Source organism: Trematomus bernacchii, unplaced genomic scaffold (assembly GCF_902827165.1).
Source record: "Trematomus bernacchii unplaced genomic scaffold, fTreBer1.1, whole genome shotgun sequence".
Lineage (NCBI taxonomy): Eukaryota > Metazoa > Chordata > Actinopteri > Perciformes > Nototheniidae > Trematomus > Trematomus bernacchii.
The window spans coordinates 20,863,506-20,935,594 of NW_022987739.1; the positions used below are offsets into that span (position 1 = coordinate 20,863,506).

General features: G+C 40.9%; 1 protein-coding gene across 1 annotated transcript; it reads left to right on the forward strand.

The window, feature by feature from the left end:
* The first annotated feature begins 665 nt into the window (after positions 1–665).
* Positions 666–28,754, forward strand: LOC117495668 (nardilysin-like). Its single transcript, XM_034147083.1, has 31 exons — positions 666–751; positions 2,130–2,342; positions 2,889–3,162; positions 3,817–3,898; positions 4,028–4,181; positions 4,517–4,590; positions 4,830–4,925; positions 5,065–5,187; positions 10,595–10,652; positions 12,258–12,331; positions 12,592–12,661; positions 13,329–13,406; positions 13,509–13,629; positions 13,758–13,816; positions 14,215–14,269; positions 14,757–14,861; positions 15,638–15,761; positions 16,091–16,177; positions 16,267–16,386; positions 16,979–17,030; positions 17,131–17,281; positions 19,464–19,591; positions 21,252–21,414; positions 21,885–21,916; positions 25,723–25,861; positions 26,098–26,145; positions 26,365–26,417; positions 26,499–26,582; positions 26,663–26,870; positions 27,493–27,582; positions 27,981–28,754. The coding sequence occupies exons 2-31, from the start codon at positions 2,158–2,160 to the stop codon at positions 28,200–28,202; spliced, it is 3,309 nt and encodes a 1,102-aa protein (XP_034002974.1). The 5' UTR covers positions 666–751; positions 2,130–2,157; the 3' UTR covers positions 28,203–28,754.
* Positions 28,755–72,089: the final 43,335 nt, after the last annotated feature.

The window sequence follows — 72,089 nt, forward strand, 5'->3', positions numbered from 1 at the left end:
CTCTCTTCTATCTCTACTTGCATACTGTAACCACCAGTACTTGGTGGTGAATGTAACAAATACATTCCTTGACATTACACAACATTAAAACCATATACAGACAGACAAAACTAAAAAAAAAATATGAAAAATATATATGAAAATAAACCAAAATAAATAAAACATATATAAAAGGTTTTACATTCTCTTTGAAAAGATGGAAGCATGACACTTTTATAAGAAAAAAGTAAATGAACTGTGAGTTTTTTAGAATGAAGAAAATAGAAGGAAATAAAATAGACAGAAATATATTATCAGACGTGAGGAGTAAAAATGTGCAATAAAAGATCAAATATCATGTTTGATTCAAACATGATATTTGATATCATGATATCATGATATTTGATCTTTTATTGCACATTTTTACTCAAACAGTTTGAACATATACAAAATAATAAAATATTATATAAACAATAGCAGTGAATCAATCATCAATGCTTGCTATCTGAACCTATTAAAATATATTAGGATATTTTCAGTTTATTAATGTTGTATTCATTATAAACTATATCCATGTCCATCACTACTCAGTGTTTTTCAGTCAAACTCAATCTCTCGTCATAGATTCCACCAATCAGACAGCCCGTTTGTTTGTGATTGATTTGCTTTCAGCGAATCACAGGCTTTGTTTTGACTAACCGCTATCTAACCAAAGCTAGGCGGCTGTACTGAAACTGTTACGTCCATAAACATTAAGCTGGCAGAAACAAAGGTGAGAGCCTCCTTATGTCAAAGTATATCAAACGAAACTGTTATGTCATTATTTAGAGTTTAGACTAAGCTAGCTGGCTTGTTAATGGCTACACAACACGACTCGTAATGTAGCCACTGTGGCTAAACTAGCTGTTTAACAATCTACGTTAAGATGGTCATTCTCAATAACAGGATTACCCAAAACCAGTATCAGCTAACGCTAACGAAGCCGGTAGCCATTGAGCCAAAGCCAATGTAGCCTACTATTCGACTTAGTGGTCTAAGCAAGTCACTGCCTTACTGAAGTAGCAGCGGTGATGGTATGAGGATGTTTTTAAGTTAGCTCAAACAGTTAGCTTGCTAGCTTCCCAGCAGTTCCTGTTGCGATATGTCATGTCCCTTATAATAGCAACACATATTAACGTGAGGCTCAGTCCACCACAGCTCCGTACCATCACTTCACATGTTTCTCACATTTTCTTTCTGACATTTTTTATCGACGAATCGTACATGTTAAATGTTTTGACTCCAATAGTTTTTATAACAGGAGAAGATACATCTGATCCTGTTACTACATTGTTAAAGGTTAATCTTTGAAAGTCAGTTCTTCTCGTAATATTATTCTCTACTTACAAATGGGCACGAATAGATATTCTTCATGTTAAAATAAATATGTGTACACCGGAGCATCACACCCATGTCATGTGTATGTTGAATATGTAGTTATTAACCTAATCGGATTTAGGAATCTGCCATAGGGACTTCTTTAGCGCCAAGCAAATTATTATTTAATAACTGATTTATTGAAAGGTTTGCAATCTATGTATCTATGTTACAAAGGTAATCCCATGATTGTATGCACATTAAAAGAGTTTCTATTCAATGTAATAATTGCTCCTCTCCGCCCTGGCTTTGAAAAGACTGTTTAAGTGAATCCTATTTTATTGATTTAGAACGTTATCCACATTCATTGTTGTACAAATATGTGTTCTTCTTAAGGCCTGCTGGTATAACGATTCAGCATTCTGACTTATACATTTACATTTGTTATGTCTCCCTCTTTATACTCAGAGTGGTCCTTTAATCAGTTGTTTTGTTTTAACATTGTTTAATGTTGTGTAATGTCAAGGAATGTATTTGTTACATTCACCACCAAGTACTGGTGATTACAGTATGCAAGTAGAGATAGAAGAGAGTGTTTAAACTATTTGAAAAAAACACAGACACTCAGGAAAAATAATTACATTAAAATGTTATTATTAATTATTGCTTAGGAAAATCCAGTTGGTGAATTTTTTTTGACGAGCAGTGTAGCTAAATGGTTATTGTTGGATAGATTTTTTTTAACATTTTGACAGAAACTAATTATTTACCTGTGTGCTTTCCTGCATCCGTAGCGCTGACATTCCAGAGGACTCTGTCAAAATGCCTCAGACCAACAAGTCAGTGAATGGTTGTGGTGCTCAACTAGAGGCTTCTGCCCCAGACCAGGGTGAGCCACCGCCACCACAGGAGCAGGCGGCTGCTTGGGATGGAGGTCAAAAAGTGCCTACAGAAGACCAGGGGGACTTGGATATCATCAAATCTCCCAGTGACCCTAAGAAATACAGGTGGGAGACGGAGACCGTGTCTTATACATTTTATTTGAGGATTTTTATATAGCAGTCAGTGCGATAGTATACTCTCTCTTGATATATTATAATAAGTACTGTTTTAAGTACTTTGTTGACCAGTTTGGAACATCAAGTCCAGATGCGGTGGTGGCAGTAACATGCAGAACAGAGAAGCAATGCTCCCACAACGGCAGTGAATAACAATACAGGATAAAAGATATTTAAAAAAGCTGCTTAACAAATGTTTTATGAGGAGTGAAATGCATTCATCAAGTTTGTTCAATTATACACACAATGAGCTTTGGTAAGAAACACCTAATGTAAAAATAGGTTTTTTTATTCAAAAGAAAACTCCTCTTGAACCAGTATTTATAAAAATCCCAGGGTGTAAATGATGTGCGTAAGCCAGTAAATGCTAAATTAATGTATTGTAATCTAATGTAACTAAACAAAACAACTTGTGTCTTTACAGTTACTACATTAAGTTTTTCTCCTAAAGACATTGTAAGCTTTGTGTTTAAAATATTCTCCCACTCTTTGCAGACACATTGAGCTGAGTAACGGCCTCCGAGTACTCCTTATCTCCGACTTCAGTGGGGAGAATGGGACAGAAGGAAGTGAAAATGGAGAGGTCAACGGGAAGATAGAAGATGGAGAGGATGAGGAGGAAGAAAGCAAAGGTGAGGAAGAAGAAGATTCTGGTGAGGGCTCAGAGGAGGATGAGGAGGAGGACCAAGAGGAGGAGCAGGACAGCGACTTTGATGAGCTGGACGAGGAGAATGCAGGGAAGAAGAAGAAAGGGATCTCTGAGAAGCAGGTGGGGGGGGTGAATGTTTCTATCCCTGAATGTACTTATTTAATATATATTTAGGATTCAGTTCACTATTGTATTAAAGCAAACAACAAAAGCCTGCAGATGTTATATATTTTTCTTGTTAAAAAATCTCGTGTGCATATCTGCTGCCCCGATTACTCATAAAAGCACCAAATGTGGATTAATCCGCCATTGGAAGTAGTCCCCAATGAATTAAACTACAAATGTGTGATGTATTTTTAAATGTATAGTTGAATAATGAAAGTTATGATGTCATTTGTATCGCCCGTCAGTGGATACTGTTAGTAAAAGGTTTTTAGTGAAGTTAGCTTAATCTATTTATTTTATTATTTGTTATTTATATACCCTTAATCGTCCCACAGAGGGGGACATTTACATTCTGCATTTGACCCATCCTAGTGTTAGGAGCAGTGGGCTGCCATTATGTACGGCGCTCGGGGAGCAGTGTAGGGAACGGTGCCTTGCTCAGGGACACCTCGGTAGCACTTGAACTGGTGACCTTCCAGTTCCCAAGCCAAGTCCCTGTGGACTTCGCCACCACCGCCCCAAAGATAAAATATCTTACAGTATTCCTAGGGGACAGGAAAAGTGTTAAATGCTTGGATACAAGTTGAAAATGTGTATATTTGTTTCCAGGCTGCAGCTGCTCTGTGCATCAGTGTTGGGAGCTTCAGTGACCCAGAAGATCTGCCTGGCCTCGCCCACTTCCTGGAGCACAGTGAGTCCATTTAATGCTGCATCTTGATAGTGTTTTAGATACACGAGAAAATAATTGTATTTATGTGGCTAAAATTCTCTTCTCCTGATTTCTTCTTAACCTTTTTATTCCCTACTCTCTAATGTTCAGTGGTGTTTATGGGCAGTGAGAAATACCCAGCCGAGAACGGCTTCGACGCCTTCCTAAAGAAGCATGGCGGAAGCGACAACGCCTCCACTGACTGCGAGAGAACCATCTTTCAGTTCGACGTGCAGAGGAAATATTTCAGAGAGGCACTTGACAGGTGAGGCTGGATCAGAGAACCACCTCGTCTGTGACCTAATTGTATGGGTTTGTCTAAAGAAAAAAAAAGCTGAATAATGAATTTTATCTATGTAGCACCTTTCAAACTGTTAGAACAAAAATGAAATTACATAAAGGCCGTTCTAAAAGTTTCTTTTTTTAAAAAGAGATTTAAATAAGCAGACGGAGTTTGCAACCCTGATCTCCTCAGGCAGGTTGCTCCAAAGTCCAGGAGCCCTGACAGCAAAGGCTCTGTCCCCTTGTTTGTTAATTTCAGCTCTATTTTCTATATAACATTATGACCTCTTAATAATAGTTTACATTTTTTTCTTCCAGATGGGCTCAGTTCTTTATCTGTCCTCTGATGATAGAAGATGCCATCGACAGAGAGGTGGAAGCTGTGGACAGTGGTGAGTCTACACTGATGCCATCTACACACTATCACATTCTTTGTGTACTCAGATACTCTCAACATCTTAACACTGAACTAGTGCCCCTTTAATTTGCCTTAGGTAAGTTTGAATCACTTTTATGCTCCAAATGTTCTGCTATACTAGCAGTACTACTACCCACCAGACTTTCGGCTCGAGTCACACTATTTTTCAGATTTCTTCTTTATTCATGTCACTTTTCTAATTTCCTGTCTCAGAGTACCAGTTAGCGAGGCCTTCTGACTCACATCGAAAGGAGATGCTGTTCGGGAGTCTTGCTAAACCGGGACACCCTATGAGAAAGTTTTGCTGGGGTAAGAATAACGTTCTTTTTTTGAAATGCTCAACATTTTTTCACTAAATCCTTTTCATGTCTTATTCTAAATGAAGGGTTTATAAAGTTCTGTTTCTGAGTTGATGGGGATGTGAAGAAGTGGTTTGATTTTCTCTCAGGTAATGCTCAGACTTTGAAGCACGAACCCAGAGAGAAGCAGATCAACACCTACCAGAGGCTCAGAGACTTCTGGAGGAGATATTACTCCGCTCATTACATGACGCTAACTGTGCAGTCCAAAGGTAATCACACACTCCTCCTCCTCCTACACTCTCCTATCCTGTCTCATTCCCTGTTTCATTATCCTCCCCTTGACTCTCCTCCTCCTCTCCTCCCTTGATTCCAATCTTCATTCCTCCTCCTCTCCTTTTTCATTGTCCTACACCTCCTCCTCCTCCATCTCTCTTGAGATGGCAATCCCTGATCATCAGGTTTTTCGGTGACAGGGGGAAAAATCCCTTTTTTTTAATCTGACGGACAAAATCTGAAGTCCACCAGAATCATTTGAAGGATTTGTCTGTGGCTGTGGGTCTGCCATAACTTTGAAGTCCTTCGGAGGAGGGGAGGGTACTTGACACGCAAGTCAACGCACGTCGGGGTGCTTCCAGGATCCCTGCATGCGCAGCACCGAATCGCCATTGTCACATACCAATCTGTATCATTAACCTGAGTTGTCCCGTGAATGTGTGCAAATAAGCTACTTCTTGCCACCGCTTCGTTTTGCGGCATTGTTGAACTGATTTCCTCACTACATTTCCCTACGTGGGAATCATATTTTTCCAACCACACACACACACACACACACACACACACACATACACATACACATACACATACACATACACATACACACACACTCACATGATTTAGGTCCAGTGTTGTTTCCCCTGGGTTTACTGCTTTGGGGGGGTGCTGCCTGAGTGGGGGGGGGGGGCATTGGGATATATATTTTTAAAATCCTCTGGAGCAGAGAGCTGTGGATTATTGTTATTGATTAATGCATCAGTGTTTCTTAGGGTCAAAAACACTAAACTCACAACTTAAAATGAAAGCGTTTAGTTTATTTAATAAAAGAGCACATGTTCAATGTGAAAAGTGACAGTAGATATAGATTAGTTGCAATTTGGTGCTATATATATATATATATATATTTTTTTTAAACACCTTGAATTTCGGGGGGCACGGGGCTCCGTTGGCGGGGCGCAGCGCCCCTCCAAGACAATGGTAGGGGAAACACTGGGTACCATGGGGCACTGCTGCAGAACACACACACATTTTTAAATGCACATAGTTAAGTTCACCTTGTCTTTCTAGGACTTTTTTGGTATCCTCCATGAACCAGGGTCTTGAAACCAAAACGAATTCCTGTACCCCATGGTACCTTTTAGTTTTCGCCAAACTATTCCTCTTTTTTAAATGCACATTATTAGTTAAGTTTAACTTGTCTTTTCTTGGATTTCTTTGGTGTCCTCTGCGAACCAGGGTCTTGAAACCAAAACGGCACACGTACTGTAGGGGACTTTAACCACCTACGAGGAAACTTTAACCCCAATAATGACTTTAACCCTAAAAATAATAAGCCTGAATATATCAATTAAAAGCAGCGGCAAAAAGAAAGGTCTTCAGCCTGGATTTAAAAGTAGTAAGAGTTGCAGCGGACCTGCAGGTTTCTGGTAGTTTGTTCCAGATATTTAGAGCATAATAACTGAACGCTGCTTCTCCATGTTTAGTTCTGACTCTGGGGACAGAAAGCAGACCAGTCCCTGAAGACCTGAGAGTTCTGGATGGTTCATAATTTAGCAGCAGGTCAGAAATGTATTTTGGGCCTAAACCATTCAAAGCTTTATAAACCAGCAACAGTATTTTGAAATCAATTATTTGACAAACAGGAAGCCAGTGTAAAGACTTCAGAACAGGAGTGATGTGATCCACTTTCTTAGTGTTAATGAGGACTCGAGCAGCAGCGTTCTGAATTAGTTGCAGCTTTCTAATATATTTTTTTGTGAGACCTGTAAAGACACCATTACAGTGGTCGAGTCTACTGAAGATAAAAGCATGGACAAGTTTTTCCAAATCCTGCTGTGACATTAGTCTTTTAATCCTCAATATATTCTTTAGGTGATAGTAGGCTGACTTAGTAATTGTTTTAATGTGACTGTTGAAACTCAGGTCAGAGTCCATGACTACACTTAGATTTCTGGCTTTATCTGTTGTTTTGAACATTGCAGACTGAAGCTCAGCGCTGACTTTTATTCATTCTTCCTTGGCTCCAAAAACCATTACCTCAGTTTTATCTTTATTTAATTGGAGAAAGTTCTGACACATCCAGTCATTGATTTGTTCAATGCACTTACTCAGAGTTTGAATTGGAGCATAGTCTCCTGGTGAAATGCTTATGTAAATGTGTGTGTCATCCGCATAGCTATGGTAACTTATTTGGTTGTTTTTCATTATCTGAGCCAGTGGTAGCATGTAGATCAGGGGTTTTCAAAGTGTGGGAAGGTGAGCCTCCCCTCAGAGAATATAAGAACAGCCGCGCCCCCCCTCCCAATTATTATTGCTATTATTATTATTATTATTGTTGTTGCTATAAAGCAGGGGTATTATTATCCAGTGGAATGCCCTTACCTACTGGCCTAGTTAAATCAAAGTGGTTACTTATTTTTGTCTGGGCAGTGTAGTTTTACACACCATCTTATTTGACTTTCTCAGGGCAGAGCCCCACAAAGAAAAAAATATATGTACACACGTAAGGTCATCATCTTAACAGTTTTTAATGCTCGAGTCATCCGTGAGCAGAGCATCAAGTTGGCATGCCTATTACAGCTGAATGCGGCGATTACCATCTTGTTCAGCAAAACGCCTCACAAACGTATTAACATCCAAAGCTTTAGTGCGTTTTGATTCAATGCTGAGCACAGCCAAACTTGACAGTGTCTTCTCTGTCATTGTAGACCGCAAATACCTTATTCCTTCCGTGTACTTGGGTCCGAATGCTTCTCGTTTTCTGCCGCCCGTTCAAATGAAATCGCCGCCAATCACATTTCCTCGCTCGCGCCAGGGTTACAAGGCTCGCGTCTTGTGCTGCATTCACTTGCACTCGGACATCAGGGATTTTCTCTGATAAATGTCCGATGAGCCACAACTTTTATTTCAAAACAAAGCTGCCAACTGGGGTGGCCAGACGCTGTCTCCTCTCTCACTTTAGGTAACTTCACTAAAAATCGATCCATGTTGCCGCTCGCATAAAGTTAGCTGAAGTTAACGAGCTAGATTTCATTGTTTCTCTTTATTTTTTTCTCACGCTGCGCCTCCCCTGAAGCTCTCTGGCGCCCCCCAGGGGAGGCGCGCCTCACACTTTGAAAACCGCTGATGTAGATGTTAAAGAGAAGAGGCCCCAAGATGGAGCCTTGAGGTACCCCACATGTCATATTTGTCTACTCAGATGTGTATTTACCTATAGCAACAACGTTTTTTCTGTCCTTTAAGTAGGATTCAACCCAGTTTAGAACTGTTGCCGAAAGTCCCACCCAGAGCTCGAGAGGAGCATTTCAGCTGAAGGGCCACATATTCAAAGGAAGCAAAGTTCCCATAAGATGTCTTCCTGCATTGAAGGGAATCATTGAACAAAATAGCAACTCCACCTCCTTTCTTATACGTTCATTCCTGACTCATAAAACTAAAGTTGGGAGGGGTTGATTCTTTTGCGCTGTTCTTTTGGTCTATCCATGTTTCAGTTAAAAACATAAAATTGAGATTGTGCTCAGTGATAAAATCATTGATTAAAAATGTTTTTCCTGCCAAAGATCTGACATTTAATAAAGCTAGTTTAAGTTTGTTAAATACACTATCAGTCAGATCTTTTGTGACAAGCTTTGGCTGACGTGGAATCACTGCTAAATTTGATAAATTCACACAAACATTTGAGCGCTTTCTGTTCCTAGGCAGATTCACCGTTCTTAATCTATTACCTATCAACACAGATATCGGCAAATCTACCAGCAGGCAGTGCCCCGGCTTGTCCTGGAAAGAGTTGAGAGTGCCATACGCCCTTGAGCCTGGACCCAGCACATATCAGTTAGAGCTTGCTGCCTTTTGTACACACACATCCTTATCAGGGTTCGGAGACTTCAGATGCTGTCTTGAAGGGGGAGGAGGTGGTGTAGGTTTTGGTTTGGATGATTGTGGTAGGCATGGTGATGAAGACGGGGGAGATGGTGCACGTGTCTGCTTCGTTGATGTAGGTTGGCGTCGTTGAGGGACAGGGGTGAGGCACTTGCTGCCACGCCTTTATATCTCCTTCATGCGGTCATTGAACTCCAGGAAGGGGGACGAGGGTGAAAGGGTGAGCGGAGAGAAGAGAACTGGGGGGCGAAGGAAGAGTATCCTCAAAGGCGTTGATAGGGGGGGTGAAGGGCGGTGGAGACTCCTCCATTTGTCTCATAGGTCTCCCATAATCAAGACATTCCTCAGGCGGGCAGAGTGATACTTCTTCAAGGTTTTCGGCACGTTGTGTTGTGTCTTTCTCCTGTTTTGATTCCTCTAGTCGCTTGTCCTTGGCAGAGGGAACAGATTGATGACACAGGCAGTTGAATATGTTAGAGCTAAACTATTTTAATTTGACTCCTGACTTGTTCAGGCAAAGTCCATCTGCTTTAAAAAGATGTGAGGTATTTTAGGGGGCGCTATAGAGCCACCTTGCCACAGCAAAACACAACAACCATATCAGTTAACTAAAAGCATCACTGTTAATGTGTTTGCCAAGTGTCGTGCTTGTACATGCATCGCTTAGCACAAAATAAGTACTTCCTGTTGATAGCGAACAATGCGTAGCCACTGCAACAGCGTTGTACGACACCGCACAAGCTTCAGGCAAGGTGAATGTCTCGATATTAAGCTGGCGAAATATGAAGGTGATTTGATTAATCTGCTGAGAACTATAAGCCGAAGTCTAGCAACAGTAACTTCCTGTGGTCACAAGGGGGCGCTATGACTGTGATTGAAAATTGGCCTATAGATGTCTTCAGGGCGGTGCCCTCATCACACATGCGAGTTACAGCATTTCTTTGCTCATGGCGAAGGATCGTAATTTGCCGCGCTGCCACAACCAAGCCGTTACACCCAGACACACAACTTTCACTTTGGAGCTTCCTCCACCTCGTAAAGCTTATCTAATCACATTTCAGAGGGATCTGAATAATCTGGGAGGAGGAGGACTTTTTAGTCCAAAAATGGTTACTTCCTGGTCCCAGCAGGGGGCGCTATGTAGATGAGTGACTATGCTAATGGTGCTTTCTTCAGGCCGGGACTCTGATCATCCATGAGAGATTTGGTCATTTTAGGAGTATATATTGTCGAGTTAAAGCAAGAATTACATTTCATTAGCATTACAATTTGTAAAAGTGCATCACATCTCCTTTCTAGTTTCCTCTCCTATCTCCTATCTCTTCCTCTCCCTTCTCTTCTCCACCTCTCCTCCTTTCCTTCTCAATAAGATGACAGGTAGCAACATAACATAACTTTTATATAGTAACCTAAATCAACATGTTGACATCCAGCTTAACAAGTTAAACCACCAGCAGAGGTGAACATAAGGTTTCAGCTGCAGCTTAGATGTTCTGCTTTCTGACTGTGTACTTTGTTGTTTAGAAACTCTAGACACTCTGGAGCAGTGGGTGAGAGAAATCTTCAGCAAAGTTCCCAACAAGTAAGTGTACTACAACTACTATCCCTGCATGAATAAAGCAATTCAGTACACAAGATATTTGTATTGTTCACCAGATTATTCGATGTACACAACATGCCTACAACTTTGGAAATGCCAAATGTTTTTTTTATTGTTAAACAAACAATAAATTATAATAAAATAAAATAGAAATTTGAGCGTGCATAAGTATTCACCCCCCCGGTATTTTTTGTTTATTATTAACAAGAAGCATCTGCTGATGTGAACCATGCCTCGAAAAAATAGATCTCAGAAGACCTACGATCAAGAATTGTTGATTTTCTTAAAAGCTGGAGAGAGTTACAAAGAAAGTCATCTTCACAAGTTAAGCTATTTATCAATCCATATTTAGACACATTGTCTATAAAAGGAGCCAATTTAAAAGTGTGTCAATGCTCCCTAGAAGTGGGCGCATAGCAAAGTCTCCAAAAGCCAATGTAGGATGATCAATGAGGTCAAAATGAACCCCAGAGTAACAGCTGAAGGCTTGTAGGTATCATTGGATCTGGAGCCATCACGAATTTGAGCTGCTTTGCTGACTCGGGGCCTGGACAGTTTGCAATCATCACTAGAAAAAATTATTCTCAAGATTATCATGATATCCTACAAGACACTGTCAGAGAATCTGAAACTCAGCCGAGGTTGGGTGGTGCAGCAGGACAATGACCCTAAATATTGAAGTAAATACAGATTGAAGTAAATACAGATTTACTTCAATATTTTTCTTTATTATCAATGGCTTTTTTCTTGCCACATGTCCATAAAGCCCAGCTGAATGGAGTGTCCTGTATGTCATAAAGTTGTCCTATGTACTCTGATCTACAAGCTCCTTCAGGGGGACATTTGTGTCCCTGTTGCCTCTCGGTTTAATGCCCTCCATGCACGGTGAGTTTGGGTGGGGTCCCTCTCTTGGCAGGTTTGTTGTGGTTCAATATTCTTTTCAATTTTGGAATAAAGGATTTAATGGTGCTCTGTGGGATGTTCAAAGTTTGTCCACCTGTCTGGAGAGCTTGTCAGTCTTCATGGTGCGATTTGCTTGCTTGGTGGCCGCCTATGCTTAGTTTTCTAGGGACTAGACCCCAGTACATGGGCCAGCACGACAATACTAACGACAATCAGGCAAAAACTAATCATGTAAAGCAGGGGTGTCAAACTAAATTTCATCGCTGGCCACATTCGCATAAAGGTTGCACTCAAAGGGCCGGTTGTAACTATATAAATATATAATATATATATAAAATAATGTATTATATTACATTATTGCCTCTGAATTGGATTATTATCGGATAGGATAATAACTTAGTAATTAACTACGTCTGAAAGCAGAAGTCCAGGGAAAATAATTGCAAGTCTCTTCAGTGCGCATGTCACAAAACGAGATGCATTGTGGGACATGTAGTTTATGGGCAACCTGCTTCTGTAAAGTGGCATGTAACCGTATAATAAACGTATTATATTCTTTGCAAGCTCTTGCAGGGCCACATCAAATGAAGTCGCGGGCTGGATTTGGCCCCTGGGCCTAGAGTTTGAGACCCCTGATGTAAATGAAAAAAAAAAGATTTATGTTTTGTGTTTTCTTGTGTTTAGTGGGGAACTCAAAGCGGACTTCTCTCACCTCCTGCAGCCGTTTGACACTCCAGCCTTCAACAAACTCTACCGAGGTCAGAAAGTAGTGGCATTATATTATATGCATGTTATCATATGAATAGATTAGAATCCCACGGCCCCTACATGTGTATATGTTATTATTAAATATCAATATGTTAATATGGCATAAGAAGAAACTGCCCTTTTGGGAGCATTCATGCTGGCTAACCTATAACAGCTTTTTCTTTTCATATCGGTCTAAGATGAAATCAGAAGAATCATCAATCTAATTTTTTATTAAAAACATACTGATACATACGCATGTGTTTTGCAGTGGTCCCTGTGAGGAAGGTTCATGCTCTGAACATCAGCTGGGCCGTACCACCGCAGGGGAAACATTACAGGTGCGTCATTGTTTAATACTAGCATTAGAACATCGACCAAAGAAAAATGTACAAACATGTGCAGAGGCAGGTTTTAAAAAATGTTGTTCAGAAAAAGCAGGATTAACACTGGACCCAATGTGCTGCGAAACAGGAGCTCTTACATCTCTTCTGTCAGTCTTTTTCTCCATCCTAATTTATCATTTGTCTACAGTTGGATTTATTTTTCATTTTCTCTGGAATAATAAGTAATTAGTGATGGTACTCACTCAGATCTTGTCCTTTAGTGTAGTAAGAAAAAGATTGTCAAGAGAATGATCTGTAGTAATTGTAGAAATAAAATAACATATAAATAAAAGTCCTGCATTTGAAGTAAGTATTTATTCTATACAAAAAGTACTTGGTATCAAAAAATATATACTTTTCAAACACGACTAATTAATATTACTTTAAATGTTGTTGCTGGCCCTGATGAACCTCATTCAACCTAACTTTACTACCATACTCCATATATAATTATATACTGCATTTTTTATATTTAATTGCTGAAGTCAAGCAAAGGTTAGTTAATCAAAATTGTACTTCAGTGCAGTAGTTAAATGAAACTCACCACTACTGTTAGTGATGGTGTAGAGCACATTATCTCTCCAATCAGATAACAATTCACAAATGTTTTGTATTTTGGCAGAGTGAAGCCACTTCACTACATCTCCTGGCTGATCGGACATGAAGGAACAGGCAGCATCCTGTCTCTGCTCAGGAAGAAGTGAGACATAAAGAAATGACTGATTAGAAACAGGCAATAACTGGTAAATGCTTGCACAGGACTCATTGTGTAAACTATGTTTGTCTTTGTGTGTGTATTCAGGTGCTGGGCTATGGCTCTGTTTGGAGGAAACAGCGAGACAGGTTTCGACCAGAACACCACCTACTCCATCTTCTCCATCTCCATCACCCTGACTAACCTGGGCTTCCAGAACTTCTACCAGGTCAACACCTCGTACAGCAACATGTACTGGTTAACCTTGACTGTTTAAAAAGTTACAAAAAAATATAATTAGATTAAACAGTTTCGGTTTTTTTACTTCTCAATGCTTCAATATTTGTCTCTGTGCAGGTTGTCCATTTGGTTTTCCAGTACCTAAAGATGCTCCAAACTCTTGGGCCCCAGCAGAGGTAAGGCTCCTCACACACACGCACGCACACACGCACACACACACACACACACACACGCACGCACACGCGCGCGGGGGGCTCCGTTTGGCGGGGCTCCGTTGGCGGGGCTCCGTTGGCGGGGCGCAGCGCCCCTCCAAGACAATGGTAGGGGAAACACTGGGTACCATGGGGCACTGCTGCAGAAACAGACCTTCATTTTTTGTTTTGTTTTATAAACTTACAGTTAATGTGTTGTTGAGAAAATAATTCTCGAAACAACCTTTACACAAATATAAGAATTTGATATGTAATAAGATACAAATAAATTGTCATATAACTATGCCCAGCCCCCTTTAAAGTAGTCAAGCAACTCTAGAAAGCCAACAATATCTTTTTATATATTATTTACTTTTTTCCAGGATCTATGAGGAAATTCAGAAGATAGAAGCCAACGAGTTCCACTATCAGGAGCAGGTACTGCTGCACAGACACACACTGTACACACGTCTCTGGATAAATGAATGTGCTTACAGCCAAATAACAGTTCAGTCAGCAGATTAGATGAATCAGCTCTTCTCTGCGTTAATGTGTTTTTTTTCTAGGAAATAATTAATCTTCATTAAAACTACTAGTAGTTATGATGATGACAAGGATAGCAATAATTCATTTCATTCCTGTATATCATCGCTAATATTAGAGTCTATGGAATGGACCTTTACTCCTTTACTGTATGTATATGTTTTTAATGATTTAACTTAACAGAACACGTATTTTACCAAGGGTAATAATGATATATAGATAAACTGATATTTATTAAACCAATAATTAAGGCAACAAAGACATGACAGCTCTGCTGTTTATTTTATATACATGAATATAAGTTAACGAGAACACTCATTTGTATTTTATCAAAATATGATTAGTAATTTGATGTTGTCTCTGGTTGTTTCTGGACTGACAGACAGATCCCATCGAGTTTGTGGAGAACATCTGTGAGAACATGCAGCTGTTTCCCAAAGAGGACTTCCTGACTGGAGACCAGCTCATGTTTGAGTTTGACCAGGAGGTAACCAGGACGTGGTCTGTTAGTAAGGGAAAAAGTCAAACAATCAACATTCAGATATAACCACATGCTTGCTGATTAACAAAAAAAGGTTATATCATATAAAGTAATAATAACTGTTTTTAAAGATTATCTTTGGGTCACCAGTGTCTTTACTGGTTAGAGAGAGTTGAAAGATGGAGACAGACGAGATGACATGCATAAATTGTCCCTGGGTAAGGTTGAACCCTTCGAAACCCGCTCCCACCTGGCTACAATGTTCTTTCTCTTTGTTGTTTATATGTAAAGGTGGTTCAGTGTAACGCCCTCTGATACATTTCGTCTTACATTGCCGATAAGCACTTAGGTTCCCATTCATTCATACTCATCTTTTAAATTGGGCCAGCCTGGACGTTGAAGTGTGCATCAATTCTGTCCTTCCCTCCACCTTAAGGGCCTTTCCACCTGGGAGACAATGTGACTTTTCCAAGAATTTGTCTTGTACATTTTCGCCAGCTTGGAAAATATTTACAGGCTCTGCTAAGTATTATGGAAGCCTATCAGACACACGCACGAAACCATCTCAATATTTCAGTTTTTGTCTTGGCATATTTAGTCATATACTCATCAGTCCATTGTAGTTTTGTGGGGCATCAAAGGCAGACCTGTTGTGATCATGGTCTTTGTAATTGTTCCTTTAATTATCCTTTAGTAGAGTTCTCTGTGTTAGAAGGGACACGCACATGCCAAGGAAACCCTTTCCTAACCATTTTGTGTTTTCACGTTTTTGTTGCTTTCAGGTCATTAGTGCCGCTCTTTCACTACTGACTCCTGACAAAGCAAACCTGTTGCTGCTGTCACCGGAGAACGAAGGTCACTGTCAACTCAGAGAGAAATGGTTCGGTACCTGCTACAGCAAGGAGGGTGCGAGACACGCACACACACTCAACACACAACACAGACAGACACACCATAGCGTCTCATTTACAGCTATTTATCTTTGATATCTTTATTTACTTTGTTGGGATTAATGTCAGAGCAGCCTTTATCTACTGTTTGTGAAGATTGTGAGAGTCAATTAATGCCCAGATTTAATTTCAGTTGACACAAATTAATTGTTTAACGAAACATTGTATTTATTTGTATGTAACGTGTGCAGGCAAGGAAAGCATTTGCTGCTTTAACCAAACAACTTTCTAAAGAGAAAAAAGTAATGATATTTAACCTGGGATCATTTTGTTTTGTCTCATCAGACATCCCAGAGGAGTGGGCTCAGCGCTGGGCGGGAGACTTGGAACTCAACCTTGAACTCCACCTCCCCGCTGAGAACAAATATATTGGTCAGTACAAAGAAAGCAACACATGATGCTACAAAAGAGCTACAATTAAAAACATAAATTCAAAAATGATCTTCTTCTTCATGGCACAGCGACCGATTTTTCTCTGAAAGCGACTGACTGTCCGGACACAGAGTTTCCTGTCCGGATCGTGAACAACGAGCGAGGCTGTCTGTGGTACAAAAAGGACAACAAGTTCAAGATCCCAAAAGGTGAGCCAGAGGCAGGATTTGGGGTAAGCGAGGTAACTTCGGGGTTAACGCTGAGTTTTCGGTACTACGACGCTGGATGACTTCTTACAGCGCCCGGGGAGTGAGGGGGGAAGGGGGGGTGTCCGGTGCCTTGCTCAAGGGCACCACGGCAGGGCAGGAGGTGAACTGGGACCTCTCCAAGAAGGAGTCCACACTCCATATTTAGGTCTGGTCGGGGACTTGAACCAGCGACCCTACAGCTCCCAGTCCAAGCCCCTACTGACTGAGCCACTGCCGGAATACTGTACACCCACATCTGTAGCCCTTTCACACATTTCTTTACATTTTATTTCATATTTGTAATATTTTATACATTTAGTTAAACTTCTGCACCATTTCATTTCTAAGATTCTTATATTGCCGTCCTATTTTTTATTATACATAATAGATTTGATTATTGTAGCAGGGAGCCTGAGATCTACAGCAAACGACTGGTTCTCTGTAACTGTTGTGCATATGTCCATAAATAATTGTACATTTCTAGCAAGGGTTTAAATTAACAACTTGTTCAGTAAAAAATAAGGTAAAATGATGTGGTTTTCTGTCTTTTTAGCTTATATTCGTTTCAACCTGATCTCCCCGATGATTCAGAAGAGTCCTGACAAGTAAGAGTTTAAGAAAGAAATTTGCTTGCATTCATCCTCGGCTTAAAACCACAACAGGATTAAATTGCTGTTCTGTTTAACATTGTTCTTCCTCTTTCAGTCTGGTTCTGTTTGACCTCTTTGTGAACATCCTGGCTCACAATTTGGCCGAGCCAGCCTATGAGGCTGATGTGGCTCAGCTGGATTACAAACTGGTGGCCGGAGAGCATGGATTCGTTATCGGATTTAAGGGTTTCAACCACAAACTGCCGGTGAGGAGACTGTACACTCTAACATAGTGTGACATAGTTAGAGACAGAGTGGAGCATCTAGCAGCCAAGCAGGCATATCAAGTCCTTCAGGGGTCAGAAGAGACCAAAAACAGAGCTAAAAGAGAAAGAAAGTTGGACTTGCAGTCATCAGGTGGACATAAAACCTCTATTATTAACCATCATGTTACCCTTTAACTATAAGTAAGCAACTATTAGATAAGATCAACATATCAAATGTCTTAATGTTTGTTCACATTGTTTCCAAAACATCAATGAGGCATTCCATTGCAGTGTCTGACATGTTTCTTTTATTTCCATGAACACATAATATTGTAGTTTATTCTGAATGAATCCCACATACAATGTCCTGCTGGCCCAGATACGACTAAAGGATCAGATGTGGATTAATCCACCACTGAAAATAGTCCCCCAAAAAATGCGCTGATTAAAAACTACAGTGACAAGCCGTTTTAAGGAATTACTTAGCCTTTTCTTTTATAAAATAATATATTTTTGAGGTCTTGGCAACAAAAAGTACATAAAGTATCAGCAGTTAAAGTACTTACTAGGCAGCAAAATAACCTCTGACTTTAAAATGCTATTCATATTATTCTATGCCTATTTTTATTATTATTATTTATACTTAAAGGTGGGCTAGGTAAGTTTGAGAAACCGGCTCGAGATACACTTTTTGTTATATTCCATGGAATGCTCTTAACATCCCGATAGCAATGAATATCTGAAGTGCTTTGACAATAAATCCATACAAAAATCTCATCTGTGGAAGCCGTAATACTGTAAAAAGTACGACCAATGATTTTAGCCGGCCCGGCTAAAATGATTGGATGGCCTACCTGCCTGTCAGCCTTCCATCTGTGCACAAACTTATCTCGTGCCCTCATTGGTCATGTGTGCGTTCGTGTGTGTTGGAGGAGGGGCTTTGTAAGGAAGTGGGAGATTTGTTCCGGCTGTGTATTTTCAAATTCTAGCGCACTCGAGCTGGTTTCTCCAAAATTACCTACCCTACCTTTAAACATAATTTTTGCAGCTGGTTGAGGTGCAATTTTATCCACCATACTTTATACATGTTGTATATATATTTGGTAGGTCCATTCTTAAAGCTCCCATGTCATGCTTTTCCGGTTATTACGCGTCCCCTTGTGTGTTATGAAGGTTTTTATGCATGTAAACGGTGTGCAGAGTCAAAACCCTCAAAGTACACCCTGTAGCGAGTAAAACTCTAACACAGAAAATACCTCCCCAAAACGCCTCGTTGGAGATACGTCACTGGCCATTTGAGTCTTCCATTTCGTTCCGGGTACGGCATGATGTCAAGCGGTACCCGGAACGAAATGGACCAATCCCGAAGAGCCGCTACGTTACGTCCGCGGAGCCGTTACGTTAAGCCCCCGCTGATTGGTCCAAATTGACCAATCCACGGACTTCCTCACACACACATCTGTGTGCAGGGAGCAGGCAGCTCTGCTGATTTCTCCTCCCTGGCTGCAGGCTGATAACAGACAGTTGGGATCGCGGCGAAATTCTCTCTGCAGACCCATTCTCACAGCGTTTATCAACCTTTTTCTTACTCAATATCAAGCCACACTTATTGTTTTTACTTCGGATGTGAGTTTGTGTGTGCTCAGGATGAGTTTGGCTGTGTTTCGCTATGTATCCTAAACAAGGAAGCAACACCTCCACGGAGCTCAGTGCGATTCACAACGTCCCGACCAATCAGAGCACACTGTGCTCACAGGGAGGGTGGGGGCTGGAGCTTTTGGAGCTACAACGAGCCGTTAAAGGCAGAGAGTGAAATTCAGTGAATACACGTAGTTTACAGAGATGCTGTATGAGAAACCAATGTGAGTTTGGAAAAATGCACCGTATAAATCTATTTTAGTAGACCTCAACAATGGAATTATGATCAGTGGAAATGGCCATGACACCTCTCCTTTAACTTAAATGTTTTTAGTGTAAAATGCATTTTTAATTAACATTTTCTTTTGTAAATAAGGCTTTCAGATTAATGTAGTGGAGTCAAAAGTAAAATATCTCCCATAGATTTAATGGAGTAAAAGTATAATACAAGTACATCAACAATTAGATTATAGTTATTATAGTTCATTGTATTATTTGTTTCATATGTACAACCACCCTGACTTCTCTCCCACTGCTCTTTTAGCTGCTGCTGAAGCTCGTCGTGGATCATCTGGCGGAGTTCAGCGCTGCACCGGGCGTCTTTAACATGTTCTCTGAGCAGCTGAAGAAAGCCTACTTCAACATCCTGATCAAACCTGAGAGACTGGGCAAGTATGTCCCACACACTGCAGAGACACACTCCGTAAACAGCCTTTCATTCCACCAACATCAAGTATAGGGATTCACAGTATTTGGCAAATATCCGGATAACATTGTTGAATTTGCCATAACAATTACTCTAAATAAGTTAACACAAGAATAATTTCTGCTGATTATAGTATAATGCAAAAATACAAAACATTACTGGGATAAAAAGAAAAAGTAATTATTTTCAACTATCTTATTTTGAACAAAATAAACATTGAACTGAACACAAAGGGCCTCAAAGAATGATGATAACATTTAAGAGTGCAGCTTTTTACTAATAGTTTCTTTATCACATTTAAATATATAGAATAATTATAATAATAATAATAATGCAAATAAATGACAATTATAGCGCTTTTCTAAAAACTCAAAGACCCTTATATGCATTAGAAAGATGCTTAACACTAGAACCGCCAGAGGTAGCTGTATACCTAAAACCGCCAACGGGTCAAATGTACCCGCAATTGATTTTCAAGGTACAATGTTCTTTTATTTATCATGTAGAACAGTGAGTTTTGATCGCACAGGGATGGAACTTATACCAATAGAATCTGTGGACTCTCAGCTTTTCATATGATATAGTTTGTGCAGATAGCATGAAGTATAACATATCGCTACCAGTGCTGATTAAAACGCTTGGTGTTAGACTCGTGTTTTGTTTAGGTACAAATCTGTCTATCTATCTGTCTATCTCTCTATAACTATCTATCCATCTATCTATAACTATCTATCTGTCGCTCTTTCTCTCTCTCTCTCTCTCTCTCTCTCTCTCTATCTTTCTCTCTCTCTCTCTCTCTCTCTCTCTCTCTCTCTCTCTCTCTCTCTCTCTCTCTCTCTCTCTCTCTCTCTCTCTCAATCTATCTCTCAATCTATCTCTCTATAAGGAACCGCAGTAGACAAAAGGCGTTGCTATAGCAACACGTCATGTTTACGCTGCATTTTCTATGAGGTAAATATTACCCGCTGGCGGATATAAGTATAAATGGAATTTTTTGGGCAATTTTTTCAATCTAACTTCATATTGACAATTTTTAACAACAGAGGGTGCTACATAACACACTTTCAGGAAAAGTCACAGACTGGGAGACTTGAATATTGTATTGAAAAAAAGTTACATACAATCAACAAATAGCTGCGGGTAAAATTGACCCGTTGGCGGTTCTAGTGTTAAAATGCATTAAATACTTAAATACATTTTAATTGCAGAGGGTACCAGGCTTTTATTTGAAGCAGGCTGGTATTTGAGACCAGCATTTATTCCTAATTCCCTCTGGTTGAGAGTACGTTGGTCACATTTAAGTATTAGTTTTGTTTTCTGCTCCTGTTCGCCGGTTTGTGAAAGCTCTTTAGTTTTTTCAGTGTACAGCATACCTTCATTTGCTACCAAAGCAGTGTTTTGGTAGCTTAATAATACAATCTTCTCACATGTTTATTCAACACGGAAACAGGTAAATATAGCAATGTAGTCAAATCTATGAATCTTCTTCAACAAAACAGTTTATCATTTACCAAACATTTGAGCAGGCAAACTGCAGGCAGATCCACTGAGGAGCAGCTGCATCCTTACAAATAGAGCAACAGTGATTTCAGTGTCGGCTTGCTTTCCTACTGTCTTTCCCTGCAGGGACGTCCGTTTGAGGATCCTGGAGCACTGTCGCTGGTCTGTCATTCAGAAGTATCAGGCAGTCACTAAGGGTCTGACAGTGGATGACCTCATGACCTTTGTCACTGGGCTAAAGTCGGAGCTGTACACCGAAGGGCTGGTGCAGGGGAATTTCACCAGCACGGTGAGAAAGAGAGATCTGTGATGTGAAAAGCAGTGCAAAACTAAACACTTCAGAATCCAAATTGTTAAAGAAGTTAGTTCAAGTTACAACAACTATTTCCCTTTTTAGTTTTGGCTTTATGTGTCCAGTATTTCTCACATCTGTCTCTGAAAGTACTATTAGATATCAACAATGAAGAGCTAAGAAAGATATATGGTAAGGATGATAAGTTGTTCATGTTTTAAAAGTTACTTTTTTGTGAGTTCTAATGTATAATCTGAATTACATGAAGATGTATGTTGTTAATTAAAAGTGTAGAAAGTAGAAACTGTTCCGGTAAAACTGGGACTTGTGTATCTTAAAATGCATTTAAACTTAATGTGATAACCCACTCCCCTCTCATACAGATGCTTGTTCCACTTGATTTATAAAATGTTCTCTTTGGGTAAGTTGTTGAGGTGTAATCTCACTCATGTTGTTTCCCCCAACAGGAGTCCAAAGAGTTTCTGCAGTACTTTATTGAGTGAGTATCCTGCTTATACATATACACACATATATTGAAGTCCACAAACACGATCCTGGCGTAGGTTCCTGCTGAGTGGAGGCCATGTTGACAGCGTCGCCTACAGACCTGTTGGCTCTGTAGGCGAACTGCAGGGGGTCCAGGGGGGGGGGGTCTGTGATGTTTTTGATGTGGGACAAGGCGCTCAAAGGACTTCCTAACCACAGAGGTCAGGGCGACGGGTCTGTAGTCATTGACTCCTGTGATCCTTGTTTTTTTCGGGACCGGGATGATGGTTTAGAATTATGCTGGTACGTGGGATGACTTATTAGCAAACTTACAGTTTCTCAGTTGTTTGCAATAAACAATTTACACCAGAGCTGTTTAAGTAGATCAATGAAACTAATATTACTAGGGTATTTATCCCAATTCAACACAAAAATGCTACTTTTAATGACTACTGCAGTCTCAAAATGATTCAACCCCCTGTCTCAAGCACGCCTGGTGCAACAATCAAGGGCTCGATTAGTTCACGTGTGCTTGAGATAGAACACAATACTTGGTGTCAGCAGGCACTGAGGTTTCAGTTTGCACAGTAAGGCGCATACTAAACACTGAAGGGCTCCATGCCCGGACTCCCAAGATGTACAACACTACTGACCCAAAAGCATATCATAACCATATGCCGCAGAAGTTTTGGAATAATGTTCTGCGGAGCGATGAAACAAAACTGGAACTTTTCAGCCTTTTGATCAGCGGTTATGTGTGGAGGAAGAAGAATGAAGCACATGCTGAAAAGAACACCCTGCCTACAGTGAAGCATGGCGGTGGCTCAGTGATGCTCTGGGACTGCTTTGCTGCCTCTGGCACTTGCGTCTGGAGGGCTCGTGGATTCAGTCAAGTATCAGGACATTTTTTGGAAATAACCTCATGCCGTCTGTGAGGAAGCTTGGGAGTAATTTGACCTTCCAATGATCCCAAACATACCTCAAAGTCCACGAAGGCTTGGTTTCAGAAGAAGAAATGGAAGATTCTAGAGTTGCCGACACAGTCGCCTGACTTGAACCCCATAGAACATCTCTGGTGGGATTTGAAGAAGGCAGCTTCAAAACGCACACCCAAGAATATAACTGAACTGGAGGCCATTTGAGGAATGTGCTAAGATTCCTCAGGAGCGCTGTCAGAAGCTGGGGGCTGGCATCACATTTGCAGCAGGTCAGAACAGCAAAAGGGTGCTCTACTAAGTACTGAAGATGCTTGTCATAATGGGGTTGAATCATTTTGAGACTGCAGTAATCATTAAACATTGCATTTTGTGTTTAATTTGGATAAAACACTTGTATTATTAGTTTCATTTAACTACTCAAACAGTTCTTGTGTAATTTGTTTATTGCAAACAGCTGAGAAATGGTATATTCCAGCAATAAACCTAATGTGCAATGGGGGTTGAATAATTTCGATTGCAACTGTACTTAAATGTTGACTATCAGAGTTAACAAGTGTAATTGTTCTTAATTAACAAAAAATGCCAACAAATATTATCTAAGTGAGGGGGTGAAGGATCGTAGGAGATTGTACAAAATAAAATAAATAAATAGGGCCTATATCTAAATCTATCCTTTGAAAGAAAACGCAAACAAAAAGCCCTCACTATCTAATCTACTACCAATGGGAACACAACCAATACAGGGGTGGCAACAATCAAATAACCTAGTGTGTCTAACAAAGATTTACCTACATGGTAAAATGTGGAGGGTACCCCAGACTTAGCTAAATACTCATCCTCCCAGCACATACACATTTAACAAGATTCACTAAGGAATCACCAAATCTACCCAGTTTCACAAGAATCAACTTCTTTAGAAAGTTCACAGAGGCTCTCGAGTCAGCATCAGGCACAGGTCTGAGAGAGAAGGCTTCCTGGATTGCCTCCTTTATGACAGGCTCTGGCTGCTGATAGGCCAGCTGAGGGTGAGTGGATCTAACCAGGCAGGCAGATACTGATCAGCTGTTGATTACCTTGAGTGAAGAAAGGGGGAAAAGAGCAGGAGAAAAAACAACCACAACAAGCACAGCCCGCATGGCACGGGACTCCTAAGGCCTGTACTACGAAGCTGGATTTTTGCTTAGCCGGCTAACTTCAGGGAAATCTCGGGCTTTCCGGTCCTACGACGCTGGTTCTCTTTTTAGCAGGCTAGATTTCCATGGTAACTTATGCTGAGCGGCAAACCTGCTCCGGAGCAGGGGGGTATACTACGAATCAAGATTTTCGTTTAGCAAGCTAACTTCAGGGGTTTCCGGTCCTACGAAGCTGGTTCACTTTTTAGCGGGCTAGATAACTTATTCTGAACGGCTATCCTCCGGAGCAGGATGGGTTCCAGGATAAAAGCACTGCCTGCTGACCAATCAGAGCTCAGTGTGCGGAGTTTAAAGCGATCAATTCATATGACAGGAGGAGAAAGGAAATACAGTTTAAACTGCCGTTGCAGGAAAGACGGCCGGCCAAAATCACCGACTGTGTGAGCGTGAAAATTAATAGAATATCCCCTCCCATCTTCAGAGCAATCTGACTATTATAATATTAGCGTTAAGAAAGCTTACTTAAATATCTGCCACAACATAAGTAACCGGATCAAAGTAACATTACGTACAGTCTGCGGCACTGTGAGTGCAGACGGCGATGTGTCCCATTATCATTCATATCATATCACATCATAATGTATCATATATTTCCTTATTTGAGTCAGCTTCTTGAGCCGTATCTGGCCGTGCAACACTCAGTGTCACATACTGTATGCAGAAGTATTATTTTCAGCAACACATTAAGTTGTCGAAACACTCGAGTCAAATGTAATTAAAGTCAGATCCACTCGTGTCTTGGACGGGGCAGTGATATCATAAAGCTGTTAATGTACGCATTCAAACACTTTTTCTTTTACCAGCTGTATTCACCTTGCAGGTGCAGCTATGTGGCTTTGATCCTGGATAAAGTGTTTAAGTCATGGATGTTTAAAGTTTAACTTCTTCATATTTGTCTAATATTAGTTGACTTTTCATTCAGGAAGTATGACGCTGCGCTGTCAGTACGCTTGTCCGTGTTTGAGATTGGTCGAATGCTCCAGATACCACCCCTTTCATGTGAACGCGCACCTAACTAGATAAGACACGCTGGCTTAAGCGATCCACTTGATAACCAGCGTCGTAGTACAGTTTAACCAGAGCGCGTATGTTTTGGATTGGGCCAACCGGCTAACTCAAACATATCCAGGTTAGGTTGAACCAGCTTCGTAGTACAGGCCTCTGGTGTATATATAAATCTAAATAAAACTGATCAATATAGTTTAATCAATGTTTTAAGTAGTAAAGAAGATTTTTTTTAAATGACTATTTGTATCTCATTTGTTTATTTCGTTATTCCTTAATAGTCATACTTATTGATTTAATATTGGTTTCAAAATACATTTGATATTTGGCACATTGACAAATTCTCTCTGAGCTGTGTACATTTTGCAAAGAGCCATATTTCTAAACTTTTTACACATAAATCAGTATTTTTTAAATGTGAATGGATTTAAAAAATATCCACACACACACACACACACACACACACACACACACACACACACAGCATGATATCTTTGCAGCATGATGACTGCAAACAATATCACTACCTCTTCCTTCTATATTTATTTGTTATTTAATATTTGTTTTAGATTCATTCAGCCATTTCCAGTTTAGACTGGAATGTAATTGTAATCTTGACAGTGTCTGTGCCAGTGTGATTTTTGAATGTACGTTTACGTGTGTGTGCGTGTGTGCATCTGCAGTAAGCTGCAGTTCCAGCCCCTGTCAGCAGAGGTCCCTGTGTTGTTCCGGGTGGTGGAGCTGCCTCAGAAACATCATTTCTGTAAAGTGAAGTCTCTGAACAAAGGAGACGCTAACTCTGAGGTCACTGTCTATTTTCAGGTAGGTGACCATCATGCTATTTCCCCACACAAGACAAATTACAGCTGCAGTGTGGTTAAAACAAAAGCGTTAAACATACATTTACTGTTCATTTTAACTGAGGAAATATGTCATGTTCTAAATGCTGAGTTCATCCACGACAGCAAAGTAACTGAAGTTAAGGATCTAACTACTTGTGTTAAGATGTTTACATTTCTTTTTATTCTCTTGTTGTATAAATCTTGATTCTCTTGCAGTCGGGGCTGAAGAATCTCAGAGAGCATGCTCTGATGGAGCTGCTGGTGGTGAGTGTTGACAATTTTACTACGGCTCCACAGACACTAGTGACATATTGCAAAGAATATAACATGATTCTGAGTGTTAACTAACCTCTTCGTTACCGAAACCACATTCATTCCTATGATCTAATGGGAAGGATTCCTGGCCCTCCATTAAAAGAATGTCATCTGAACCCTTCTTTATATACTAAATGCAAGTACTTTGACTTGGTTGTGCCTCCCCAGATGCACATGGAGGAGCCCTGCTTTGACTTCCTCAGGACAAAGGAGACACTAGGGTTAGTTTGAGTCATATTAACTGAGCATAAAGATCACTAATGTGCACTTTAAAAACCCTTTCTTATCTCATTCCCCTCCAGGTACCAGGTGTACCCGACCTGCAGGAACACCTCTGGGATGCTTGGGTTCTCCGTCACCGTGGAAACACAGGCCTCAAAGTTCAGGTTAGTTGACCAATCTGTGTGTTTGACTCCTGAGTTGATTTTCTTTTTCTCTTTAAAACCCTCCTTTTTCTCCCCCGCAGCACAGAGCTGGTGGAGGCCAAGATTGAGGAGTTCCTGGTCAGCTTCGGGGCGCGTCTGTCGGCGCTGAGCGAGGACGCCTTCAGGACGCAGGTGACAGCTCTTATCAAGCTGAAGGAATGCGAGGACGCTCACCTGGGAGAGGAGGTGGACCGCAACTGGTTTGAGGTTGTCACACAGCAATACGTCTTCAAAAGGCTCGACAAGGAGGTGAGACGCATTTGCTCTCTTCCATGTTCTGTCACAATACACACTGCCTTAATATCTTAAATGGTAAGCAAACGTCTCCAAAGCATAGAAATCAACAATAATGTATTCAATATAATAGAGTTAAGAGTAGGAATAGGATAGGACTTTGATACAAATAAAAAAACAATAAAGTGAAATGATTGTTAGTCAAAGCTCTAATCTGGTTGAGTTTCATTTCTATTTGTTCAAACAGTTACCATATCATTTTATTTTATTATTTTGTTTGCCTTGTATGAATCTGTACCGTCCTGTTTTTCATTCTCAATCTGTTGCTGCTTTAATTCCTGAATTTCCCCACTAGAGATAAATAAAGGTCCATCTTATCTTATTGATAGTTTCTGATTAACATTTTTATTTTTTCGTCCACACTAACTGTAAATTACAAATCTGCATTAGTTTGATCTAATCTAGTGTACCTAATAATAAACTTGACACTGAGTGAATATAAAGGGTCAAATATTCACTAAACTTTTCTCTGAATACAAAGATACAGTAAAAATAAGGATGTATTTGTGTATTTATTGCTAATGAAAGTGAGCAGGTCCTGATCTGTGGTTCTGACATGCTGTGCTCGCTCCTGCAGATCGAGACGCTGAAGCAGTTCTCTCGGTTGGAGCTGGTCTCCTGGTTCCTGGAACACAGAAACAGCAGCAGCAGGAAGCTCAGTGTCCATGTAAGTGCATCGTAAACTTAGTTACAACTTTTGTTTAGAAGTCGGAAGTTCCTTTGTAAGACTTTCTTTGTTGAATCATTACAGAAAAAAGCTCTGACAGAAATGATAGAAAGCTATATTTTGGGTCAACACCAAACATTAACAGCTAACAGAGATATTTCTTGAGAATGGAAGAAATGGAAGAAATTCCCTCAATGCAGGATAAAGAATGATATAACATGGATAATGCTCAGAAGAAATTGGTTGTACACACAGTTTTTTGTAAGTAACGCAAAACTAACCGGTACGATTCTTGTTTAGACATATCATAAATATTTAGACAGCAACTGTTTCAAATCTGAAAAGGAGCAAATATGAACTAACAAAAGCTACTTGTTTGTTTTCTCCATCTCCATCAGGTGGTTGGTTTTGGGGTGGAGGAGAATGACCCCCCAGAACCGAGTGCCACCTGCAGCCCAGAAAGCATTGTCAACCCCCCCTCCTCGGCCTACGGTGAAGTGAGCGAGCTCACCTTCCTGATGGCCTCCTCGCCTTTGCTCCAGGACGCCACGCTCATCTCCGACATCCGAGCGTTCACCTCCTCCATCCCGCTCCACCCTTACCACAAAATCCTCAGCTAAACCACTCACTGCAGACTGACATGAGAGAGCTAAAGACCTCTTCGCTGTCATATTAATAATAAAGTTACCATGGAAACAGCTAGCATTCTTATTTGATAAAAGAGGATACTGTTAGAATGCACATAATTTACATTTACACGTGCTTAGATCTTGAGTTTAATGTACTCGCATAGAGCTAAAGAAATAAAACATTGTAAAATGCTGCTTTCATATACTGTGGGGAGAAAAGCTGAACTCTAGGCCCATATTGATATAGCATCTCATGCTTATAAAGCATCTAGTGGTTTATGATATCTGGAAAATAATAATGGAAAAATGTAAATGCAGAAAATAATCACTTTTTAAAATGTAGCATAAAGGCTTGACTGGCAAAAAATAACTAGTCATCATAGATCGTCATCTACGGTACTTTAGGCTACAGAATGTTTATAATTGAAAACATACGATGCCTAAGTATTTAACCTAGCTCAAACATAAGGATTGTTACCAATAAACCATTTGCATCAGCTGTAAGTAAACACCTATTAAAAGTACAAACTGTTTAAACTTCAAGGCTAAATAGTTGTATTCAGCCCTGCCCAATCACATGTTTTACACTGCCCAGATTACCGATGCTCTCACTGCAACGACACTCCCTTTAACCCTCCTGTTATCCTCAGATGTACTATACACCCTTTATCCTCTAGTAGTTTAAAACTCAAGACAATGATCATATTCCAAATGTTAACCAACATGTATGTCTCTGGTGCTTTAGGTATCTTAGTTGACTACCTAAATAACCATTTAAATAAAACATTACCCCAACCTTCCCCCCTACAGACCCCTTTATACATCCAGAATTCCTATTATGTAACGATTGAAACATATATAAATCACCATAAAATCTCTCTGATTGAAATAAAATGTTAAAGTAAGATCTTTTTTATGTTGTTAAAGGACCAACAACTAAAGCAGAGGGTAGTTTTGTTTTACAATGATACATTTGCATGTAATAGTCACCTCAATATCATCCTACACAATCAACACAAATATGTGTAAAATGTTGACATTTTTATATGTTTTATACTACTAAAACAGCCTGGGGTCAAATTGACCCCAAGGAACACCGATGCGTACAAAGTGTGTACAGGACATTTAAAAAAGATCTTCATGTTCATTGTATGTTTACCCATTAGTCCTCACTAAATTAGGAAAAGTCATGAAATACTAAGCAAAACAAATAATGTGAACCATTTTTTTAGATACGTTAAACATTGAATGGGGTCAAATTGACCCCAAGGATAACAGGAGGGTTAACTGTTGCACCCTTACAGGAGGGGTGTGTTGGGAAGTATAACAATATGCACCTATAGCTATTTTACCAGTAATTAAAAAAAAAAAAATTAATTAGGCTTCTTACATTAAAGCAAGTTTTTACTTTATGTGAATCTGTGTTTTATTTGAGAAGCTGCAACGCATTCTGCAAACTAAAATGTTTATTGCAAAACGTATTGAAATGAAACCTGGAACTAACGAAGCTTAAATGATTGCCTATAAAAACAACATTAAACATTAAATAAATGAAAAATCAGTTGCATTGATTTCTTATGGCTCTATCTGCAGCTTTTCCGGAGTCATTTCTTATGATAACATTTTTCCACAGGCCAACAACAGCTTCAGAAAAATGTCCCTCAACGAAAAAACCAAACATGCCCTGTTGTCGCAAGAAACTAAGTGCAAAAAGGAAACATACATTTAAACTAAATGTGCTGCTCTGTGATGCACACTACTTTAAGCCAGATACCTGGCATCTCATCTTGGATGCAAGTTCATCAATGTTTGGGGTCAGGCTCTGAGCTGAGGAAATCCTCAGGATTGAGTGAAGGTGTTCATCAAAGAGAACAGTTGCTCACACAGGTATGTGCTGCCAAACATAGAGAGCATTTGCACAGCTTGGGTACGCAGGTGGGGCATTGTGTCGGGGATGAAACTACTGCACCGGTCCATCTCACATTAGACCATAACATTACGGTTATCTAGCTCTTAGACTCTTTATCTGAAACCGCTTACAATAATGTTGGTAAAACTACCAACATGATTTTGAATCAAAAGTAAAAAAGCATGTCGAAAATAAAGAATAACTTTTCAACTTTGCTTTTTGTGTTGCTTTGTAAGTAAGCTCAACCTATTTACAATTTGTAAATTATTATTGTACTAAATGAAACAGAAAAAACCCAGCAAATAGTTTAGCATAAACGTGTATCTCACACTCTTTGTCATAGTTGCCCAAATCAAGTAAAACAGACCAAGAACAAAGCCATGCCTGTCCACACACATTGAGCCTTTCTCTGTTATATTGAATTACTTTGAGGAACACTTAGGTCGGTTTTCAGAGTTTTCTTTAATGAGTGAATGATGAACAACTGGCCAAAGATGTCTGGATGTTGTCCATGGGGAGACCACTGGAGGTCACTATGTCTCTTTTTTGAGAAAAAACGGACTATCTCTCCTTGCATAAAAGCTGATTCCCACTGATATGTGAGCACTGGGAATCACTTTATGGAAGGTATTTCCTCCATGACACACAGCTCAGATCGACTAACAAATAGATGAGCAAATAAGTAAACAATCTGCTCCAACTCTCCAGAGTCACTTACTGATGAGCTCACCTGTGTGTGTGTGTGTGTGTGTGTGTGTGTGTGTGTGTGTGTGTGTGTGTGTGTGTGTGTGTGTGTGTGTGTGTGTGTGTGTGTGTGTGTGTGTGTGTGTGTGTGTGTGTGTGTGTGTGTGTGTGTGTTGTGTGTGTGTGTGTGTGTGTGTGTGTGTGTGTGTGTGTGTGTGTGTGTGTGTATACCAGGAACCAGGAAGACACTTTAAATGAGACACAAAATCAAAACCAATATAAATAGGGAAACTAAATACTACGATAAGGAGCTAAACTAACACTGACAAAAATATCTACAATTGTCAAAAACAACCTACAGTATGTACAAAGACACAAAATGACTAGAGCTGCAACAATTAGTCTCCTAATCGATTAGTTCATGGACAGATACAAATCACTTACTATTTTCATAATTAATTAATCCTTTATTTTTCGTGCAAGCATTTGAGATATTGAGATTTCACACTTTTAGCTTTATGTCATATTAAGTAAACTTTGTCTGTAGTATCTTTCTATATATATTCTGCAGCCTAGTGAGACTGTATATTGTAGAGTATACTAAATGTATTCAATATATTGTGTATTATTTAGATACTCTAGGGATATATGTCTTTCTATTGTTATTTGTATTTACTTGCTGCCATTTTTTCATTTTATTTGTATTCTTACTATATATTAATGTTAATTTGTATTCTTATTATATTTGTATCTTATTGTATATTTTAAAAATGTTTAACTTTTGTAATGCGTGACACTGCTACCGGAATAAAATAAACTCCCAATTGTGGGTTGAATAAAGTATCTATCTAAACACTTTTTGGATTTGGACTGACAAAACAATACATTTGAAGACAGCACATTGGACTTTGGAATCTAAACTGGGATGAACTTTTTTTTCTTTCTGACTGTTTAAACACCCAAACAATTAATTGATATCAAGAAAAATAATCAGCAGGTTCATCAAAATTAAGACCGTAAGCTTCAGCCCTACAAAAGAGACAAGAAACCGTAGAGGGGTTCATTTACGACACAAAAAGACACATAACAGCACAAAAGGGGCTAAACACACAATAACATCTGTCTCCCCCCAATGTAGGAGCGGTGCATGTCATAAGTCTTGATCAGTGTGTGTGTGTGTGTGTGTGTGTGTGTGTGTGCGTATGCGTGTGCGTGTGCTTGCTAACAGACACCATACTGTAAATGTAATGGCGTGTGTTTCCCTGATGACCCTCTGAGTGCTTCTGTGTTTACTTTCCACAGCCAATCATTTTTCATTACTGATCAATAAGCGACGAGATGTTCGCTGTGCAGCGGTGTGCCGGCAGATCATTCTGTTCATGTGTGCACGCATGTCAGCCTCTCTACACCACATCATGGATTATTCTCACAATACATGTTAGTATAATTAACTTCTCATACTGGATAATGACTGAACATCTCAGGATCACTTTCATGTTGGTAATACAGGTCTGGTCTACATATATTTACCAGGATTTACCCACAAATCAGATGAGCCTGGTATGAGAAAAATGTCTTTATTTAAGTTGTCAGATGCGGAGGACTTCAACTTTTTATTTTAAAACTGCATTAAAAAAAAGGAGAATCCACACATGTATATCAATAAATAATAGTTGCAATACAATAATGTCCTTATTTTGTGTCATTTGTTCTACAGACTGTCCTGTGCTGTGACTGTAAACACACTCCTGACCGACTTATTTCTTCTTCTCTCTGTTTCTGTTCTTTCTTCCTCTCCTCTCACTGACCTGCTGCCCTCCTCCTCTTCCTCCTCCTCCTCCTCCTCTCTGTATTCTCTCGCTCTCTTTGTTATGGGGGTCCTGCATGGAGGATGTATATTTTATGCGCGGCTCTGGAGGCTTTTACCATTAATTATAGAGAAACACTAAGCTCTCCATTTGCCGGACAGATGTTATTTTTTACTTAAGGAGAGAAAGGGGACTGTTCCATAATTCAGAGGTAATCCCGCTCACCAGAGAACAAATAAATAAATGAATAAATAAATAAAGCAAAAGCAAAAACCACAAACATTTGGTACACTGCTCTGCGTGCTCAGACATGTAACGCAGCGGCCGACACACACGCACAGATTTCAGCCTTTAAGTGCCTTCTATGTAATAAATATGGAACAGCTGCTTTATCATTTCATTTCTTATTTAATCGGCTTCTCCCAAAGTATTTCACAGATTTACAGACACACACACACACAGGGTGATCTCTGCACCTTGAGAACAATAGGAGTTGTTCAAAGCTGACATATTGGGTACAAATCTGGACAATAATAAAACAGATACAAAGCAGAGATTAACATTTTCAACCTTTTCTTTTTATTCTGGTACGTTACGGCAGATTCCTGTGCTGCCAGGTGTAGCTGAAATAGGAGTTCAATGATGAAAAACAATATTAGCAACATTTGTAATGAGTGATTTACACTCCATTGTACATGGGAAAAACACTGAAATGATCTCATCCTGTCTCTCAAATGCTTTGGACAAGGTTCAACACTGGCTGAACAACATTTGCTTACAGTTAAATGCAAAAAAAACAGTATGCATGATGTTCAGTAAACGACAAGTCAAAATCGAAGGATCTAATGTGTTTTTAAACGGATCAGAAATAGAACTAGTCTCCCAGTTCAAGTATCTTGGAGTCATACTGGACTCGAACTTGACTTTTAAGAAACATATTAAGAAAGTATCCAATACTATTAAATTCAACTTGCAACATTTTAAACAAATTAGACCTTTCTTAACTGTCAATGCTGCAAAGTCATACCTCCACTGTATGATTCTATCCCACATTGAATACTGTTTTACAAACTGGTCGTTTGCTTGTGCCACAAACCTGAAACCCATAGAACAGCTGTACAAGAGGGCTATCAAGGTGTTTGACAGAAAGCCTTATTCATACCACCACTGTCCCATCCTTGATAAACAACATTTATGTGGGAGAGTGGGACGGGATTGTCCCACTCTCAATAGCTTCAAAGGTCAACTCAAAGAATGGTTGAGAAACAAACAAACAAATGTGCAATCACCGCTAAATGCACTTCAATACAGGGGTCTCCTCTCGCACTTTATGTATCCCTTTTATCTTCTCCTGCACTTTATATGTCGTAGCTGCTACATTGTACTGCCATGTGGTAAATGCTTGTATGCTGCTCTTGCTCTTTCTGCATATCATGTATTTATTTTTGCTATGTATATAAATGTCATGTTCTTAAATGTTGTATGTGAGGGACTCCGGCATATTTACGTTTTAAAGCATTATTTGTTTTAAATGTTCATCAATATGCATTGTCCCTCTTCAAATAAACGATTAAATAAATAAATAAAATAAATGTAAAGTTGTTATGATCAGGTCCAGCTTCTCAAATGTGCGAACGTGCTGCATTTCTCCATTTTATTTCTCTGCAAAATGAATATTTTAAACGTTATTGGGCTCTGGGAACCTGTGATGTGTATTTTCCAAGGTCCCAGACAATATTAGAGGATTTGGGGGAATTCAATGACAAGAAGAGGACATTGAGTGATTTCAGAGAGGATGCTGATATTTTGAGATCAAATATCCAATGTTTTTCTTTTATGAAAACTGAATTAATTCAAATTAAATGTAGTATCAGGCTTAATCACTGGTAGTGGCAAGAATACTTGAAAACAATCACAGTTCAATTAATAAGTTAAATCTGTAATTATTATGTTTCTTTTAATAACCCTATAACAGTTTGGTCAGGTGGTGACTGTGTATAATGTTGGAGTAAGTTTGACTCATCACCTCAGTATTTCTCAAATCCTGTCTACAGCCCTGTCATTGTCATTAGTGTTTACATTATATAAAAATAGAGAGATTATTTGAGGAACACAAAATGTAATAATATTTTATTTGGGTGAAAGTTGGGGTAATTATTTAATGTATGTGGAAATAAGAAGATTCCTTTTTGCATTTAAAGAAACCTAAAGTAAAATTAATGGTAATGATTTGACAGAATAACTATGATTAAGACCTGTAATCTGCAGCCCAGGAATAATATATTGATATGTGGATATATTTTTGTTATATTTTGGATATAAACCTCCAAATATTGCAATATGCACCTTGATCTCTGTCAACATTCTGTGAACCCTACAGTAGATGTGTTGTGCAATTTTTTATTTTGTCTCTCTGGAAGTACAACATAGTGCATTCTATATTCTGTACCCTACACATCACACCAAAATGACAGTGTTATGATAAGTGCTGCTAAAATTGTCCTAAAATCGTTTTCTTACATAGGATTTTTCTATGGATGCATTCATCAAAATGGAAATATTCTTGATGGCTTTTGTGTATCACTTTACGCAAATTTCCTAACATTTCAGACTGATATATTTAATATTTTTGGACAATGCAGTTTGAGCTGCAGCATGCTTTGGTAAAACCTAAAAGCTCATAAAACACGGCAGCCTAATCAAGGGTTGGAACGAGAAGACACAGAGTACACTGAATATGTGGTGTTGTTGTACAGTGACAAAAAAACGAACAAATGTCCCTTAATTTAAGGAACAATGAGGTAGAATTTGAGGGGAAAACAAGAGGCTGAATAAATGTGACACCATTCAAAATGCATGCTTTTTCTTCCATATATTAAAAAAGTATTCTGTTTCAAGAAAAGGATCTCAGTGATATCTCTGTCGGCCGTGTTGGCGTTGGTCAGTGTGGAACTTGTGTGATGAGGTTTCATATCAGGCCTTGGGGTTTTTCAGGGTCTTGGGACCACTCACTTACTCTCCCTCCGGCAAGCTGAAATCGCACCCCAGGGCCGGTGGATGACCCTTATCCCCACCTCCTGCACACACACACACACACACACACACACACACACACACACATACACACACACACACACACACACACACACACACACACACACACACACACACACACACACACACACACACACACACACACACACACACACACACACACACACACACACACACACACACACACACACACACCCTGCCATACACACACTGCTTAGCACTCACTCACATACACACTCAGTGAAAGAGGGTCGAGCTTGGCAGAGGAATCCCATGGTTTTAGAGAGGGATCCCATTAAAAGTGCATGAGTGTGTCTGTCTGGGAATCAAGACACCAGCACTGCTGCTCAGCCGATCTCTCTGTATGTGTTTGTGTGTACATGTGTGTGTGTGTTATTTATTCATGCACATGAGTTTTTAAGGCATCCTGTGGCCAGCATCACTCACTTTCTACTGGACACAATGAGAGTTGTAGAATGCTGAGTGAAATCTGAATGTTTTGCAGCTTTATCCTTAGGTTTCAGGTCCCCGTCATGTTGATTGACTTGACCTCTGACCCGGGATTAGTCTTGCAAATACACAATATTTCCATCTTTAAATCATATTTAAAATTCTCAAAGAAAATGATGAACACAGGATATATGATGTCTTGGATGTGAGACGGTGCACTTGATTTCTATTGGCACGGATCATTTTCCTCTGTCTGCTCCTTCTGGATCAGAGATATTCAATGGTGCATTGAAATTAAAAGCAGCACAAAGAGAACCAAAACAATGTGTGAAGATAATGGAGGAAGCAAATTAAAAATGATACAAAAAATGTGTTGTCTGTACATTGAATACCACAAGACTCGATTTCATTTTTTCGATAAGACATTTATTGTCTGACACCTATGTGCTGGATGTGACACTATCCACCTACTTTGCTTTCAACGGGAGAATAAACTTCACGCTTACATTTAGCAATTCTAAAATATATAAATGATGCTGTTGTAAATTAAGTTCAGGTTTTGTTTGATATCATTTTAAAGTTTGAAGATTAAATTGGATAATCACAAGCCAGTAACTCTTTTTTAAACTAACCTAAAAACAAAAACAAAAATAAAATACTGATGGACCATAATTCAACTTTGAATGAAATCAGCATTACAAATGATATATGGAGTAAATAATTAGTTATTATTAAACGTTTTAAACAATAATAATAACTTAACAACATGTTCATGATTGACTGATTTTGTGTAGCCTACACACGTTGATTAGGCTACTAAGTTAGGCTAGGGCCTACTATAAATTAGGTCAGGATGAGACAGAAAAACACTATTTTACAAGGAAATACAGTATTTCGTGCATGAAATCTCTTTACCACAAATTCATAAATAGCACGTATCGTAGCCTATTCGCTAAACAACCAAACAAGTTTAAATTATGTTTGGGTCATTTTTCAAACTCTCGTCATATTTGTTTTAACTCGCAAAGATAGAAAAAACCCGTCTAAAGATTTTGAAATCACACTAACAGTAAAGAAAACCGTTGTTTGTCTCACCTAAACATTTGTTTTCCTCCGCGTGTTCCTCCGCGCTGTGTGGAAAGCAGCGGTGTGATGTTCAGATGAGCCCCGAGCAGAGAGCCAGCACTGCGGCAGAGTGATGCCGCTGCTCCCGCCGGGCTGCGGCTCGTCCTCCGGCCAGCAGGCGGCGCTGCTCGCACACAAACCCAGCGGGGCTCCCAGGCCACAGCTGGTCCAAAGCACAACTGTCCTGGAAAACAAAACAAACACACATTTTTGGTTATTAACAAAGTATTAGCTACGTCCAATTCACCGACTTTTTATAAACATAAATTATATAGCCTAGGCTCACTGTTACTTTATCACTTTTTATTTCCTTTTTGTGCCAGCACTTAGTCTAATTTTCTTTCTATTTGCCACTGCCTTTTCTTGTTTCCTGTAAGCTACTCCCTAACCTCTTTTTCATGCTCTTTTCTTTTTCCCTCTTCTTTCATCTTAGTATCCTTTTTTCCTCCACTCTTAAGTATTTTCCTTTACTCCCTCCTCTTGTCTTGCATCTTACCTCCTCTCCTCACCCTTTTCTTCTCCCTCTTTAATCTTTTTGTATTCTTTTTTCTGATCTCCCTGTTTATCTCCTCTCCTTACTTTCTTCCTCTCCCTTCTTCTTGTCTCTCCTCTCCTTTAACTACATCATTGTTTTCTCCTTGTCTTTTCCTTTTTAAGTTGTTCTTCCTTTCCTGCATGCTTCTTGCTGTCCTCCCCCTGTCCCCTCTCTCTTTTCCTTTTCTCACCATTTATTTATGTCTTATTTATTTATTTATCTAACTTTCTTTCCCTTTTTCTTTGTCTTTTCTCTGCCATTGCCTTTTTCCTCACATATTATTTAATTTCCTCCCTTCTTCATTCTCTTTGTTTTTATACGTATTCCTCTTCTTCATTTATCTCTGCTCTACTGTTATTATATTCATCTCCTCTCCTCTCCTCTCCTCTCCTCTCCTCTCCTCTCCTCTCCTCTCCTCTCCTCTCCTCTCCTCTCCTCTCCTCTCCTCTCCTCTCTCCACGCTCCAAGGACGGATGGAGGGGGAGCATCTGGAGCACGCTCAGTGGCGCTGACAGCTGTCACTTTGGCTGGTGCTAATGCAGACGGGCTAACCTGAAATGAGCAGGGACAGGCCTGAAGCTCAGCGCGTCACTGACCGCCGCCTCCTCCTCCTCCTCCTCCTCCTCCTCCTCCTCCTCCTCCTCCTCCTCCTCCTCCTCCTCCTCCTCCTCGGGGAGCGGTAGCAGCAGAGTATGTGGTGAGGGCTGAGGTGCAGGGGGCTGTGGTGGGTTGGAGGAGATAAGGCAGCGGATATAAGAGGGGTCAGCGAGGTCACAGTGTGGTTAGCACTGACAGCGGGGCTCTGAAAGCGATCCAGCAGCAGTGCTAACAGAGAGGCACAAAACAAGACGGGGGAGGTAGGAGGAAGACGAGGGAGGAAGCAGAGAAGATGAGGAGCAGGGTTGGAAGAGGAGAGTTTATATGGAGGATGGGAAACATTAGAGCATGGGCTCATAACTTGTATGGCTTATGATCACGTATTTTAACTGTTTTTAGATCATGAAGGCGAGAAAATTGTCCAATATTTCACAGAAAAAGGCAAAATAGCACCTTTATTAAGGTATACGTGAACGCAAACCTCACCACCACAATGTCCATGGTCAAGAGTACATTTTCTATCTCAATCTTAAAACCAACATTGACGAGAAGTTTATAAAATACGTAATAAAAAAAAGAATTTGCAATTCACTAGAGGGTATTCAAATTAAATCTGTAGTCGTAAATATTTGTAAAAAGTGCTTAATAAGTCGATTTTCTCCAGATACTCTGCAGAGGCGAGAGAGGGTTATAAAAACAACTTTGGTCGCAGGAGAAAATAAACACACAAAAAAGGATTTCAAATAAAACAACAACAAAAATGCAACACAACTATTGGTTATTTTTTGTAAAAGATCTTGAGAAAAAAAGTGTATTCTAGGCTTCAAGGACACAGACTGTCTTTGATGAGAAACTTTGAATGTGAACATACCTTCGTTTGGTTTTAACAGAGAATATGTGTCCATTTCGTAACCACTCAGATGAATCCTGTGACCTCATCTGGGGTCCCCATTACCATGATGGGAACCACTTCTGAGGAAGAGGATGAAAGAGAGACAAAGAGGGAGAGTTAAGTGTAGGAAAACAAAACAATGAAGTGACGGTTGCTTCTCTAAAAAGGACTCTGCTCATTATAACGCCTGGTGTAAGTCTTTGTCTTTCTTTCTGTATCTTTAGGAATGTCAGATTCATGCTAACTTTAACTGTGTGTGTGTGTGAGTGTGTGTGTGTGTGTGTGTGTGTGTGTGTGTGTGTGTGTGTGTGTGTGTGTGTGTGTGTGTGTGTGTGTGTGTGTGTGTGTGTGTGCATATCCACAGTGCGTGCTGATTCAGCTCATTATCTGATGGAGCCACAGACAGAATGAGTTTAAATCTCAGCATCGCCGCAAGCTCTCACACTGCTTCATCTACTGTTTGCACTCTCTCTCTCTCACACACACACACACACTCTTACTGTACACCGCACATATTGGGATTCAGAGCTACACACACACTTGTGAGAAGTACAATAGGCAACACAAAAGTATGAAAGATGGTATTTTTACAGAAGTTTGCATGGCTGTGAAGTGAATTCCTTCATCAGAAGGGAAGAATATGGACACTAATTGCACCTTTATGTTATACCTGAAAATCTAAATTCTCCACTCTTCTAGTTTCAGACTCTACACCTGACTTTACCGCCTGGTTGCAGGGATTTGCTCCCATTCAGACGCTCTAGAGCGTTTGGGTGGCGCTGCGTTCACAAAAGAAGGAAAACACTTTTATTTTAGGAAAAAACGTTGTGCACAGGAACATTGTCATGCTAAAACTGGAAAAGGAACAAACACAAAATGTGACAGAAGTTGGAAGGACATTGTTATCAAAAACATCATTGTGGGCTATTTAACATCCCCCTTCATTGGAACTTAAAGGCGTTAACCAAAAGAAGTATGTTGACAGAGATGTATACCTACATTGGGCCGCAGAGTGTATAAAACGGTAGCAAAATGTACAGCAACAGCAGCGTATCCTGTGAAAAAGGAGAAAAAAGCATACGAGTCCATATGGGACCAGCTTTGCAAGTCTGCGTGGGATGGCCGGGGATAATAATGGTAATACTCTAGCATGGTGGTAATTGATATTATTAAAGCATTATATTAGCCCATAAGCATTAGTGTAAGTAACCAATCTTTTTGAATTTTGACTGCTTTAATTTGCAGAATAATACAACAAATAATGATAAATGTATCATGATTATTTTTCCTTAATAGTAGCCAAGTACAGACAGCATACCCAACCATATGGGTTTAACAGCAAAAACACACTGAAAAAGTGGCATTGGGTATTAATGGCCATGGATATAAAGAAACAATAAGAAAGGATGACATAAACAAAGTTCCTGGCAGTAAGTGTCTCCAAGCTTGGTATTTAAGACAGAGGAGAGCTTCAGAAAATGCACTGAGAACTTCAGTTGTGAACATCCCAGGCTAATGTGACATCTTGGAATTGTTCAATTAGTCCAACCAACAGTCCGAAACATGTTCAAAGGATAATGATATGAAAAAGAGAAAAGCAGCAACTCCAAATCTGTCCTCAAAGTTGCTAGCTGACATTTTCCAACCTCTCATCTCTAGACTACATTTCAAAATGGTGGCACCTTAGACAGTTACCACATCCAGTTCAGGCTTTACAGGATAATGACTCCCATTTAGGGATTATTCCAAAGTAAAAACTGACACATTGTAAACCAACTCCTCTGGGTAATTTGGGCTCAGGGCCTAGTGAGCCTGTACTAATGTAATAACGAGGATAATCTGCCTGTAATAGCTGGATTACATCAGGTTAGAGAGACTGAACTCTTCAGCAGAGACCGCCTCTGGATCTAAAGTCTAATTCATTAATCAAATAATGCCCATTCAAGGCCTGCTAAGAGACCAGAGGGAGCAGAGCTCTCAGAGGGAGCTTCAACTCACTGTGTCTGTCTTAACGCAGACAGGCATTGCTCGAACACAAGGAACTGTATTTTAGGGTAAAGCTGAATTGTTCTTATGGTCAACAAATCCTATGAAAACACTCAAATGTGCAATTTGTTTCCGTCTCTCAGTACTTTTTGATATTCCTGTCCAAGCCTTCTGAAAACTTGAATCATACGGCTCACACATTTTTTAAACTCTTGGTGTTTTTAAAGAATATAACTCGGAACAGGAAATATTGCATTTTAGGGGACTATTTTCACCGGCGGATTGTTCCACATTTGATACTTTAGGGAGTATTTGCCTTTTTTAAAGAACCAAAACCACTATGATTTGTTTATTGATATGATTTGATCTTTTCATGGAATTTATTCATGTTCATATGAGAATTAAGAACAAGTTCAATTTCAAAGCGTCATGTTCAACGCAATTTGCACCGTTGACCAATAGCAAACCTTTAGCTCTGCATGTTGTCCCTGCTACAGTATGTATTTTTGCCACATGTAAAGAATACTGTTATTTCACTTACAAGGCAGTGGCTTACAAACTCAGCTGCCTTCTTATGGAAATATATCTAAAGAATACAACGTTAACGTGCCATCTTTCTAAGGAGTTAAAATATGCTGAAAGTAGACATACAAAACAATTTGATAATTCATTTGATACCACACAAGGAAAAGAAGGAAGGGACAATCATGATTTAGGTTCAAGCAACCACATGATATGTATTTGTATATGTCTCAGGATGAGTGCTGGTGTTCATGTACAATAAATCTCTGTCTCAAGCATCAATACCAAACATACTGAATCTGTGACCCCCCCCCCCATGTAACCACCAGCCCCTCTGCGGGGCCACAGGTCCGGTGTGAAAGGCACGCAAACATTTAAATATTTCAGACAGCACTCTTGCTCACCAACCAGCCACCACACACTTACACACCCACACCCACACACACACACACAACCCACCCACCCACACACACACCCACACATACAACCCACGCACGCGCACGCACACACACACACACCACCCATACACACACCCACACACACAACCCACCCACCCACGCACGCACGCACGCACACACACACACACACACACACACACACACACACACACACACACACACACACACACACACACACACACACACACACACACCATCCATACACACACCCACCCACACACACAACCCACCCACCCACACACACACGCACGCACACACACACACAAAGAGAGAGACGGCGGCGACAGCTTCATAAATAGTCCATGAGGAACGAACGGCCCCTCCTCACCACAACCTGTCAAAGGCCCGCAATGATTTATTGATTTCTTTATTTGTCACATAAAAAGGGAAACTCTCTCCTCGTGTATCTCCATTTTCTCTCTCTTTCTCGCACGTGTTTTCTTTCCCCTGTCATCTCTGAAAAACAAACAGAACAAGGGAGGACAAATCGCCACTTGACAGGTTGAACAAAAGGGAATTATGTGTGTGTGTGTGTGTGTGTTTGTGTGCGTGTGTGTGTTTGTGAGGTGTGTGTGTGTGTGTGTGCGTGTGTGTGTTTGTGTGGGAATGACCTGTGACCTGCATGCAGACGACTATCTTGTGATTTCAATTCTTTTTTAAATGAATATTGCAAGCTATTTAGTTATTAGAGCAAAGAAGTGATTTTACGGTGTAATATAAAACACAGGTTGTAATCCCTTCTTCACTTTCTTATTTCCATTTAGTTCTTGGTTGTCATTTCTAACTCTTTTGACTCCTGGTCCTCGTTGCTTTCCTCCCTTCCACCTTTCCTTTTCTGACATTTAGACCATTCCCTAAATCCTGTCCTTTCCTCTCCTCACTCCTTCTTTCTTTCCTTCCTTCATTCCACTCCTTTCCTGTTTACCTCACTCGTCTTCCTTCCCATTTGCTTGACTTTTTTTCCCTTTATTCAATTTTTCTTTCATTTCTTCTAATTCCTCCCTTGCTGTTTCATCCTTCTTTCTTCCTTCTATTTTAGCCTTTATTTTTTCACTTCCTTGTTGCCCTTCCTGCATGTCCAGCATTATTTTGCTTCCTTCCCTCATTTCCTCTCCTTCCTTGTTTAGTCCCCTTACTTGTTTCTCCCCCCCCCCTCACGATACTCTGTCCTTTCATTTCTTTCTTCCTTGATTCCTTCCTTTCCATTGCCTTTCTTAATTGTTCCTCTTTTGTGCTAAATCGTATAAAACACTAATCCCTTCCTGGCCGTTACAAACTCTACTGTCACATTTTTGGACTCCACCATCCAGCATCTGAAAAAAACAAAAAACACAAACATTTAGATGTTACATGAGTCTCTTCACTGCATCATTCAGTAGCAAAGCAGAGGTTGACAGGGACAGTCGGTGCTGCTGAGGACACGAGGTTGACAGAACAATGTCTTCAGGTTTTTTTGTATTCCCTCAGACTCTCTCTTCTCTTTGAGTCACCCTTCAGTCTGTCCACTCCCCCTTAAGGTAAACCTCACTCTCAGTTAAACATATGAACCACCTTGTTTTACTCACCCCTGACTCTCTAGCTGTCTGTTCCCTTCTCTCTGTCCCAGTCCATCCCTCCCTCCCTGTCCCCCCTCTGTCTATCTGTCCCCTGCTTTCAGAGCCCCTCTGAGCGCTGGCAGTCTGTCGATGAGAAGCATTGGTTGGCGGCCGGCGCAGTCGATGACCCTGACAGTGTGCAGTTATCGTTCTAATTAAGATGCCACACTTGAGTTAAACCGCAGCATTAGGATTTGATGGGGAATTGATCAGGGTGTCAGAGGCGGAGTGAGACAGAGAGAGAGAGATGGGGAGGGGGAGATATGGTGGGGGAGGATGAGGGGGTGGGAAGGGTTGACATGATGTAGGGGTATTTGGAGCGAGAGTGGAGTAATAAACAGGGCCGTATAGAGACACAAAGAAGGAATAGAGTGGACCAACTCATGCAGGGTTTTTTTACATATTCTTTCTGTATACAGTATCAATGACATGTAAGATGGCGGCCCTGAGTTTCCAAACAAATCATTTCAACAGAACAAAATGACTTTGATACTTTTTGTTGTGGTCTTCAGTGACAGAATGTCTTTGCATAGTATTTGGCTTTTACATTCTAACATTTAACCCAATCTAATATCAAAACATTAATTACTTACATTTAAAAAGAGGCATGATTTTATTATTAATGCAATTTTTCTTTCTTAGTTTCTTACAAATACATTTTTTTAACAAACTTGCAAACAAACAATGATAATCCTGTACTGCACAGAGAACCTGGGAAGTTATAAAACAAGCAGACTTCGATAATGTAGATCCTTTTTCTGTCATCTCAACAGTTATTTTCCCATGGTTATATATATAGGTTTGTTCATATATCAGCCTTCATGGAAACAGTAATACTTATTTTGGTGATTATAAAGAACAGGATCAATGTGCAACTTATTTATAACTTGTCTGTACATTTATATATTAATGACAGTGTCATTAAAGGTGGGGTAGGTAATTTTGGAGAAACCAGCTCGAGTGCGCTAGAATTTGAAAATACACAGCCGGAAAAAATCTGCCACTTCCTTACAGAGCCCCTCCTCCAACACACACGAACGTGCACATGACCAATGAGGGCACGAGATAAGTTTGTGCCCCGATGGAAGGCTGACAGGCAGGTAGGCCATCCAGTTATTTTAGCCGGGCCGGCTAAAATGATTGGTCGTACTTTTTACAGTACTACGGCTTCCACAGATTAACATTTTGTATGGATTTTTTGTCAAAGCACTTAAGATATTCATTGCTATCGGGATGTTAAGAGCATTCCATGGAATATAACAAAAAGTGTATCTCGAGCCGGTTTCTCAAACTTACCTACCCCACCTTTAATATCTACATTTATGACACAATATATGTTAGTACTGTATTTATGTTTAATCATTTTCATAGTCTCTATTAAGGCAGATTTGATCCTCCGTAGTTCTCACTGTAATGGAGCTTCCTGTATGTTTGTGGAGTCTGAGGAGCAGCAGGGCGAAGGTTAAGATGATCCTTGATACCACTTGATCACCACGTCAATATCCTCAATGACAGGACCTGAGTGTGTGTGTGTGTGTGTGTGTGTGTGTGTGTGTGTGTGTGTGTGTGTGTGTGTGTGTGTGTGTGTGTGTGTGTGTGTGTGTGTGTGTGTGTGTGTGTGTGTGTGTGCATCCTCTGCACATTAGCTTGACACTGAAAGCTTTGACGGTTTCTTATTGCTTCTGTCTCTTGTGGTTTCACTTGAACCGCACACATTTAAATGACGGAGCTGCTGCTCCATACAGAACATCGACAATAAGTACATTCACTCAAACTGTTTGCAAACACAAAAACAACAGAACACACTTGAAAAACTGTAAGTGTGATTACACGCACTATAACAGCTGTTTGTCCGGATGCATGTATGTGCTGCAGATAAATATAAATGAGCAGCAGCTTCATGCATTAAAGTGGGTGCGGCGATGCATATTCACTCAGCTCACTGCACACATTCACATGCATTTTAGACACATTCTCACATAGGACTTTACTAACAACTCTGCACGCACAACACAGTGGGCACTCTGGCCTTTAGAGAAGGGACTGGTCGAGGGTCGAATTAGATCCTGGCTGAGAAATGTTGTCTATGTGTGTGAGCAGCGGGTCTGTGTGGTATTAGCATTAGCTGTGGAAGAATAATTCAGTTCCTTTATTTCATTTAACAAACTTTTCTCAGTGCTAACAATAGGCCTTATTAACTTCATAGTAAAGATTAATAAGTATTTTCAGTTAAAAAAACGTAAAGCTAGCCTGCTTTCAGACCTTTGATTCACCTCCAGTATAATCTCTAAACAGATACATGCATATGAATGCAGAGTATTCAGGCACTGACCAATTATTGTGACCAATCACAATTAAGATAGCTTTGATTAATACAGGTAAGCAGCCTGTATAAAGATCAACATTTGGGGAACAAATGGGCTGAGATGCAATCTAATGTCTTGGCTAGACAATTTACCTTTACAAGCTTTTCAATATATTTATCTGCATTCAATTACAGATATGTGTTTATAGAACAATGCCTCTGTGAAAGGTGATGGTGGTGCTGTAGGCCTGACAGAGAACCCTGCAGCTCTGCGACGCTGGATGGTGTCTGGCCCCGAGATGGCACGTGTGGTTGGGGAGTTTGAGGCCTCCACTGAGAAGAGAAAGAAGACTGACACCCTGCACCATGAGCAGACCAAACATGCACAAATGGCATTTGCACGAGATGTTAAAGCACTAATTGGTGCTATATAAGACATGGGCAATCCATTCTGTGAAAAGAGCAGTGAATATCTTCTTGTTCTGGATACTAGAGACCTTGCAGATGCAGCAGTCATTGACACTCTGAACCAGATTGAGAAACTCGGACAGCACGGGTATGACACCTACAGTGGAGGAAATAAGTATTTGATCCCTTGCCGATTTTGTAAATTCACCCACTTACAAAGAAATGAACAGTCTATCATTTTAATGGTAGATTTATTTTAACAGTGAGAGTAAGAATATCAAAAAGAAAATCCAGAAAATTACATTATATAAAAGATAAACAATTATTTGCATTTAACTGTGGGAAATAAGTATTTGATCCCCTTGCAAAAAACAAGGATTCTGGCTCCCAGACCGGTTACATAAGTCCATTTCCAATTCCATTCCATTGAAAGGCCCATCTGAAATTTGACATTGAACATCTGAATGATTCAGGGAAGGCTTGGTAGAAGGTGATGTGGTCAGATGAGACCAAAATGGAGGTGGAAACATTATGCTTTGGGGTGTTTCTCTGCTAAGGGGACAGGACGACTTCCCTGCATCGAGGAGAGGATGGACGGGGCCATGTACTGTAACATCTTGGCCAATAGCATCCTTCAATCAGCCAGGACACTGAAAAAGGGTCATGGATGGGTCTTCCAGCAGGACAATAAACCTGAACATACGGCCAAGGCAACACAGGAGCTGCTAAAGAAGAAGCACATGTAGGTGATGGATGGGCCTAGCCAGTCTCCAGACCTTAATCCCATAGAAAATCTGTGGAGGGAGCTGAAGCTTCGAGATGCAAAGCATCAGCCTCAACACCTTAAGGATTTGGAGAGGAACTTCAGAGAGGAGTGGACCAAAATCCTTCCTGAGATGTGCACAAACCTGGAGACCAACTACAAGAAGTGTCTGACCTCTGTGCTGTCCAACAAGGGTTTCTCCACCAAGTACTAACACATGTTTTGCAAGGGGATCAAATACTTATTTCCCACAGTTTAATGCATATCAAATTGTATCTTTTATATAATGTCAATTTCTGGATTTTCTTTTTGATATTCTTACTCTCACTGATAAATTAAACCTACCATTACAATTATAGACTGTTAATGTATTTGTAAGTGGGCAAACTTACAACATCTGCAAGGGATTAAATACTTATTTCCTCCACTGTACAGATGGAGCATCTTATTTCAGACTCCAGCTTACTGCTTCCTGCCTACTACCTGCCAGTTACCTGCCTAAGACCTGCCAAAGACCAGTATCTGGGAATGTTAAGCCCTCCCACTATTTTCCAAGAGGGCGTTGCCAGATTTTCAATTTCAGGATTTAACCAGGAGATAGCGCTTCCTTCACAAAAACAGGAAGACAACTTTTCATGGACTTTCAGTTTTGTTTAGAAGAGCATTTGAACACATCAATATTTTAGATCAAATGAAGTATATCTAATCTTGTAATTCAATAATATATAGTCTTTATATATTAAATAACTATGACCAAACTAAGACTTAGTTTTTCACAAGAGAAAATGCAGATATTATATAAAAAACTAAAGTTAAAATCTTGTTTTTAATGCCCCAAGAGCAATAAAAACACTTGGTAAAAAAATCCTGAGTGAGGCTTTCATAAATTGCATTTAGCTGACGCTTTTATCCAAAGCGACTTACTATTTAATAAATGATAAATGATTATTCATAACAAATATGAGTGATGTGTGATTATTATTCATGCTATATACTGATATAGGGCTAAGTAAGCAATCAATCCTGCAAATTAACCCTTAGTTGTACAATATATTTATTCAGACAATGTGAGTAGAAATACAGAAATTCTGCTCCCACCTAAGGCCAACGTTGCAATATTACAACATTTCCCTAAAAACTTACCAAAACGTAATCATTTCTGCTCCAGAGGCCAGGGGTTAAATTGGGATTTGATATGTGGGGGGGCTCTGTTAGAAGGTGCGACGGGGGGGGGGGGGGGGGGGGGGGAAGAGTTAGACGCTCGTGAATTGTCAACGGGGGGGGGGGGGGGTGGGGTGTTGTCGGCCGTAAGCGAACCGGGCCGTTGGCGTCCGGCCGTTCTGTGATTCTCCAGAACTCACAGCTGGCCTATGAATAAGTCCTGACTCTCCCGACGGCCAGACACACACCGCTGCAAACTCTCTGCACGGAGGAGCCGCGGAGGAAGAGACACACGTTCACTAAGCCGAAAAAACTATATCCGGTCACAGTGATCTGCTATTTTAAAGTAAATTCAACACATATCGACCCTAAATATAACATATATTAAGAACGAGAAAGTGTTAACATCGTTTTTTGTAAACATATGACAAATGTGCGAGGGTGATGACATCAGAGCATCGTCCTATGGGCTTAGCCCCGGACAGGTACAACAGGTAATCACTCAGAGGGGGGTAGGTACTAAATGCCACCATTTACATGTAGGCAAACAAAGTCAAAAATCAACATACAGTAGGGGGGTGGGGGATGGTGAACGGTATGTGGGTATGTGGGACACTGAAAAGTCTATGTTAAAAAGCCTCAGTCACCTTAATTCATGTAATAAAAACATCTCAGGTCAGTAACACTGAAAGCTAAATGTGCAATACCATGTTCAGCTATGTTACTATTTATAATGTTATTGTTGTTACAACAGAAGATGTTTTTCTTTATATTGAATCTGGTGCACTTTGAGGTCAAAATTAAGAGATTTATGGATACCGCTGGAAAAAGCTGCAGTACATATGCCGAGCCTGTACGTAGCACTGTAACTTCCTCCACAAAAGCAGCCTTCTGTTTATTCAATGTGGTGGGGGCCGTGGGAACCGGGCAGAGTTTTTCGCCGGTCAACGTGTGTGAAAGTTTAAATCTTCCTTATTGAGCTTTAAAACAAATGAATAACAACTATATATAATAATAAAATAAACACCGGCTGTTGTTATGCCTGCTGTAACGTTAAATTACTCCGTTCTCCGCTTAAGTAATTATGCCGTTACAAGCTTCATAGTTGTATTTATCATCTAAATTTGCCGAAACAAGTTTAATATTCTGAAAGCCAAGACTTTGTTTATTTGAAATCAGATGAAAACAAACTGTAACAGACCCTGACGTGTTATCTATGATTACTATGCCTTACTGTACATTCATAATTTCAGCCGGAGGGAGGTGGGCGGCACTGCGGAGGAGCAGATTGCGAGTGAGAGGTGCCTGTCATCTTCCCTTTACAAGCTTCACAAATGTATTTATCGTGTGATTTTGGAAATAAAAGTTTCATATTCTGAAAGCCAAGACTTTGTTTATATATTATACGTGGGTAGCTATGACGTCAGAAGGAGTTACCGTAAATGAGAGCTGCCGTAAAAGTGTTTCTAGGATTTCTAAACGAACTATTACAGCTGTTATAAAGCATTAAATAAAAAGTCATGAAAGAGATAAGGAGGAGAAAAGGTTTAAGGAAGTAAGCAAGGAATACATAATGTCGAAATCCTCTGTTTCACGCGATGTCGAACATTGAAGACAGAGGACGGCGGTCCCCTAATCTACACAGCGGGAGAACGAAGATCATAAAGCAGATCGGAGGAGACATCACGATCTTTCCCACATTAGTGCAATTCACCTATACTTAACCCCAAATAAAAGAACCCAATAAAAACAGTTGTTAAATAATAGTGAAGTCACGTTGTAATAATAACTCATTTCTCGGTTTGAGTGTTCTTTTTCTGATTTTCTGACTATTTCTCATTGTGGGGAAAGATAACACCCAGGGTCCTGATCGTTTTAATGAAGTTGAATACAGAATATTCATATTTGTCAGTGATTTCATGTCAATTCGGCGAACATAAACATAAATGATCGTGGTGAAGATGATGATTAAATTAGGATTAAAAATCGGGAGAGCCGGCTGCATTTCCTCTCGTTCGTTTTTTTCGACTAAACAACATTATTTTGTTAAATAACAACATGGTGATGTTTTGTAAATGATTACATGTCTTATTTAGCACAGACTATGATCCTATCCGTGACATATGGATCTTAACCTCTTAAGCCCTGAGCCTGTTTTTCAGGTCTCAGGCTCGAAAATGACATTCCCAGAACAAATGACCATATCTTCCCTTCTAAAAGGGTTAAATTAATAATCTTTATTCTCAAAGTAATGATAAACCTGTGAGTTGGATGTAGAAAAGTCAGAATCAATATAGATGTTTTTTATTTTAAAGAAAATTCCGATTTTACATAGTAAAGAACTGTAAATTATAGTGTCTGTCCAAAAACTATTTTTTACTTATAGTGAAAACTACCCTTGGATGATGGGTTAGTAGACTAAAAGCTTTAGGAATCCAAAGTACAACATATAATAAGTACCCTGTATCAAGATTGATGCAAAACAAGTGAAATTTGACCTTTTTAGAGAGATTTAGCCAAAAACCCCCACTTCTGGGGTCATTTGGGTGGATTTGACCTATCTCTGGCCCCCCTTGCTCGATTTTGATGAATGAAATCTCTTTATAACCGCTAGAGCCAATGGAATCGAGGGAAAGTTATATACACAACAAAACGTTAACAAATAAGGAGTGAGAGTGACGCGTTACCAAAACCGGAAGCTGCATACACTCTGGTGGCTACCATTAGCAGCTAACTTTTCCGCTCCGATTTTTACATAAAAAATGGAATTATGGATTATAAATAATTTTTTAAAAGGCACAGGTACATTATCAACCTATGGAGCAACAGTTGTAGACATTTCTTTTTTCGTTTTAATGCCATTGAACACGTCTTTTGACCTAATTGACAGCTACGGTGAGACGATCTGCCGTAAAAGCTCCGTAAAGGTACGTGTTGTGATGTCTGTGTTTGCTTCCCCTGTCGCAAGTTCGGATCGCTCAGTGATGATACTATACCTAAATAATCAGTGGAGTCTCAGCTTTAATAGGCTATATTGTATGTGCAGCTACGATAAGTAATAAGGGTATCTTTATCTTGAATTGTGTGCCGCAGTGCGTTAGATTTTTTTCGCTCAGGGGTCATTTAGACCCTTCTTATGAGACTTGTGTTTTGTTTTGGTAAAAATGGTTCATATCTTCAGTTAGCTGAGATTCTTCCCGTTAATCTGGTGCTACACATTAATAGTTTCATAAATGTTAAGAAGCCCTGAGACATTATCTCGAAAACAAAAAGGTGGGAGGGGTCCAATGGGGGGACCGCCGTGCTTAAGAGGTTAACAAAGATCCGCTATACATTAGTACCAGACATACTGTACATCCAGTTTACTGTATCGAAGTTGATTTCACATGAGCTCCAGTGTGGAACCCCACTGCACCCCCTGGTGGATCAATGATCCATTGCAGCTGGCTTCACAATAATTAAATGTATTTATCACGGGGGCGGTATCAAGTCAGACTGGGGGCCGGCTCTTCATCACGAACCGATCACGAGCCAATCACGACCCTCGCGTTTCAAACTGTCTGAAATAAGATGCTCCATCTGTATGTCAGTGAGCGCCTGGTCAAAAAGACAAAGCCCATCAAAGATCCCATTAAAAGGAAAAACCTCCCTCTATTCAGCCAGCCTCCAGTCCGAGAGAAGTCCAAGTCCCACAACAACTCTCATCTCTGAAGAATGACTGTTCTCTGTTCTCTAGGCTGTACATTGTATCTGAGATACGTGATGGAAGTCTGGATGAGTTTTTTGGGATTAATTATGTGAAATATAATAAACTTGAAAACCAGGCATGTCCATCATCATTGTCACAAATGGGCAAGCTCAGAACTGGTACCAAGTCAGACTTGGTGGGCTGTTTGGAGGACCTGATTTCTTTACAAGAGAATGCATCCCACCCCACAGTTAAGGCCTCATCCTTGATGGGGCTACTCTTGTGAACATGCTACGACCTGGTGCTGCTAAGACGTTTTTTTATTATGCGCAGAAAGCGTTCTCACCATACATCCTGTCTCAGCTGGAGCATGTCAGCAGAATTGATGTTGTGTGGGATGAATATTTCCCCGAAAGTCTGAAGGCTGAAACACGCAGCAAGAGAGGGAAGGGAGTTCATAGACGCGTTGAGCCATCCAGTGTCATTCCTGGAAACTAGAGTGCTGCGCATTGAAGACAAGAAGGCTGAATTGTTCTTCTTCCTGGCAACCAGTGTGACAGCCCTCAACACTGGCAAACAAATAATCAGTACTTGCAACATGCACACATGAGGAGGCTGATACCCGCATCCTACTGCACCTAGGAGATGCTGTGAAGGAAGGGTATAGCAAGGTGTCAATACGCACAGTTGACACGGATGTGGTAGTACTGGCAATCACAGCAGCCCAATCCCTCAACATCACTGCTGTGGGTTGCCTTTGGAGCTGGGAAGAGTTTTCGGAATTTAGCAGCTCATGAGATGGCGAGGTCACTAGGTCCAGATCGATGCATAGCCTTACCAATGTTCCATGCATTTACTGGATGTGACACAGTGTCATCTTTTGGTGGCAGGGGCAAGAAGACGGCGTGGGATACATGGATGACGTTTGATGATGTCACTAGAGCCTTCTGTGCCTTGGCTGCCACCCCAGACTCCGTACACAACTGGATGGAGCCTCTGGAGCGATTTGTGGTATTGCTGTATGACCACACTAGCAGCGAGTCAGTCAATCAGGCACGCAAGTAGCTCTTCACCCAGAAAGGTAGAACAATTGAAAGATTCCCCCCAACACAAGCAGCATTGATTCAGCACACAAAGAGAGCTGCCTTCCAAGCTGGTCACTGCTGGGGACAGATGATGTTTGCAGCCCCTGAACTCCCATCCCCAGGTGGATGGGAAGTTTACTGGACCACATTACCAGAAGCGACCCAGGCCTGTCGTGAACTCCTCCGCTGTGGATGCAAAAAGGGGTGCAGTGGACAATGCAAATGTGTCAAGGTAGCAATTCAGTGCACTGCCCTTTGCCACTGTGGTGGACTGTGTTTTCAGAACTAAGTCTACATTTAGTTGAAAACCTGTAATATTACATATATATTATGTAACATGTATTACTTCACCATAATAAATATGTTAATGGTTTTACTGTGTATTTTGTTCCCTGAATAGCAGATACATGTAGTTAGCTACATTCTAGCATGTTGTAAATAGTGCCAATGCATTCCCCATCCTTGAAAATGTAGGATTAGCCACCAGAATCAAGACCCTAGGTGGTCTAGATCAGGGGTTCCCAACCTTTATTGTGCCAAGGACCGGCAGATACATTTAAAAAACTGATTTTAATATTTACTCACCACCAGCAGGTAGCAACAGAGGCTAATTGTATGTAACAGCCTGAACAAATACTAGAACAATATGCATCCAAAACATATTAACAAAGTTTAAAAAAGAACCGGTGTTGTTTTTTGTTTTTTCGGAAAACCAAAAAACCGACGTTATTCCGTTTTTAAACCAAAACGGGAAAACAGATAAATCAACGTTTTGGTTTTGTTTGTTTACGGATAATCCAGTGAATGCTGGGAAAACGAGGAGAAGGCGCATTATGAAGGAGCGGTCCGGTCGCCAGGGTTTGTGTGTGTGTGTGTGTGCGTGTGTGTGTGTGTGTGTGTGTTTGAAAACAAATGCCGGTGTCGGACAGACACAAACACACCGAACACTCAGAGCTGAGCTGAGCAGACCACATACACACACACATCATGCGCCTTGGTGACTGACATCTCCTTCATAAAACGAATAAAAGGGGGAGTAATCGGGCAGTTCGATGTGTGTAGAGATGTGTGTAGAGGTGTGTGTGTGTGTCCCGCTGCCTCCTGATGCTGCAGCCATTTCATGAAGTGAAGGAGGTTTTCCTTCTATAAAACAGCTGCGGGCAGCAGATACCGTGAGAGTCCCGGACATTAATTCATAGATCAAGGCAGACTGGTTTACTCTCCTGTTTTGCCAATCCGGTGCTTAAACAAATAGCTCTACACCCCTGGCCGACATGTCCTTAAAATGAAGTCCGAGTTTGAAATATATCTCAAATAATGTATGCACCACCATTTCCCCACATAAACATAACAGTCTGCAATCAAACGGTTGTCTCCTGTGCGCTCCTCTTCCTACTTGGCGCACCGGTAACATTCTCGTGCGCACAAGAGGCTGAGACCTAGGCTGAGCCGCCGAATCCCTCGGAACATCATAAAAGCCATTTTCAACGGTTTTCTGGTGAAAGATTAACTAGCTACTGGATGAAATAATATGACTGGTGGCATAGGTGCGAAAATTAAACACTTTTTGAAAAGAATATTATGATAAAATATTTTTATATATTTATAATTCTGCAAATATTACGATAAACTCACAGCTATTTCGCGGCCCGGCAGTAACACCTCCGCGGCCCGGTACCGGTCCGCGGACCGGGGGTTGGGAACCCCTGGTCTAGATCCATTGGACAAATATGCGATGGCCCTATAGCCAAAAATCTTCATTAGGGCATGCTCTAACAGTGTGCCAAATTTCATGCTTTTATCATCAAAAGCACCATTCATTCACATATCTGCTGGACTATTATAGAGATGAGTTAAGACGTCTCTCAACTTCATGTTTAGTTCACGCCTCAAGTTGCTAATGGAACTGTAAACAATGACGAGGAACTGAGGAGGAAAATCCAGATATCCATAATCAAGATATCACATCCACAATATTGGACATTGCCCCATTGCAGACCGTTAACAGATGGATTCCAAAAAAAAATTCCAACATGTCCAATTTATTCAGAAGCACAACATTTTGGTCTGGCGTTGTGCTCCCTGACAGCTATTTCCAGTTGTTGGAGAAACTGTTAACGTTTTGTAAATAAGAAAGATAGAAAATGAATGCGCCATAGTGGAAGCTAGCTAGCTAGCGACCATAAAAAGAACAACGAAAATGGCGGATGAGTTTGATCTCAACGCAGCTGTGCAACTATGTTATTGAGCCACACGTACCCTTCGCCCTTGGCTGTGTTAGCATGCCTCCATGTGTGTGGGTGTGTATGCATGTGTTCACTTGTGTTTGTGTCAGGTCTGGTCAATCAGAGTGCTTTCAGGCAGCTGTTAGCAGCAGACAGAGTTCAGCCATGTGTCAGGTGTCATTCATGCTTCCTGTCAGGGTTGATGACGAGCTGGTCCCTTAGGTGTTTTATGTCACTATGTCCTTCTTCCACTCAGACAGCAGGCTTATCACGACAGACACAAGGTAAAGCTCACAACATGACAATAAAGTTAGATGTGGACTGATGGCTAGCAAGAATCTTTTTATCTCTCAAGCAGCAGTTTTTGAAATGAATCCATTAATTTGTACAGCCACAGTATGGCCAGTTTGGAAACTGGTTTGAATGTAGCAGGGCTAAAGATGCTAGTTCTCATAACGTTTTCAACCACCGAGATTTTCACGTGTTTATTCCTCCAACAATGATTCTAAGGCATATTTTTAAATCTGGTATCTTTGTAAAACTGTGTCCTACTCTCTAACAACATGCTTGTCTTCGTCATGTTGGCTGTGACAAAAGTTCCAAAGTTGCCTCTGAAAACATGCACGTTTCACGCTTTTCAATGTTAAATATCTCCATGAGTTGTTACTTTGCAAGATAAAGGATCTACTCATCATCCATAGTTGCCAGGTGCTGAAAACCAAATAATTGTTAAAAGGTTGCAGGATTGTTTCATTTCGGGGCAACTGTTCCAAATCCAGTTTGTAGCATACCTAGAATTGAGTTTACAATGAATACAAATCTGTGTCAAAGGTCAGCGACAGGGTTCACAGGGAATCCATGGTTCAAGTTCACGGCAGTGTCGGGTTTTTAGTCCACAAGAGTTGGATGACATCTTGACATTGGCCATTAGTATCTGCAGCCATGGAACAAAGAACATTTTTACTCTCTTATTGAGGATCAAACAGATCGACTACAAGAAAGATTAGTAGCAGGCTGAGTACTCAAATATAACATAAAGAAGTCATCTTCAATTGAACACCCTTTTCAAATGATCATTATGCAAAACAGGGTTGGAAGGAATGTGACCCCTCATCTTGTCTTACAAGGCCGTTATAACCAACCCGGCACATGGGATGCTGTTTAAATCGAAAACGTTCTCAGTAACATTTAAGACCCTCAAGGCTATTCCATCCATTGATTACCACTGATGGCGATCATTTACATAAGTATGGGAATGTTCAAGGTTAGTTCATGCTAAAATCATTTTCTGAGACCGTTTCAGGTCATTTTCAAAAATAATGCATTTCCTATATAATATCAAGGTCCATGCATGCCCATCTCCATGCTCTCTTTCTCTCTCTGACGAAGGAGAAGAGCTATCGACTAACCATCAAATCTTCTATCTTCACGGCGGGCCATTTCTCCTTGTCTCAGCACTCCACACCTCCTCCATTATAGCTTACAATCTCATCTGAACAGGCAAATGACCCTATGAGACATACAGGGAGAGGGAGAGATGGAGAGAAGGGAATAAGGGAGAGAGAGATTGAGCAAAATAAGCATAGCATGGTTTTAATAACATCCACCTGCCTGGCAAAAGAAATGTTAGCTGGAACAATGGGATGGGTAACTCATATGAGGTGTGCATTTGTCCCTCAAAATGACAATAACACATACAAAAACAACACAAAAGGAATTATGACACACTGTTTTCAATGCTGATTTGGGATAATTCAGCTGTGAGTTAAAGGAAAACTATGGTGTTATTATTTTTGTTCTTACTACCAGCAAATCCCATGAAATGGACATCAAAACCAACTAGAGAATGCAATTCCTGAAGAAATTGCTAGTGGGAATGCTTTATGCTGAAAAGCTGACGCTAAACTGCTATGCTGAAATGCAATGTGTAAGAAGAAAGTGAAGAATTTAGATTGAAATGATACATGAACACTGGGGGCTTGAATGTGTGATGAGAGAAGAAAAGAAAGTAAAAAGGCTTGGAAAAGCAGCAGAATATTTGAAATGCAAACTTTTGAACTAACTTGATGGCGAATGATCTGTCGCCATGCCAACGGCATTTGATGACATCCCATAATACGCTTAGATGCGTTGATGGCTGTGTTACCAAACCTGTGAAGTTTTGGGCCATTTGGAGCATTTTCACTGAAGTTATGAGAAAACCGTGTTTCATGGCGGGCATTGTGTTGCCATGGCAACGGCATGTCCCGTAAATGTCTTCACGGCTGGACTGTTAGCACACATGTGAAGTTTGAGCACTTTTTGAACATTTTCATAGGAGTTATAGCGACATCATGTTTTATGGCGAGGGATGCGTTTCCATGGAAACGGCATATGGTGAGATCTCAGATTTGGCGTAGAGCTGTTGAGGCATGGACCGGTGATATACAAGTGAAGATTGGGGGACGATTGGACCGTGTTGATTGGACTTACAGCGACATCGCGTTTCATGGCGAGTGGTCTGTCGCCATGGCAACGGCATTTGAAGAAATCTCAAAACTGTCCCGTAGATGTCTTCACGGCTGGACTGTTAGCACACATGGGAAGTTTTAGCACTTTTTGACAATTTTCATAGGAGTTAAAGGGCAACAGCTTTTGAGGAAAACTCACTAATGGTATATAGACATGTTGAGGGCTGGACCATTAACTGTCATCTGAAGTCTGGTGGTGTTTGGATCATTTGCAAAGGTATCACGAAAACATCGTGTTTTATGGCGAGGGATGCGTTTCCATGGAAACAGCCTATGGTGAGATCTCAGATTTGGCGTAGAGCTGTTGAGGTATGGACCGGTGATATACAAGCGAAGTTTGGGGGCGATCGGGCCGTGTCCATTGGAGTTACAGCGACATCGTGTTTCATGGCGAGCATTGTGTTGCCATGGCAACGGCATGTGAAGAAATCTCAAAACTGTCTCGTAGATGTCTTCACGGCTGGACTGTTAGCACACATGTGAATTTTGAGCACTTTTTGAACATTTTCATAGGAGTTAAAGGGACATCGTGTTTTATGGCGAGGGATACGCATCCCTCGCCATGGAAACGGCATATGGTGAGAGTGTGTGTGAGTATGAAATGAACAGTTAGAACTGACTGCTGTCAGTTGGAGTGATGACATCATCGTGTTCCATTACACAGGTGTTTATAGTTGAGCTAACGAGCTATGAAGAGATCAAAGGTTTGCATTGTTCTGAATGACAGATAAACCTCTTACATGTGAACGTTTTGTGGAAGAACGATAAGAGATATCTGTGAAATTTCAAAACGTGAAGCATGTCAAGGAAGTTGAGTATCTGAAGTGTAATTTTTGTGTACTTTCGGGTTAATAATGTGGCCTTTTTGGCAGTTTAACTAAAGGTGTGCGGCTGCTGCTGTGAGGAAATATCTGCCTGAAATTACAATGGGCTTTAATGGAGACAACGTTTTTGTCACTTCATGCCCTCAAGAGGCATTTTGTTTAATTATTTTTGCTTAATTATTTGTCATTTCTCAAGCTACGAGATGTTTTCCTACGTTTGTCATGAAAAATGATGTCTCAAGAATGTAGGGTTTGGGAATTATGGCAGTTTAAAAAAAAAAAGATGAAGGCGCATTTCAAGATTTCTTACCCTCTAGCTGTGACATCACGCACTCTAGTTAATGTTAAAATCTGAAGAAAACCTCTTTAACAAGGTCTGAACAATGTTTAATATCTCTAAAAGTAAGAATCAGATTTAAAAGTTGTGTTACACGAATAATGTCAGAAAGATGTGTAACATTTTAAAGTTGGAATGAGGTTTCTGAGTGAAAGTATGAATGAACAGTTAGCAGTTGAAGTCGCATGAAGATTTGTTGAAGTCTGAAGAATGTCTCCATTGACTTCCATGTTAAAAATTTGATGAATTATGGGATGTATCTCTGGAATTATGAAAGTTATGAATGATAAAAGTAATAGCCATCGATTCCCGACCGAGCTGAACGTTTTGATGTTTGAACGGAGTTTCTGCGATGTTGAATGTGGGAGGAGAAGATGGACAAAATAATTGGACGGAATAATAATAATAAACTTTTTGTCCGTAGCATAACATATAGTTGGAATGCTGTATCAGCATTCCCACAAAACAATGTATTTTTGTGTCTGTTTTAAAACTTTCTGACTTCCCTACTACAGTGTCTGTGTATCACAGCACAAAACCTACTAACTGTTATTGAAGATGATAGATAGATAGATAGATAGATCGTACTTTATTGATCCCAAATTGGGAAATTGTTTTTGTTACAGCAGCATAAAAGGCATTTTACAATAAAACAAAATATACAAGAATAGAAATAAAATAAAATAAAATATAAAATAAAATATAAAATATACATGTCAAAATACAAAATAGAAAATATACATACAGATATTATATATATATACAAATATATATATATTCAAAATATATGGAATTATGGAGTATTAAATATGAAACAGATTATGTGTGAGTAAAATGTACAAGGTGGTTTTATTTCTAGAGAAACTATGGAGCAGAGAGTTCTCTTCCAGCCAGAGGTGATTTGTTGTACAGAGTTATTGCAGTGGGCAGGAATGTTTTCCAGTATCTGTCCTTGAGACAGGGGAGCTGCAGCAGTCTGTTGGAGAAGGAGCTCCGTTGACTGTCCAGCTGCAGGTGGAGAGGATGGGTGGGGTTATCCATGATGGACAACAGCCTGTTCAGTGTCCTCCTCTCCACCACAGCTTCAAAGGGTTCCAGCTTGATGCCGATGACTGACCCAGCTTTCCTGATCAGTTTATTGATCCTGCAGGTGTCACCGGCTCTGATGCTGCCCCCCCAGCAGACCGCAGCAAAGAAGAGTGCACTAGCCACAACAGACTGATAGAAGATCTCCAGCATCTTACTGCATACGTTGAAGGATCTCAGCTTCCTCAGAAAATAGAGTCTGCTCATCCCCTTCTTGTACACAGCGTCAGTGTTGATCCTCCAGTTCAGCCCATTGTCTAAGTGCACTCCCAGGTACTTGTAGACCTCCACAACTGCCACATCCTCTCCCAGAATGCACAGGGGCAGATGTAAATCTTTCAAAAAACGGAAAGGTGACTTAGTTTAACCAGTTAAACCCCACGGCCCGCGGGCGGGGGCAAAACGCAACATCTTGCAAGAAACAGCATCTGAGGGCTTCTTAACATTTAATAAACTATGAATGTGTCATACTCACTTAAAGGTGGGGTAGGTACGTTTGAGAAACCGGCTTGAGATACACTTTTTCTTATATTCCATAGAATGCTCTTAACATCCCGATAGCAATGAATATCTTAAAGGTGGGGTAGGTAATTTTGGAGAAACCAGCTCGAGTGCGCTAGAATTTGAAAATACACAACCGGAAAAAATCTGCCACTTCCTTACAGAGCCCCTCCTCCAACACACACAAACGTGCACATGACCAATGAGGGCACGAGATAAGTTTGTGCACATGTGGCACCCCTGGGATGTGTGACCACATTAATATAATAAGTATTATATTTAGAGTTAGAATATGCCTTTATTTTGTACATCTGTTATTTTCATTTCACTAACGGGGTCGATAGATGCAGTGAGTAGTGAGGCGGAACGTTTGTGTTCGATTCAATGGTTCCGGGGTACCGATTAAAGCGACGGACGTTCCCGGGGTTTCCTCAGAAGTAATCTGGAAGGAAACTGAACACAAGGTGTCCTCATTACTTCTCTTTCACCTGCACGATACAGGTTGGTAAACTGTGCATAAATCACAATGAATCCCCCATAAGGTTTGCGAAGATAATATGTAACGGCCCGCTAACAGTTAGAAGACTTTGTACCGCTGTTTACATGTGTAAAACCGTTAAATGGTGTGAGTGTATTAGCCTAGCTTCCCCGGTACGGCGCCATTTTGGGGACAACGTGGTCTGACGCAGTAAGGATACAAGTTTGTCAGTATATCTGAAGCCTCCCGTACACTGAGTATTTACATGCATGTATAGTGATTGTGAGTTTGTAATAAATATGTACTTTGTAAGGGTTATAAGTTAGTTACTGTTGGTAAAACAGTAAGGTTGTTTGTTACACTTAAATATGTTTCAGTAATGCATTGTAGTGACCTGCCATTAATGGCAGAAGGTAAATAGTCAACATGACAGGTTAGAGGGGTCATGAAATACTACTTTTAAGTGAAAGTAAAAAGAAGAGTAGTATTAAATACAGGTTAATACTGTATACAAATGTATTTAAGGTACAACAGATTTTATTGAATGTGAAATTCAATTCGACATATGTGTTTATCACATAAAAGAGTAACATACAGACAGAGTGAAGGTATGTGAATGGTTATTGAGGAATGTAAGTCGAAACTGAAATGCATAAGATAATTGATATGTTTATATGATTTTGTTTAATAAAACAACCTCAGGAGAAGTAATCTGGAAGGAAACTGAACACAAGGTGTCCTCATTACTTCTCTTTCACCTGCACGATACAGGTATCATAACCGTTACTGTGGTCCTCATATCGGGGACCCGTAACAGTTCTTGGGGGCTCGTCCGGGATCGGCGCCACCTACTGGTCGGGAGCTGATCCATTAATGACTTCTAGGACCAATACCGGAGCTGATGCGAGCAGAGAGCTGTAAGCTGGAGCAGACGTGGAACCGTTGCTGAACTGGGCGATCCATCGTGAGTGAATTGGAAGAGCTGCTGTCATGTCGGAGAGCCAAAGGAAAAGTCTGGTGTGGGACATCAGAAGAAGCCTACTCTCCTTGTCAGCGAAAGAACTCCTCCACATTGCCAAGGAAGTGGGTCCAGTGCCAGACCAGGAACCGTCTGAGCTCGAGGAGGGAGACGATGAAGGCTGCTTCAACTACATCAGTTTATTTATGCACAGTAAGCACTTGCTTGAGTCAGAAGATAGTGGGATGGCTCACTTGTTGATGTTGAAAGATGCTATTGATGACATTGTGAAAGACAAAGAAGTAAGTGTACAGGGTTTGCCACATGTAGAACCACACTTAGAGATAAACACAGGTAACAACACTAAGCAGATATCTGAAGCTGAGACAGATCTCACCGCTTCTCCAGTCAGTTTTAATGCTGTAGGTGATAACACAAATACTGGGTTACTGGAAATGCTTAATAGCTATGAAGACCTGGGCAAAAGGTTAAGACAAAGCATTATGGCACCTACAACACAGACACTAGAACAACCCCCACTGTCACCAGCACACACTAGTAAGTCTCATCATAACATCCCACACTCACCAGCTCAGTCTGCTGCCCAGTCTGGCCCTGAGACAATGATCTCCTTAAGAGGACTCTCTTACCTCCAGAGGAGGGAGTTTAAGGTGCAAGGGGGTCAGGTTGGTGATAATTCTTCGGACATAAGCTATAACAATGTCTGTAAGCAAATCGAGGAAGGGATTAGAGAAGGCGTCCATGACGGAGACATAGTTCGTGGTGTGCTCCGAATCATACAACCTGGAACTTTCAAAGACATGCTAATAAATAAGGATGACCTGACAGTGATGGAGCTCAAAGGCTTTCTCCAGGCCCACTTAAGAGAGAAAAACAGTACGGAGTTATTCCAAGAATTAATGTGTGCTAGACAGGATGATAATGAAACACCACAACAGTTTCTCTACCGAGTGATAGGGTTAAAGCAACGTGTCCTATTCACCTCCAAACTGTCAGACGCAGGCATTAAATACAGTCCAGCTACTGTTCAAGATGTGTTTCTACATACGATCTTGCAGGGACTTGGATATAAACACAGTGATGTACGCAGAGAACTAAAGCCTCTTCTATCAAGTGGTGAGGTGAGTGATGAAACAATATTACGCCATGTAATGAGAATCACCAGTGAGGAGAGTGAGAGACAGAAGAGGATAGGTCCTTCTCGTCGGCAGGCAACAACTAGTGCTCATAGCGCACAACTTGAGCTTAACAAAGTCCAAGAGTGTGGCAACAAACAAGAGAGCACAGCACACAAAACAAAGACAGACCCAATAAAAGAGCTTGCAGCCAAGGTAGATGAACTAACCAGCATGGTTGAGGCTATGAGACAACAAAAGCAGCCACATCCGGCAGACATGATGAACCATAACCAATACTCTCAAAACAGAGTGAGACCCAGGAGAGAGAAACCTTTTGGTTGTTCAAAATGTGTCGAACAAAACCGGCCAGATTGTAACCACTGTTTCTATTGTGGGGATGGAGGACACAGGGCTGTGGGCTGTTTAAAGAGACAGGAGAGTCAGGGAAACTCAAGCCGGTCACTGCAGCGGGGTTGCCAGTGATCGGATCCACAATACGACCCCAAGCTGAACATTCTGGTGAGGCAAAAGCACAAACCAGTTGTGAGGGCAAAACAGTTGAAGTAGCTGGTGCCCAGAATAGTTACCAGCAAGATGGACCCTCGACTCAGTTTTCTTTTGGTTCACCAGGGGTGAAACGTAGAACTGTTGCCAAGCTGATAGGGAAAAAGTCGCTAATACAGTGTAATCTAAACGGATTGGCAGTGACTGCATTGCTTGACTCCGGTGCTCAAGTCAGTATCATAAGCCGCGCCTGGAAAGAACAATATCTGCCTAATCTTGATGTTCGACCAATATCGGAGATTATCGAGGATCTGGACGAGCTGAAGGTGTATGCAGTTAATGGCGAGCTTATTCCGTTTGATGGCTGGGTAGCCATTATGACCAACCTGCCAGGAAATGAAGAACCCAGTCTTTCCATCAGTGTTCCATTCCTAGTCACAAAGTTGGCCATGGAGAGACCATTGGTTGGTTTTAATGTTTTGGAGGAAATCATTGAGGGACAGCCAGAACGATTGATATGCACTCTGGTTAAACTGCTTCGTGATGCCATCAGTGTTCCGGTGGAGAAAGCCGAAGCAATTGTGAACTTTATTCAGGCAGTTGAACCAAGTACGTCGCAGGGACGCCTAAGAACAGGTGTAAATGACATCGTCATTCCGGCTGGTCATGTCACCTGGGTGAGGTGTCGTGTTCCCCAAACCCTGAACCCCTCTGATCGTCTGGTGTTGTTTGAAGCTGATGAAGACAGTCATCAATTATCGCAGCTGGATTTAGGGACAGGTTTGTTTGAGATACAGAACCCTGCAAAGCCTTATGTCACAATTCCAGTAGGCAATAACACCAAACATGATGTCACCTTACCACGCAAGACAGCCCTGGGCGTAGTGCAGCACATTGAAAGGTTTGTGGATGCTGAATCTCCTGACAAGACAACATGTACTGCAACAGTCAATGAGGTCTCAACACAACCCTTTGAACCAATCCAAAAAGCTGAGCCGATTCCACCCCTGTGGCACCCACCAGTAGACCTCAGTCACTTGGAGGAGGAACAACAAGAGATTGCCAAGAGAATGTTGTACGAAGAATCAAAGGCTTTTGCGAGGGACGGAAATGACATTGGCTGTAACCCTAGCCTACAAATGGTGATAAATCTGAAGGACGATATTCCAGTGCAAAGGACGTATACTTCCATACCAAAGCCGCTATTGAGGGAGGTCAAAGAATATATTCAAGACCTACTGGTGAAGGAATGGATTGTTAAATCCAAGTCTTCCTATTCTGCCCCTGTTGTGTGCGTACGGAAGAAAGATGGCTCTTTGCGCCTTTGTATAGACTATCGCCTGCTCAATCAGAAAACTGTACCAGACCGACACCCACTGCCTCGGATACGGGACCTACTGGACACCTTGGGGGGATACTCTTGGTTCAGCATCCTTGACCAGGGTAAGGCATACCACCAGGGTTTTGTGGTTGAAGGTTCACGCCATCTGACCGCCTTCATTACACCCTGGGGGCTTTATGAGTGGGTGAGAATACCGTTTGGTCTTACGAATGCACCAGCAGCTTTTCAGAGAAGTATGGAGGAGATGTTGTGTTCTTTGAGGGATGAGTGCTGTATCCCTTACCTGGACGACATCCTGTGTTACTCCCAGACCTTTGAAAATCATGTGGAGGTGGTTCGGAAAGTGCTCCAAGCGATACAGAGTCAGGGAGTGAAGCTCCGCCCTGAGAAATGTGAGGTGTTCAGGGGAGAAGTTCGCTATGTTGGACGCCTGGTCTCTGGTGAGGGTGTTCGAGTCGACCCCAAAGATCTAGAAGCTGTACTGGCCCTGAAAGCGAAAACACCGAAGACCGTAGGTGACCTGAGAAGAGTCCTCGGCTTTCTCAGTTACTACAGGTCGTACCTACAAGACTTCTCAAAGATAGCAAAGCCATTATACGAGTTGCTCCAAGTGAAACCCTCAACACAAGCTCGACAGATCAAAGCTAAAGGCCCCCAGCTGTCATCCAGGGCGCCTATAGAGTGGACTGCTGTGCATCAGACTACACTTGAGGAACTGGTTGACATGTTAACGCATCCTCCAGTTCTCGGATACCCAGACTTTGACATGCCATTCGTCTTGCATACCGATGCATCGGAGCAAGGACTGGGAGCAGTTCTTTACCAAAAGCAGGACGAAAAGCTGCGAGTCATTGGCTATGGGTCACGAACCTTGACACCGGCTGAAAGGAATTATCATTTGCACAGCGGCAAATTAGAGTTCCTCGCGCTAAAGTGGGCAGTGTGTGAGAAGTTTAGAGATTACCTCTTTTATGCTCCTCACTTCACCATTTACACTGACAACAATCCACTTACTTATGTTATGAGCACGGCCAAACTCAATGCGGTCGGTCACCGTTGGGTGGGGGAGTTGTCAGACTTCCGCTTTAACATTAAGTACAGACCTGGAAGAATGAACATTGATGCGGATACACTGTCCCGTATCCCTCTTGATATAGACCACTACATGTCAACGTGCACAGAAGAGTTGTCGCAAGATGTGGTGAGTGCAACCTGGGAAGGAGGTCAAGCAGCTCAGAGAAAAGATGTTGCCTGGGTAGCTGCCCTCTCTGCCTCCTCCCTTGACGTTATTCCACAGCCGTGCACACCTCTACAGGAAATAAGTCACAATGAGTTGGTTCAAGCCCAAAGGGAAGACCAAACGATTGGAGAGATTGTAAGGCTAAAGGAAGTTAGTGATACACTTTCAGATGATATGAGGAGGTCAGTTAAGGGAACCGCGTGTAAGCTTCTCCACGAATGGAACCGTCTACACCTTGAAGATGGAATCCTATATCGGCGGACACCAGAGAGAAAACAGCTTGTCCTACCTCTGAAATATCAGTCTTTTGTCTTGAAGCACCTTCATGATAACATGGGACATGTAGGCACAGAGAGAGTCATTCAACTAGCCAGAGAAAGGTTTTACTGGCCTCATATGAAAAGATTCATAGAGGATTATGTGACAAAGAAATGCTGTTGCATTAAACAGAAGAAACCAACGGTCCATGTGCGTGCACCAATGAGCAGCATGAAGTCTAACTCACCCCTTGAACTGGTCTGCATTGACTATTTGCACCTTGAGAAAAGTAAAGGAGGCTATGAATATATCTTGGTGGTAGTCGACCACTTCACAAGGTTCGCACAGGCCTATGCAACCAAAAATAAATCCGGACGGACAGCAGCAGAGCGGATTTATAATGACTTTATACCCCGTTTTGGGTTCCCCAACAAACTACACCATGATCAAGGACGAGAATTCGAGAATGATCTCTTTCGAACACTCGGGCAGCTCGCTGGAGTAGGTCACTCTCGAACATCTCCTTACCACCCGCAAGGTAATCCAGCTGAGCGGTTCAACCGAACTCTGTTACAAATGCTGCGAACGCTGACAGACAAAGAAAAAGAGACATGGAAAGAACATCTTCCACAGGTTATACACGCGTATAACTGCACACGTCACGAATCAACCAGTTATTCGCCTCACTTTCTGCTCTATGGTCGTCAACCTCGTCTCCCTGTGGATCTCCTGTTCGGCCTGTCAGAGGAGACAGATCCAGTGACACACAAAGGATATGCTGAGAAATGGCGCGAAAGGATGACAGAAGCATATCGGATTGCTACTGATAACAGTCTGGCGTCTAGTGCAAAGGGCAAGTCCTATTATGATCAGAAGGCGAGGGGAGTGGTTCTGAAGCAAGGGGATAGAGTGTTAGTCAGGAACCTAAGTGAGCGCGGAGGGCCTGGTAAATTACGTTCCTATTGGGAGAAGAGGATATATGTGGTAAAGGAACAGGTTTCAGATAACCCAGTATATGTCGTCCATCCAGAAAGTGATGCGAAAGGGAAAACCAGAACCCTGCACAGAAACCTGCTTCTGCTTGTCAATGACTTGCCAGTGGAATTTCCACCACAGTTAGTCAAACCGACCCCAAAGCCATCACAGAAACAAGGAAGCCATCCAAAGAGACAAAGGGATGTGAGAGACCAAAATGCTGAGACATCTGATTCAGAGGATGAGTCAACAGGAGGTTACTGGTTGAGGATACCAGCAAATCGGGTTAAGCCTAACATAACAGTTACTCCAAAAAGACCATGTATGTTAAGAAGAGAACAGACATCAGTGTGGGAACCACATTCTTCTGAGGAGATGTTGGGAAAGACTACCAGGAACTCTGGTGTAGAGAGACGGCTGGAGTTCCAAACTTTACCTGACATGGACATTGCACAACGGGAAGCTGGAGAACAGGCTAAAGGTCTTTGTGAAGAAGAGTACTCGTCAGACAGGTGTGAACTTCAACTTGAGGATGAACCGGAAATCTCTCATCAAACTGAGGACAATGAGCAGACAACCCCTAATGTACCTCAGAACGAAGATGAGCAAGAGTTGCCTCAACGTGCATGTCCCGAGGAAAGGGTACAAGACCCTGAACCTGACTCACCTGTCCCACTGAGACGGTCTACTCGGGAGAGACGACCAGGTCAAATCCTCACCTATTCATCTCTTGGCCTCCCAACATACCAGTCGGGTCCAACAGTAAATGCTATGGATACATACCTCATGCCCTACACTCACCTTTGGTATTCACAAACATGCCCACCATCATTCCACTACACACCCCTCATTCCATATCCCCATTCACCATTTACATGTCCCATACAAGGTTATTGAAAGGTCACACACAGTGTTAGTCCTAAGGGTCATACATGTTGAGGTGTGATAGTTTGGACATTGTAAATATTTGTGTTTTATGAAGATGTTAAAGTTATCTTGAATAGGAACATGTGATTTCAAGTAAGTGTCGGGAGCCACTTTTGTTGTCGGGGAGCGTGTGGCACCCCTGGGATGTGTGACCACATTAATATAATAAGTATTATATTTAGAGTTAGAATATGCCTTTATTTTGTACATCTGTTATTTTCATTTCACTAACGGGGTCGATAGATGCAGTGAGTAGTGAGGCGGAACGTTTGTGTTCGATTCAATGGTTCCGGGGTACCGATTAAAGCGACGGACGTTCCCGGGGTTTCCTCAGAAGTAATCTGGAAGGAAACTGAACACAAGGTGTCCTCATTACTTCTCTTTCACCTGCACGATACAGGTTGGTAAACTGTGCATAAATCACAATGAATCCCCCATAAGGTTTGCGAAGATAATATGTAACGGCCCGCTAACAGTTAGAAGACTTTGTACCGCTGTTTACATGTGTAAAACCGTTAAATGGTGTGAGTGTATTAGCCTAGCTTCCCCGGTACGGCGCCATTTTGGGGACAACGTGGTCTGACGCAGTAAGGATACAAGTTTGTCAGTATATCTGAAGCCTCCCGTACACTGAGTATTTACATGCATGTATAGTGATTGTGAGTTTGTAATAAATATGTACTTTGTAAGGGTTATAAGTTAGTTACTGTTGGTAAAACAGTAAGGTTGTTTGTTACACTTAAATATGTTTCAGTAATGCATTGTAGTGACCTGCCATTAATGGCAGAAGGTAAATAGTCAACATGACAGGTTAGAGGGGTCATGAAATACTACTTTTAAGTGAAAGTAAAAAGAAGAGTAGTATTAAATACAGGTTAATACTGTATACAAATGTATTTAAGGTACAACAGATTTTATTGAATGTGAAATTCAATTCGACATATGTGTTTATCACATAAAAGAGTAACATACAGACAGAGTGAAGGTATGTGAATGGTTATTGAGGAATGTAAGTCGAAACTGAAATGCATAAGATAATTGATATGTTTATATGATTTTGTTTAATAAAACAACCTCAGGAGAAGTAATCTGGAAGGAAACTGAACACAAGGTGTCCTCATTACTTCTCTTTCACCTGCACGATACAGGTATCATAACCGTTACTGTGGTCCTCATATCGGGGACCCGTAACACACAGATGGAAGGCTGACAGGCAGGTAGGCCATCCAGTTATTTTAGCCGGGCCGGCTAAAATGATTGGTCGTGCTTTTTACAGTACTACGGCTTCCACAGATGACATTTTTTTATGGATTTTTTGTCAAAGCACTTAAGATATTCATTGCTATCCGAAAGTGTATCTCGAGCCGGTTTCTCAAACTTACCCCACCTTTAAGTGCTTTGACAAATAATCCATAAAAATTGTTCCTACCCCACCTTTAACGGGAAGAAACTCAGCTTTCAGACAATATTAACCATGTTTAGCTAAACGAAACATAAGGGTAATAATAATTATACGAATAACAATAGGTCTTCGCACACTTCGTGCTCAGGCCCTAATAACAAAGGCTCTGAATTAGCCCTGAGCGAAAAAATGCTAACGCAATTAGCACAGAACTCAAGGTAAAATACCCTTATTACTTATCGTATCTGCACAAACAAGATATCGATTAGCAAGCTGAGATTCCACAGATTCCAGACATATAAGTATCATCACCGAGCGATCTGAACTCGCGACAGGGGAAACAAAAACAGACATCACACCACGTAGCATTACGGAGCAAACACGGGAGAAATTCTTACCTATGCTGTTGTTCTGATCAAAAGTTGTGTTCAATGGCATTAAAACAATAACAACGCTGCTGAAGGTTGATCCATAGGTTAATCCAATGTGTCTGTGTCACTTTGAAATGATTACTGATAATCCATCTTCAGATTTATGTCAATAACGGAGATTTCATATTAGCTGCTACGAGAGTATATGACAGCTTCCGGTTTTGGGCATTCTGGCTGCGCATCACTCATTCACCAATGGGTAATGTTTAGATGGATTTTAGGTACGTCCCCTCGTTTCTATTGGCTCTAATGGTTAAAATGAGGTATCAATCATCAAAATCGACCAAGGGGGGCCATAGATATGGAAAATGCACCCAAATGACCCCAGAAGTGGGTTTTTTTCTTCTAAATCTCTCTAAAAAGGTCAAATGTCACTTGTTTTGCATCAATCTTGATACAGGGTACTTATTATATGTTATAGTTTGGATTCCTAAAGCTTTTAGTCTACTATCCCATCATTCAAGGGTGGTTTTCACTATAGAGTGGCGAAGTCCCTCCCCTTCCGGTGGACCTCCATGGGACCTTATTTCGGAAAAATTATGTATTGAAGTCAATGGAGAGAGAAAGATTATCTTTCGATCCCGTTTGAATTGTGCCACGAATTACACATATGATGTTTGTCAATTTAAAAGATAATTTTGCAAGTAAAAAAAAATGTGTCGTAAAACTGTGAAGTAACACATTTGTTTGTGTGAAACGCTCAATGAACTACATCTCTGGTCTCACAGAACAACACACGTCACCAAGATGGCCGTCACTACTGTCTTGTCAACAAAACGATTGACTACCCTCACTATCACCACAATGAAACACGTCCTGAAGAAAGTCATGCAAAGCTGCCTGCCTGCCTTCCTTTGATTCTCTCTGAACTGCCTGGTCTTTTTAATGTTTAATGTCAACCATTTGTGCAGAGAGCATGAAGTAGAGAAGATCGCTAGCGTTAGCGTTAGCATTTCTCCCCCAGGCTTAAATTGTGTATTATAGAATGATCACACCGGTGTGACAGTACTCTTCAAAGGGTTCACGAAATATGACTACTACTCTTACTGTTTAACATGTTGGGTTACTTAATGTTACTTCATGTTAAGGCTAATACAAATGACAAGGCTGTAATGCTAACTAACGTGCTAGCTACTAGCTAGCTTGATCCAGACACTCCCGGTCCTTTCATCAGACGGGAAGCGAAAGAACGAGCAAGACCCATTGCTGGTATGAACAACCTGGTACTAAGCACACAGGCATCTTGTTAAAGTTATCTTATCTTAGCCAGCGCCATATAGATAGATTCTATCTATATGGCGCTGATCTTAGCTATCTCTTAGTGGAGGAAAACAATTGTGACATCACTTACGCGACTCTGGGATTTGTAGTCTTTCTAGTTGCGTATTTTTCATAGTCTTATATTTCAACAGTTTTACGACAAACTGTGACTTTTTTGACATGGAAATGATTTTTTAAGATTGACAAACATCATATGTGTAATTCATGGCACAATTCAAACGGGATCGAAAGATAAGTTTTCTCTCTCCATTGACTTCAATACATTATTTTTCCGAAATAAGGTCCCATGGGGCGGAAGTAGATGGGCGTGACTTCGCCACTCTATAAGAAACGCTGGAAACGCTACATATGCCGGGCCTGTAAGTGGTGCTGCTGCCGCCACAAAATACACTAAAAGCAGCGAAGAAGACCCCGGAGCATGGTTGCCATGGTTGC

Coding starts and splice junctions, on each gene's coding strand:
- LOC117495668 (XM_034147083.1), top strand. CDS start 2,158: ATGCCTCAGACCAACAAGTCAGTGAATGGTTGTGGTGCTCAACTAGAG. Junction 4,182..4,516: donor TTCAGAGAGGCACTTGACAG/GTGAGGCTGGAT, acceptor TTTTTCTTCCAG/ATGGGCTCAGTTCTTTATCT. Junction 21,917..25,722: donor TTTCTGCAGTACTTTATTGA/GTGAGTATCCTG, acceptor GTGCATCTGCAG/TAAGCTGCAGTTCCAGCCCC.